Source organism: Apium graveolens, chromosome 8 (genome assembly GCF_009905375.1).
Source record: "Apium graveolens cultivar Ventura chromosome 8, ASM990537v1, whole genome shotgun sequence".
In the NCBI taxonomy this organism is placed as follows: Eukaryota; Viridiplantae; Streptophyta; class Magnoliopsida; order Apiales; family Apiaceae; genus Apium; species Apium graveolens.
In genome coordinates, this window is record NC_133654.1 from 4,081,938 (window position 1) to 4,154,026 (window position 72,089).

The 72,089-nt window shown below is 34.9% G+C and overlaps 1 protein-coding gene across 3 annotated transcripts; it reads right to left on the reverse strand.

Moving 5' to 3' along the window:
* Positions 1-570: 570 nt before the first annotated feature.
* LOC141679133 (putative nucleoredoxin 1) lies at positions 571-16,388 on the reverse strand. Of its 3 annotated transcripts, none has more exons than XM_074485624.1 (9): positions 16,252-16,388; positions 15,074-15,191; positions 14,590-14,807; positions 12,721-12,778; positions 12,467-12,538; positions 9,365-9,513; positions 4,062-4,610; positions 3,395-3,925; positions 571-1,566 (listed from the first exon to the last, which is right to left on the reverse strand). In XM_074485624.1, exons 1-9 carry the CDS (start codon positions 16,303-16,305, stop codon positions 1,003-1,005), a joined length of 2,313 nt encoding a protein of 770 aa, XP_074341725.1. In that variant the 5' UTR covers positions 16,306-16,388; the 3' UTR covers positions 571-1,002. The 3 variants fall into 3 exon arrangements, with proteins under 3 accessions (XP_074341725.1, XP_074341722.1, XP_074341724.1); XM_074485621.1 differs by having other exon boundaries at positions 12,721-12,838; XM_074485623.1 differs by lacking the exon at positions 16,252-16,388 and adding an exon at positions 15,769-15,896 and having other exon boundaries at positions 12,721-12,838.
* Between the last annotated feature and the right edge of the window lie 55,701 nt (positions 16,389-72,089).

Consider the following 72,089-nt stretch of genomic DNA (forward strand, 5'->3'; position numbering starts at 1 on the left):
GGCATATAAAATGAAAAGGGTGATTTACTATTTGCTCCCTTAAGTTTGGCAAAAGGACATTTTGGTGCTCAAACTTTGAAACTATATATTACTTCCAAACTAGGGGTCTTGGACACAGGGGCAGACCATTTAAGTGTCAAATCCTTAATTTCATAAAAAATAGGATTCATGATTATGCATCCGAAATTGGATGAAATTGGATGAGTGCGGAAATTCGGCATATAACCTTTACATTTGTGAAAGATAGGCAGTCAAAAACATACGATTTTTATCAATGAAAAAAGAAAGCATGACACATCTTCAAAACACAAAAAATACTATGTTAAATTGTTTATAAGGATATGTATAGGGTCATTTCGGGGTCGAGTATTACTATCCCCGTCCATGATCCCGAACACACTTTGAATCGTAAATGGAGATTCTTTTCATTATCAATCCCCCTCTTTCGATGAGAATGCAGGTAATAATTAAAAATAATAATGTTATATTTTTTAAATAAGAAACAATCTACTAATTCGTAATATATAAAAATATTGATAATATCTCATATTTTTAATATATTATATATATCTCACAAATAAAATGATGTCACATATTATTCACTTGGGATCTTTGTCGAGATATGTAACAGCGTTCTGAAATACTTGTAATCATCTAGTTGAGATAGAGGCTTGTGCCACAATATAAATACTCCCTCCGTCCCAATTTATCTGTCTTGTTTGACTTTTGATGGTCAAATTGACTCAACTTTGACCGTAAATGAAAATTTATTCTTTCATTATTTTAAAAAATTAAAATATACATATAAAAGTAGATTAAATATACTTTTTAATGATATAAATTTTATAAGTATTTTCGATATCATACCATGTGAAATTTTCGGTCAAAGTTGAGTCAATTTGACCGTAAAAAGTCAAACAAAACAGATAAATTGGGACGGAGGGAGTACATACTATCAGTTTAAAAACTTCGTAAACAGCAAATGTTTCTTGCAAAACCTGTTTAATATTCTCCCCTTCGGTAAATGATCTTCTCAGACCAGTGGTAGTAGTACCAGTGGAATCTAGAGTTTAAGTCATCCATATACTCCTCCTCCATATCACCAGCATGAAAAGGAAACTCTGTCTCATCGAAAAAAGGCTCATATGTTTTCCAAACAATTCGTCCATCACGATCGAAAGCAACAAGTGAACTACGTTTAGACCGTCCTTCATCGGAACAACGATATAAATTAAAAAAACTACGTTCCAACTCCTTTGGAAGTGAGTAACCTTTTCTATAATAATGCACCAACCATGGTAGATTAAAGTAATAGGGCAAAAATGAATACATGTCTGGCTTCTCCGTGGATGATGAATCTTTAATGTAGATCACTTCAAATTCATCACATGTGCCCTTCATCTTCAGATATAGATCCTTTAGCCTCAAAAGTTGATTCCAGTGGGAGATTAGGCGAAACTCATTCATATCAAAATATATAAAGAGTCTCTTCCCAGCAAACTGAGACAACGGAATCTGTAAACTGGGACTAATATGTCCGAGAAGCATACAAATTTTTGAATGAACCTGCATCAGATATTACACTCAGTACTGAACATACTGTAGAATTAAAAATACCGAAGAGAACATAAAAACAAGTACTAATATTATTTCTCTCAAAATGAAACTGATTACATAAAGTTATATATAACCTATCACATACTACGTACATCTAGGAATAACACTCCTACAAATACTCAATGACTCCAACTTGCCCTACAAATACTCAAACAGACTATGAAATTCCACGACTACAAACTGGGTGCTGCATTTTACTTAAAACAAAGAATAAGCTTAGATTAAAATAACAACACATTTATTTAAAATTAAAACAAAATCTAAATAATAAATTTTAAGATTAATTTCCAACAATCACCCCCTTCATCTTAAACTTATGAAACACTTCTCTTCTTCATCTTTGTGATGCACTTCTCATCACCTTCTCTTCATTTTGTGATGCACTTCTCACCACTATCAAGTTTGATGCACTTCTCATCAAAAACAATTTTGGAGGGTGCACATAATCACCCATACTTCTAAAATAAAATTTCTTTCACGGCCACTTGTGCCATAATATCTTTCTCATTATTTTCACCGCTCATGTTCCTCGATTTTTTTTCTTACTTCTCTTTCTTTTTCCCATGCTTCTCTATCAAGAATGCTTTCATCTTGATACCTCATTCAATATAGATGGAGATTTTTTTTTTGATGCCATTTTAAATCACAGATAAATACTTAACATATATATATAAATGTATGTATCACAAGCCCTAGATCATGAAGCTCTGATACCAAATGTAGAATTAAAAATACCTAAACATACATTTGTATGTTTAAGATGAAGAGAACATAAAAACAAGTACTAATATTATTTCTCTCAAAATGAAACTGATTACATAAAGTGATATATAACCTATCACATACTACGTACATCTAGGAATAACACTCCTAAAAATACTCCATGACTCTAACCTGCCCTACAAATACTCAAACATATTATGACTTCTTCTAGCTGACAAACGACTACAAACTGGGTGCTGCATTTTACTTAAAACAAAGAATAAGCTTTAGATTAAAATAACAACACATTTATTTAAAATTAAAACAAAATCTAAATAATAAATTTTAAGATTAATTTCCAATACATACATTGTTTAAAGTAGAATACAAGATGTTATTTGCATCCTAACTAGGTAGTAACTACAGCTACTTTTTGGGGGCTTACAAGGACATGTATTCTACTTTAGCAAAAATGAAGGTGAAACTTCATTAAAGTAGGCACTTAAAAATGAAAAGGCTGATTTACTATTTGCATGCCTTAAGTTTGGACGAAAGATATTTTGGTACTCAAACTTTGAAATTACATTTTACTAACTAAACTTTTGGGAGCACTTCATACTGTCCCCTTTTGACCACATTCAGTCGATCCTCAACATCAATATCATTATGTAAGCCCTCGTACAAATCAGTATGCATAAACAAATGAAAGTTAGTGGATATTTATTACAGCTGAGGCATCCTAACAGACCGGTAGACTTGAACCTTGTATAATTATTTTATAATTTTAAGTTTATCAAATACAGAGTAAAGTGCACTTTGTGTACTTTACAAATCAGTCAGATCCATATCCACATTATCCGTATGACAGCCCTAATAACAAGTAGTAGTAGTTTTAGAAGTCTACTGGTCTGACAGTGAAAATGCAAGTACTAAAAGTGCACTTTACTCTAAAATAGATTACCAAAAGAACTAACTTGTAACCTATGTTTTTCTTAGAGGATCCAAGAGCATCTCTAGCTTTAAATTCATATTTTTCTCTTTTTCTAAGATTAAAAGGATTGTAGAAAGAACTCACTTGCAACTCATATTTTTTTACTCTGAAAACAGTGTTTGGATCCCAGAGCATCTCCAGCTTCAATTCCTTTGCCATTTTAGTCTCTAACTGCGCAACTTTCTTCCGGGTGAATGGATATGCAAAAGTTCCAAATTCCTCCAAGATATCAGCACCACATGGATCGACAAATTCTCCATTAGGCCCAAAAATAACAAGCGTAGGAACTTGGGGCCCCCCAGACAAGTCATCCGGGTAATGGAAAATTCGTTTCAACTTCTTATGATTTGAATCTTTAAATGGGAGGGCCAACCATGGCATAGTTTTAAATGTTTTCCAGAATGATTCTTCATTAGTACGATAGAGAGTAGCACTAGTATCATAAAGGTAAAGGAATACAACCTCAAAATTTTCCTTTTTCTCTGCCATCTCCTTATAAGCAGTCTTAAGTTGTTCTGTGATCCCTGCACACCTATAATTAGTTAAGCCATCTTCATAGAATTCTTCATAGAAATAAAGGGCTACCACCTTATCTTTGAGGGTGTGAATAGGTACCTGTCATTACAAGTGAACAACTAAATATAACAATCTGAATCTAATAACTTACATAAATATGTGAGCAAAATGAACTAATTATAATAATTTATTTATGGAATTATCATAATCATACATGCCGTAGAAATTATCTTACCCTGTCCCCTTTATTTGAGATGACGTAATCACGTTTAGGAGAGCCAAGGAGTAATTCTAGAGAGGGTTGCTCAGCAACTGCATCGTCTTCATGATTCAGGAATTCTATCCTTTTGTCGGTGAATGGATAACCTGGAGAACCATATTCTCCAAAAAACACGCAAGCATCACGTTTTAAAACCATGCCTTCCGAATCAAAGGAAACCGAGGAGGTTCCAAGCAGTTCCCCTCCATTGACGCCACAGACACTCAATTTTCTTGCTATAAGTTGTCGAGATGCTTTATCTGAGAATGGTATTGCAGTCCATGGCATTCCAGCAAATATGGATTCAAAATTCTTCTGAAGGTCTCCTTGAGAAACAAGAAATGACTCGGCAGAAAGATCATCAACGGCGATAAAAATGACTTCAAAGTCATTGTTAGGCAGTAAATCATTATATATGTCAATCAAGAATGTTGTCGTCTCTTTCCCCCATGGAAAAATGCCGTCAAGATACACCGGCACAAAATATAGAAGTATCGCCTTTCCTACCAACTCTTCAGCTTTTACCTGCATAATATTGGGTATCTAGTCAGCAAGGAAAAGACAGTGTAACCTTTGAACCACATATATACCATTTTGGTCCTTAAAGTCAACTTGCAATTCTTGAATATTAGTAGACATTACTAACTTGATATTAGTAGAACTTCTCAGGTATGAAAATGAATATTTATATGTAGATGCACACAAAGGAATTGGCTTCAAGTGTCAGATACTATTCTTAATTGTCACCCCACATATTAAATTTATATAAATGATACACTATAGGCCTAAGGTCATAGTTATCAATATAATCCAAGTTGAAAACTGTAATAGTAATTGGACATTCTTCCACCTACAAAGGGGTGAGATATGGGCTCTACTGAGGTATTGGAAGTGCCAAGCTAGAAAACAGGGATTCTTCCCTGGGATGAAGAACTATGTATCCCGTACGTACTCAGTGCGGGGGTGCGCGGGGGTGCGTACGGGATACGCCACGTGGCGTGTCGGAGCGTTTATGGGTGAGGGTGCTTAGGGGTGTGGGAAAGGGGGTGCGGTAGTGGCATCTTTTGTAAATAATCAACAGTTGACTTAAGTCAAAGACAAATAAAAACTTAAAAACGTAACACTATCCAGCAGCCCGTTGTTACCCTAATTTATAGATACGAGAGCGGCGACATCTGCGGCCTTCTTCAAGCTTCAATCAACTACTTCAACCTTCTCCGATCAGCATCTCTAGCGATCTCCGGTCATCTTTTCCGGTGAGATAGCTACTTGACGGGGCTGAAGAACTTGAGATAGCTACTCTTTCTCTCGATGAGCCGGAGATGGAAGCTATGATTATTCAAGAAGATTAAATCACTTTTGTTTTTCTTGTTATTTTATGTATTGTATTTTGGGTTTTAGGGGCTAAAGATGATGAATAATTTCATATTTTGGACTATATATAATATATTTAATATTATAATATATGCCGTATCCCCCCGCACCCAAATCCCTGTATTTTCAGATTTCCCGAATTGCCGTACCCCGTACCGCGCACTCGTGCTTCATAGGTGCCAAGGAACCTCAAAATAGACATAGTCGTGTCTTTAGAATAAAAAGGAGTGAATGGTCTCATGTCTCGTAGTTAGGGACTTCAGGGTGCACTACGCATGGCCAAAGTTGTACTCCCTCAGTCTCATCCAATTCTTTACATTGGGGGACGGGAGCTCGGCATGCACTTTAAATATCTTACAAAAGGTAGTTGCCTAATTTTTCTAATTTTTTTTCTTCTAAAAAATATAGTGTTCAAATTTTAAGACAAAAAAATTATAATTTAATTACGGAACTATACTTTATAATAGCCTTAACATACGTGTCAATTCTATATTATTATATATAATTTCTTAAGTTTTCTATAAGAGTCCTACTTATATTAATAAATCAATTAGACTCCAACAAAAAATAAACATAAAATTACATAAATATTCTATTTGTCATTCACGTACAAATAGAATCTACTTGTTTCAAACTAATCTGTTGATAATAACCTATATTCAAGTTGTATCTATTATCATTTTATAATATAATTATAAATCTTTTTTACGTCTATACGATCATGGAATATAATATATCATTCTCATCCATATTTAAGTAATTTATATTTCAACTATTTTGGTTATCATTATATATTTTTCTACAAAGAATATATATTAAAAAACATTATTAAATCATATAAATTTTTTATTTTTAATGAAGAATCAATTTTCTTTCGTAATTTATTGTAAATTCCTTAATTACGTAGAAATTAAGTTTTTGATGGTCCATGCGTTAAAGGGCAATAAGCGGGCAGATGTGTTAAAGATTTATTAAAGGATTTAAATTAGCGATCACTTTTTTGGACAGAAAACAGGAGATTAATGTAACTGCGCAAGGTAGAAGTCGCAAGTCACGGATCAGATTTGGGTCTTGATCTTTTTGTGAATGTACAAATTCAACAACACGGATTTCATTGCACATTTTATAAACTATTATAAGAACAATTTCAACTATCAACAATCTATATACATTTTATTAATTAATTCAGTCTCACCTCATCTTCCCCCATCTTAGCTCATACAATAACTTTTTCTATCCATAAATCATTAGGGCCTGCCTATTCTCCTCTTTTTTCATTTATCAATTTAACCTATCTTTCATACTTCGTGTTTAACTATTATTATATTATTTCTTATCCAATATTTACTCTACATATTACTCTTTTTAACAATTAATAATTCTCTCCCAAATTTTTGACTCGTCTTACTTTTTATTATTCTACAATCATTATTTTTTGACTTGCATTATTTACAATTCAAATATTACTTGCATGTTTTCATAATTTATTAAAAATATATTTGAAGCATAATATATAATTACGCCAGCTTTCCCAAAAATATCCTATTACAAAATATATTTCGAGATATAAAAGTAATCATTTGTAATTGTTCTTATTACTTCCATTAATACACAAAACTAAATATTTTATAGTTATAGTTATAATGTTATATTACATACTACATAATTTTTATGATATTTTAATTATAGATACAATTAACTATTCATATACAACCTTATATTGATAATCTATAACTAATTCACAGTTTGCATCCCATGTATTAGGCCCAATCTAAGTTTAGGTTCAATACTTTAAACTTAAACAGTTTGAACCAAAAAACGTTGTCAATCAGCATCCCGTTGGTGTTTTTGACATTAAATCGGACGTTAACGTTTAATTGTCGGAGGGGTATTTACTTTGCTCGAATCACACTTTAGCTCTATAATTAATATTAATTTAATTTTATAATGATTACTATTAGTTTTTTTAAAATACATATTATCAAAGAACAATCAATATCTATTATTTATTATGTTTACTTTTGATTTTTAAAATTGGACCATTAGTTAATTTTGACTAGTATACATAAAGTTTTGACGACAATTATAATCCAAATGGAACCGGACTGGACACAGAAAGAGCAGAAAATAGATTAAGAATTTTATAACAATAATTTTATTCTATTTAGAAAATCTACTTAAATTTGCTTGAAACCATAAAAGCATAAATTATATGTTGTATTTAAGTACTACACAGATAGATATCATAATTTATTATATAATCGTGACAGTTTAATTTTTTTTGGAACAACAGGATCTAATGATCCTTATTTATCCCCAATACGCTTATTATATATAGGATATAATTATTTACTCTTTATCCAACTATATATTATTCTTTGACTTGCTAATAAAATAAGTATTACTTTGTGTAATTATATTACTATGTTTATTACCATATTTAGTCTATTTAAAAATATGTAATAAATATTATAAAATGTTAGTTATTATGTCAGATATACATAATACTCATACATTATTGGCTAAGAAGCATGATTGCGAGTGGGGATGATGGGTGCATGATACAAGGATCCAAAGATTCGGAAATTTAAAATATACGGGATTCGAATGCGTGGAAATTCAACAAATATTAAAAATTAAAAAATATATATTATTACACATAATTAATATGCAAAACCAAAAAGTAGCATTCAAATAAAACCAAATAATATAATACACATATTCATCACACTTGGGAAATAAAATACATAATATTAAAATCCATTGATTATTTTGATTAACATTAGTCCACAAGTCGACATATAATAACTAAATATCGAAGTAATTAAGATTAATTTCCTATTAATCAAAGTCAAATAAAAAGTCAATGGTCCATAACACAATATATAAATATGTATACGGATATACTGATATGCAGCCGCTTATTACTTACTATCATTAACCACAAACACATACACGAGAAACACATCTAAATACACATACAAGACAATATGACACACACATACATACACGCTACATGAACGAGATGAACACCGGCTCTCTCTTTTACGATCTATACGTTAGTGTGTGTCAAATCAAACCGATTCCTGAAAAACCTTTTTGGCCATCTACAAATGGGTAATCACAAATGCTTAAAGACTAGGTGAGTTACTGAAATAATTTTTTTTTGTTTATTAACTACAAAACCATACATTCACACGGTTATTACAAAAGGATTGCTCTGTATAAATATATATTCACATTTTATATTATCTATCTACAGTTTAACTAATCACAAATACATTCTTTATAACTTCTATAAAAGAATCTTCATATAGTATGTAATTTATTTAGTTTTGAAAAGATTACACAATTTTTTTATAGATTAGTATCGTAACTATTATCTATAATTTGAGAATCGACTGGACTTTTGATTCTATAATTAGAATAGGGTTATTGCTAAAAATATTGAAGGAGTTGTCATGAAAGTGATTGTATACATAAGGTATGTTTCACTAAATGGAATTTTCACCATTCTTTCTACTCGCAACATTTAGGCATGCCTGCTTTACTTTCTTCCACCTAGTATAGATCTCCATTATTTCCATTGCATTTCACAAAAGATGCTAACCAATATTTAGATGCATCACATTATTAGGACATGAAATAAAACTACAGTGACATTCTGAAACTTAGCAAGACAATACAGAATCACAAAAAAGAAAATGTGATATCGAAGAACGGGGTCTTGACCAAGAGGTATTTCCTCTCGGTGTTTCATGAGGTTAATTTCCATCTGTATAACAAAATATGGGAGTGAGTGGTGACAGTAAAGATGGTCTGTCCGATCTCTAAATGATTTAAAAATCATTCAATAAAGTAAATAAAAAGATATGAGGGAACAATTCCGTATTAAGAGTACATACCTTTTGGCCATTGTTTTTGACAAGATAATCCCTCTTTTCAGTAAAAAGAAGGTTCCGCAAGTTAATATGATCTCCCTCCTTGATTTCTGTAAGCTCAACATCATCCTCCAGTGTCTCCAAGGCCATCCCCTTTTTAACATAACTCGTTCCTGGGCATGAATAGATTAATTTCAGATGCTATTTTTCTTTTTTCCTTTACTTTGTAGATCCTATTCTTAGGCTGTTCTGTTGATTTACATGTCTAAAATTGACTAATTTCAATCTCTACAAGTCTTGCCAAAAGTATTAATCAACTGCACCTATTTCAGGACTAACCAACAACACACTCCAAAGTGGAAGCTGTTAATTTAAACAAGTTACTTCTGCTTTGTTGGTTATTACGGTCTTAAAGAGTAGAAGCAACTCTATAATGTAAAATGAGTTACCTATATATGTTACAAAGCAAACCTGACTAATAAGCTTAAAAATTTTCTGTCTCTGGGGTAGCTACAACTTCAATCAACCAAGACAAATGATCAAGAAATTACACTATAACAATCTTGGTCGAATTAAATCATCAAATACAAGCTTCTGAGCCTAAAAAAATATAAAACTTGACCCCTACTTCTGATGTTTAGGTAATATGTACAATCTGTACAATACATATATGATTTTCATACTTTCGCATTAACAGATTCTTACCATTCTATATGTGCAGTGCTATATAATAGTCATACGCCAAATCATAATTATTTCATGCATAATACTGATTCACCTAACAAGCCCACCGTCCTCAACTGCCATATATTTTATCAAATACGGAGGCGGAAATACTTGATTAGGTTTGTCACCAATTCTACTGAAACTAGAACTAACCGTGTAAATATCTTATTTGGAACCTACAGAAAGTATTTGCAATACTCACTTGGTGGACTAGTTTTATATTGTCATTTGTCCGACTACTTAATATGTCATTTTTTCGAAAAGAAAGTTCCCAAATGATCCCCAATACTTACTATAACAATTATATTAAGAAAATGACATGATTATGCTTTATTTTTTAGTGTAAAAGCACATGGATAGCGATTGTACTCCCTGTTATATGATTACTACTTATTGCAATATTTATTTCATATTCTTTAATAATAACATTTAATTATCAAACCCCCCCCCCCACCTCCCAACAATGTTGTGTGGCGTCAGTGGGCTATATAAATGCTGTAAATGTAGCTAACTGTGCCATATGAGGCATTACATATGTCCTTCATAGTGATCATTGAGTTTGTTCATTGTTTAAGGTATTAGTGACTTTTGTTATTTAAATCGCCTTAGACTTTAGGATTACCCAAGTTGTTGCATTTAGGCCTGTGTACTTGGGCTTATCTCGGAATTCGGGATTTGACCCGATTTTCAATAAAAACCCGGGATCTTCCCCGGTTGTCAAAAAAGATGTACCGAAAAATATAGGAACAAGAAATATCAGTTCATACCTCTTGTTCTATAAATTAGATATTTTGATAACATGACCAGATAATTCAAAACTACGTTGACATTTCACATGGATGTATTAATACAATTTCAAATAATTAAATCTAATAACAAATAAAAGAACAACATATATAGTATGCAACTAATATAAAAAAGACCGAAATTAATTTAAACTAGAGCTCAGTAGATGGCTGATAGTTGAAGTTTAACCAAGCTTTTGTGTATAAAATCAGCTTTGCTTCATTGAGAAATTAATAGATGTCAAACAATCCTAAGCATCCAATTCCTTTTCTTCAATTCATTAAAGTCATTCACTTGTTATCATATTAGAAACATGTTTGTTATGTGATATTATAATAAGATATTACTGTAGAAAATGTTACAAATCTTCAGATTTATCAAAAAATCGTAATCTTCATGTAATGAAGATTACAACAATTAAATTTAAGTTCCTAAAATCAACTAAAATACTAGTTCAAATTATTAATGCTTTATGGTAGTTTCTAATATGTCAAATATAATAAAATATATTCAATCATAATTACACCTGAATCTGAGTAATAATTAGTAACAACTAACATAATGATTTTCTACTCCGCATCAGATAATGTAAGAGATTTCATGCTTCCTTCCTAAAATAGGTTGCTGCCTGGAGGTGATTGTGATTATTTAGTCTAGTAGCATTAGACTACTAGAGATGTCATTTATCCCTAACTTTATGTGATGGCATATTGCAATTTACTAGAAAATGCTTACACAAATTAGTAGTATAGGACATCCTAATAATCTCTAGCAACTGGACACAACATACCTTCGTTAATTCATTGTCATTTTGCAAAAGTTAAATTAACTAGAATATGAGTATAGAAAATTAGTGTTATCGGACATTTAACAATCTCTAGCAAACTGACAAGACAGGGCTTCGTTAATTTATTGTTTGCAGAATTTTCCTCATTTTTTAATGATTTGTTTTATTTTAATACAGGATTAGCCTTTCTAACTAATAGTTACTTGTAACCTGTATAACTTGCATTGTCTCGTTCAACATAAGTTAAATTGGACAAAGAAGTCTAACTTCCTAGATATATGTAGTTACACTAAACCATGGGAACTTGGTTACCTTACTCCCACATGGTCACCACAAGTTCATAAATGATCCAATTATACAAATTTAATGATACACTTTTTTGTTACCTAGTAGTGAACCAAACACATACAATATATCTTCTTATGAACTAGGTGAAATATCAAGTTACTTTAACGAACTACGAAGTTGGCAAAACAAACAATAGTGTAATATATATATATATATATATCCAAAACGCCAACCCACTAGAAGCACAAAGACAATCCAAAAGTCCACATGCTTCAATGCACAGACAATAGCAGATTTGAAATGAAAGGTGTTGCATAACTTATTAATTTACGCGATTCTACATAATCACGTGTATCTAAACATTATCAGATATGCTACTCATATACAAATATTAGAATTCATATAATCTCATAACAGACAAACTTTCAAATTTCAAAAATAATCATAATTTCTTATAGTCGCCCCTGTATAACATCTTTATTGTATAACAAATATACTTCATAATTTCTGTTAATGTCATATCAGTAAGTAAATAATACCTTTAGACTCCGACGTCCAATTGCTTCCTTTTGGGGTTTCAATCCCGTTTTGAGAATAGAGACTTTCATGTTCTGTGCAGAAACATTATGTGGTAAGGTATACTTCGGGAACAACTGATTACACAATGCCACTAGGATACTCAAATAAATTCACTTCTTTCATGCATGCCTTCAATGTAAAAATGCCTCCAAAACAATATTTTTGAAAACAGAATAAAGTACTACCATACACAATTTCAAAACTAACTTCTTACCACTTTGAGCCCCGCCTAAAGTTGAGTATCCCCTTACAAACCCTAATCCGCCATCAATCTGCCCATTCAACGCATCTATAGATTCAGTTACAATGTCATCTTTACCAGAAAATACAATCTGCACATAATACCATATAATCCACACATACTAGTCATTTGTAATTACTAAATAAAAGGAAAAATGTAACACGTCAAAAAATTAAAAAGAGGGTCAGCCTAGAAACAGTATCCAATAGGTAAACGTTATTATATTATCACTCTATATCTAATATCTCACATATGTGCAGTAATTGCTCAGATTATCCAGGCCTAATTTCAGAATTAGAGTTTATAATATATGATAAAAAGAGATGGTTGAATGGCTGCATGAACATCTATGAGTTTGGAATGAACTGAAGCAAAGGAAAGGGACAAACTATATGTTTCAATACTAGTAGTACAGAAAAGAGATAGGACCTATAAATTTAAATTTCCCTTCCATAATTTATCCGCCAATTCGCTTTAGGTCTGTGTGCTTCTGGTGAAACCAGGCCCAGAAGCTAGAAGCCTAAGTGTACATATATTTTCAAGTTATATACAGGGGGGTATAAATGAGTTTTCTCTTTAAAATAAACCCCTCTTAAGGATAATTAAACTGGCGGAACAGTTTGTTCAAAGCATGTACACTCATATAATTTGAATGGAATTCTGTTATGTTGTCTTGGTGATTTGCCGTGAAAATTTTGTACTTATTTCAAGATAACACACATATACTTACATGTTCATGTATGTCCAGATATAAATAATTGGTTTTTATTTTTTTATTATACACTTGTAAACCCAACTATCTTTTATGAAGTAATTGATTTTATATATTTTTTTAAGATTCAACTCCTAAAAACTTCTTTCTAAACAAAATTCAATCATGTTTCATACATTATCTCAGATACATTTTTTATTATAATCTAGCCAAATTATTTGCATCAAGCCAGAGTCTGATAAGCCTGTTATCATGTTTAGTGAACTTATATAATACATAAGACACAAATTTTATAATCTTCAAATAAATTTATATAATTATCTGAATCCAAATTTTGAGTTTACCCTTTTGACCCAAGTTCCGTAATTTTAAAAACCAATATAATTTGCCTAAGAGAAAAATTGTTCCTAGGATGACATCGGGAACTTACATGAGGTTAAAAGCATGTTGCATACAACTATATGGGGGTATATTTATAAATTCACTAATGACATATATATTCTTGCATATTTATACTCACATATCCTTGAGTAATTCCCCGAAGTCACCCTCAGCTGAGAGCATTCGACCTTGGTGGTTATAGCCTATAGGATGGAAGAACTAGAGGGTCTCCAGATGGCAAATTGTTGTTTTTAAGATAAACGGAGCAGTGAAGCACGTGGTTGATGAAATGGCAAGGCCCTGTGGAAGTAGTGTGTCATATAGGTGAAGACAGGCACGTTACTTTACTGGTTTTAGACTTTTAGTGCACAGTAATTTTAAGTTTTATACCATTTCAGCCCTCGTTTAATTGGTTGTACACATATTTATCATTAAATCCCACCTTCTGACCTTTTTGAAAGTATAAGAATCATAGAAAGTACAAGAATGTTTTAACATCAAACACAACATATAAATAACTATCAGAAACCATACACAGGATCAGAGGTGACATTTGCTACATTTCACCCTCCCTAGCCCCTACCCTCCTTCCCAGGGCTAATATGAGTCGCCGGAATGATTTTCTATTGACATTCTTCAAACAAGTAATCATCTATGTTTATTTTTTTGCAATTGAAAAGATGACAACACACAATATTAGAGGTATCACTCTATTATAATTAACAAATTTAACAAACAGTAGAACATACCTTCTGGTCATAACTGTATTTAACAAGATAGCCCTTGTTTTCAGCTGGTAAATTAATCATAGTTCCTTGTTTCATGTTTGTAACCTCTGCCATATTTGTCTTCTGTCTCCCGATCTCTATCACTGTTTTGGCGATATTCATCCTTGACATTAATGGATTAAATTTAGATCGTCCTATTCCTTCATCCTTTATATTGCAGATCCTACTCAACGGAGTTTCTGTAGATATATATGCAAACACTCGATCAGTTTTAATCTTTACAAGACTTTCCAAACATACTTATTAACTAAACATAAAGGATGATGATGTAATGAGCCTTAACGATAAATTAAAAATGGTGTCTTCCTAATCTTTCAATAGCTGTAAAAATTTAATCTTCAGTATCTATAGATTAAAGATTATAATATGACACCGAATACTAGCAAACAATGAAAATGCAAAACTCGCTGAATAACTACTCAAAATATCATCCGACAAATTTTACCTCTTCTTTGATTCACTTTACTGCATAGCTGCGAGAAATTGGTAGCACCACAAGCCTTTACTATGCTTGAATACCCTAAACCCAATCCACCATTCAAAAATCCAATTTTTCTGCCCATCTGAAAACACAATCATTATCACTAATTGAGCTCAACCCAGGTGAATTAAGCAACAGAAATTGAAAAGTAAAGAATTTAATCCATAAGAAGAAAAAGAATTCGAGGAAACAAGTAACATAATTAAGCAATTCACCTCAAAGGTACAATCTTTTCTTTCTCTCTTCGCCTCAAAACCCTAATTTTACCCCTAATTCATCAATTTAATCCCCCCCTTATATATTTGTTTCATACTGGTATATAAACAAGATGACCATATAATGGCTATAACCCACACTCTGCATCCAAACGGAGAAGCATATTCAACTATACACATAGCTACAACATCTTTTCAGTGTTGTAGCTTTGGGAAGTTGATGTTTCCCCTTTTCATACCAACACAAAGAACATAAGTACAATGTTCCTCAAATCATTACAGCACATAGATACAAGTTATTTATCGAGTTAATGAGATAAACGTGCTGTTTAAGGAATATTTACAGTTAAATAAAAAAGTCAAGACATAGAAAAACAAGAACTTGTGTAGAAGTATTAGAATAATAATATAACAAGGCTGTTTAAGACATAAATATAAGCTCACCATCATTTGAGTCCACGAAGCAGAAGGTCAAAAAAAATGTGAAAAGCACAACTAGTAGCTGAAATATCACAGATGGGCTAGTTCTTGAAAATGCCATTTTTAAAAAGATGAGATTTTTAAAGCAAACATTTAACTTCAATGCACATTTGAGGGTTCATGTTTATATGTACGTTGTATGTGTATAAAATCTTGAAATCATCTTAACACGGACCTAAAAAAACACCCAAAACTTTTGTACTACTGAACTAAGTAGTACAACTGTTGCACATATATAAACAGTATGTATATAAAAAGTTCCCCAAAATCGAAATTAGGTGTAAATATGTAGACAAGATTCAAAGATTCGTTTATGTGAAGCATACCAAATGGACCGAGACAAAAAAAAACAATCCATAAACTGATAAACAACAAGAAGCCTTCAAGTGTACAGTTTGTATCAATTGGAGCATACCAAATTTCTTTTATGTGAAACCCTAATCGTACCTGATTAAGGAAGAAACTTGAAGTTGCTCTGAGGATTATGAATTGATTGTACATACACCCTTGTCTAGTTGTCTTCAAAGATGGATTCAATTCAATTGTAGAGGTCGAGGTCGCTTGTATTTGTAATTGTATGTATATCTTGAGTTTTTGATTGTATAATAATAAACTTGATTTATTTATTAATTTTAATGGGCGAGAAACGTTTTTGTTTTAGTTTACTAGTGCCTATTTGTGTTGGACACGTTTGTCAATGCACATTTTTTTTGTTAAATATCAATGCACACTTTTAATTGTTAATATATTTAATTTCGTATTAATATTAAATATAAAAATTTCACTGTATTAAAGTACTCATAAATACGAATCCAACGAGATCACTCGTGACTATATTTGATCTTATAGATTAGACGTAAATTATAGTCAATCGCTTAACATTAATAGTGTCCGAAGTCAATATAGGAAATATATTACGGGATGGAGGGAGCAACTTAAATTGAATTAGGCTTACACTAATCTGAGGCCCAAAAATCATATATATATATATATATATTAATAATTTAACGAGCTGACCGAATTCGGTTCGGGTTCGAGTTCGGTTCGGTTAGTTCGCGAACAACTCGCGTTCGGTTCGAAATTAACCGAACTCGAGTTCGGACAGAGAAATGCGTTCGACAATATTAACGAACATTGTTCGGTTCGTAATATTTTTGTTCGTGTTCGTAAAATGTTCGTCCGAGTTCGTCCGAGTTCGGTTCATTTACAACCCTAATTAATTTCAGAGCTTTGATCTCAAAAGTACAATCTTTACATATACTCAATGTAATTTATTGAATTTTCTTGAATGTAATTTAATTTTCGTGATTTGTTACCCACAAAAACACTGAAAAAGAAATTACATGGGCATAAAGAAATCTATCTATCATATACTTACTAGTTTGGTTAACCCTCATTTTGATTATCTTTTTTCATCACGATTGACGGATTTTCTTTATCAATAATCAGAATCGTTAAATTCAAATAATAAAAAACCACACTTCATAAGTTTTAAGGTTCGAATCCGGCAACAACAAACATTTATATTATTATTTATAAAAATACATATAAGTTCTCAGGGTTTTTTTTTATCGTAGGTAACCCGCAGCCGCTACCCTTCGGGTGCGCACTGGGTAAACCCTACAGGCTCACGCAATAGCCTGCAAACCACTTGAACCAAGGTAAACCGCATTTAAGCGACAGGCTCTGACTCAGGAGGCATAATCATAAATTCTCCTCCCGTGGGATTCGAACCTGTGACCAAGAGGACAATTTTCCTCTCTTTAACCAACTGAGACAACCCTTGCGGGCGTCAGGTTTGAACCTTACTAACAACAAAAATTAATATTATTATTTATAAATAAGATCTCATCAATCATAAACTATTTATATTATTTTAGTTTAAATTGAAATTATGCACAATAAAATTATAATTATATAATTATAATTTAGTATTTTATTATTTATATAGAATTTAAATAAAATTATATAAAACAAAAGTAAAAATATATAAATATTAATTAAGACCCGTGCGATGCACGGGGCGGTCATGAAATATAATCCGGTTTAGTATAGCCCACTAGGCCGGGTTAGAATTTCATGAAATGATTTTTCGTGGATTCGAAGTTAACAAATTAGGAAATTGTTTGTGTTCAACTACATAAATCTATATTTATACTATACTATACCTAATATAATTCAATAGATTAATTTGGTTCAACGATTATTACCTAATTTTGGTTATTAAAGAAAATAAATGGGTAGTGTTATAAATTTCCAAAATTACTACATTGTTAAACTACCAGATATAGTTTACTTATACTACTAAACTACGATTACAACGTATTATATTAATAAAAAATAAATAAACTGTGTTTATTAAACCACTAGACAGAATCTACTTATTCTACTAAAGTTATCATATTATTTTTATTATAAATTTATAATTATTATATATTAACAAAAATATTTTAAAATTAGAATATGGCGGGATAAATAAATTTTTTAAATATTAATGGGAATCCGTGCATCGCACAGGATTTAAGCTAGTATTATATCTATATTATATTATAATAGCCGGAATAGAGATAATTTGGTTCAACGGTTTGGTTCAACGATAATTTCCTAATTTTGATTATTACAAAAATAGATAAATAGTGTTATATATCTAATAAACTACTAAATTATTAAACTACTACTAAATATAGTATACTTATCCTACTAAACTACGAATACAACTTATCCTATTATTAAAAGATATAAATAATAGTGTTACATATCTGCTAAACTACTAGAAATAGTCTATTTATTCTATTAAATTACGACCACATGTTATTCTATTATTTTTATTATAAATTTATAATCATTATATATTTATATAAATATTTTAAAAATATAATATAACTTTGATAAATAAAAATTTAAAATATTAATGGAAACCCGTGCATCGCACGGGATTTATGCTAGTATACTATAATAACCGAAATGGGGTATAATTTGTAGTTTGGTTTACCCCTCATTTTGGTTATTCTCTTTCATCATGAATGTCGGATCTTCTTCATTAAATAATCAAAACCGTTAGATCCAAATGCTAAAATAATACACTCCACAAGTTTTCAGGTTCGAATCCCGTCAACGACAAATATTTATATTATTATTTATAATGATATATATATATATATATATATATATGTTCTCAGGTTCGAATCACGTTAACAATAAACATTTATATTATTTATAAAAATGCATATAAGTTTTCAGGTTCGAATCTCAGTCACCAACAACAAACATTTATATACTATAATAATCGGAATGGGCATAATTTGTAATTTGGTTTACCCCTTATTTTGGTTATCGCTTTTCATCATGACTATCAGATCCTCTTCATCAAATAATCAGAACCGTTAGATCCAAATTCTAAAACAATACAACACTCCACAAGTTCTCAGGTTCGAATTCCGTAAACGACAAACATTTATATCATTATTAATAATGATATATATAAGTTCTCAAGTTCGAATCACGTTAACTACAAACATTTATATTATTTATAAAAATGTATATAAGTTTTTAGTTTCGAAGCTCAATCACCAACAACAAATATTTACATTATTATTTATGAATAAGATCTCATCAAACATATATTATTTATATCTAGCTTAAATTTACACAATCAATTTATAATTCTATAATCATTATTTACTATTTTAATTATTTATATAAAATTTAATAAAATAAAAATGAAAATACATAAATATTAATCAAGACTCGTGCATCGCACATGCTGTAAGCTATATATTATATCCTATATATAATGATATATAATTGGAGTAAGGGAGTTTAGCTGGTACGGTAAGATGGTATGGTCGTCATGGTCAACATTGTAAATTCCTAATATTTATCAACCGAGAAAAGAAACAAACAAACACCAAAAAATAAACGCCACCAAAAAATCATATATGTACTAGATTTGCAAAAAAATCCTAATACTTATCAACCTAAAAAAAGAAATACAAAAATCACAATAAACATTAAGTTGTAAAAAAAAAGTCACACCAAAATTCACCCAAAATTTTTTTATTTAAATTTTTTTAATATATAAAGTAGACAAACTAAATTAAAATTTACAATACTCTCCATTTGAAAATTTATAGAGTCAACAATATAAAATTTTAGTAAATTAAAAATTACAAAAAATATAAATTTCACGAGTAAAGCAAGTAAGTAAATAAATACAAATCAATAATAATGAAAATAATATTATCAACTTATTTATGATAATTCATAAATTATAATATTTTCTATCATTATCTTAATATTGTATTATATCCTATACATAATTGGCGTAAAGTACAAAAATAAAAATTTATTTGCATATGGTATAATAAATTTATTAAGTGAATATGTATAAATTTAATAATATTAAAATTAGAAAAATATGAAATTTTAAGTAAAACACAATACAACAACTAAAATAAAAAAAATTAATAAAATAAGTTTTAGCAACTAAATAGAGTTAGAGGTGCCATTTTATAATTTTTTCAAAAAATAAATTAATTTAATTCAATATTAAAAGTTCATATAAAATATTTATAAGATATCCCGTGCATTGCAAATAGATTTAAAAAAAAATTAAAGAAACAAACAAACAAATAAGAAGAACAAATACATAACAGAAAAACTTAAAAATGTACAAATAAGTTATATTAATTAATTAATACACCAAATATTATAACAAACAAACATTACATTAAAAAATAACTAAAAAGCAAAAAACAAATCAAAAAACATATTAGGTGTGAAAATAATATAAACAAAATTTTAAATATTTTATATACACAAGCGTCATTAAAATGAAAAATTAATAAAAAGGATAATTTATATAATAAAAATAGTATACATACTCTATAAAATAAGAATTCACGTTTAATTAGAAGTCACACCAAAATTCACCCAATTTTTTTTATTACAAAGTTTTTAATATGAAAAATTAGACAAAGTAAATTAAAATTTACAATATTCACCATCTGAAAATTATAGTCAAAAATATAAAATTTTAATAAATTAAAAATTACAAAAAACATAAATTTTATGAGTAAATTAAGTAAAGTAAATAAATCCAAATTAATACTAATAAAAATAATATTATCAACTTATTTATGATAATTATAAATTCTCATATTTTCTATCATTATCTTAATATTGTATTATATCATATACATAATCGGCGTAAAGTATAAAAATAAAAATTTAATTGTATATGGTATAATAAATTTATAGGTGAATATGTATAAATTTAATAATTTTAAAATTAGAAAGATGTAAAATTGTAAGCAAAAAATAAAATGAAAACTAAAATAAAAAATTTAATATTAATCAAATAAGTTTTAGCAACTAAATAGAGTGATAGATGTCATTTTATAATTTTTTTAAAAAATAAATTAATTTAATTCATTATTAAAAATTCATATAAAATATTTATAAGATATCCCGTGTAGGATAAAGCTAGTATACTATGATAACCGGAATGAGGTATAATTTGGTTCAACGGTTATTCCCTAATTTTGATTATTAAAATAAATAAATAAATAGAGTTATGTATCCGGTAAACTACTAAATTATTAAAATACTACACAAATAGTCTAGTTATCCTGCTAAACTACCATCATAACTTATATTATTATTAAAAAAATAAATAAATAGTGTTATATATACGCTAAACTACTAAATTGTTAAACTATATGTAGTATACTGATTATTATCACGGTTATCCTATATTTTTTAGTACAAATTTATAATTATTATAGATTTATATAAATATTTTAAAATTATAATATGACAGGATAAATAAAAAATTTAAATATTAACGGGAACCCGTGCATCACACGAGATTTAAGCTAATTGAAATAATTGACAAGACTTTACCTAAATTTTATTGGTAAACTCATCTCCACTGTTTCGTTTCGTGATTTGTCTAAAACTTATATTTACTAGCTTTATACGCGTGTGATGTACGGGCTATTTATAAATTATTAAAATTAGTATTTTAATTTTAATTTTATATATTTTAAATAATTTTATTTATCCTGAAATAATATTTTAACTAAATTTAACTTCAGTTAATTTTATAAATTAAAAATAATAATATATCTCATAATTTACGTATAATATTTTAGTGTATGATGTGGTTTCAATAATATTTTTTTATTTATTCTCATAGATCTATATATCTTTTAATTATTTTATTTTTCCTAAATTGTTATTATAATTAAATTTTTTTCATTAAAAACTCAATAAGTGTCTTGCCCATTCAAGGTTTTTTTAATGGAATATTTGTTTGTTGTAATATCTAATGTATTAATTAATTTAATTTATTTGTATATTTTTTATACTTTTTTGTTTATTTATTTGTTCTTTTGTTTTTACAGTTATTTGAAAAAAAAATCGGGTTTTATTTAAAATAATCGCATATCATAAATGATTAAAATTAGTTTTATTAAACAAACTGCATATTTATTTTTTGAATTTATTAGGTAAACTAATTTTTTAATTAGTTTTTTATTGTACTTTGAACTATGTACTTTTTGATGTATTAAATAATTGATGTAACTTATTTGTACATTTTTTTTATATTTTTGATAGTGATAAAATAAACCTTGACTTATAAGAAGTGATTATTCATGGATTGGGCTGTACACAAGGCCCGTTAAAGAGATGTATGACATTCAAACTAAGAAGGTGATAGGTCACACACATTGTAGAGGGGGTGAATACAGTGTAAAGTACAATCAAATCGAACTTTAATATCTTAAGTAACAGAAAACAAACTTTATTGAAACAATAAACTCTGTTACAGTATGAAACTGTTACCTCTCAGTGATGAACAAATATCACGAGAGCTGCTAGGGTTATATTGAATAATCTTCTCGAATATGATAACACTTATAGTGTAAACCCTATGTCTGTGTTTATATACTACACAGTTTCAAGATAATCGCTAATTGATATGGAATATAATTCTGCTTCCTAAAATATATCAATCAGATATCTTTTCCTCCAAGTATTCTATTCTTCATAGAATTCCTTCTTCATGCATATCTCTTCTTATGTTTATCTCGATCTTCTTTCCTTTAATCAGCTGCTGTCCTAATCTGAACGTCCTTCAGCACTTAAGTTCTGATATCCATCTTCTGATGATTATCTCCTGATAATATAAGTACTGATATCCTTAAGTCCTGACTTCCAGTAAGTACTGATTTATCCTGTTTAAGTAAGATCTGAAAACTAAACATAAATCATATTAGCCATGACATTATCAAATATATCTAACAATTTCCCCCAACTTGTAAATTAACATAATGTACAAGTTTAATAGATATTTGATGATGTCAAAAACATTAAGTACAAATGCATGAGAATTAGACCAGATAACTACAACTTACAGTCCTTAAAGCTTTACCAATATTTATCTTCTGATAACAGCTTCAGTCTGTACAAATATCAGAATTTAATCAGTTGTAGATCTTGACTTGGCTTCATCTTCTGATCTCTCTGATGTCAGGAGTTGTTCTGAGATAGTTCTTCAACAAACATCTCTCAGCATATCTAAGTTCATCAATCATCCTCCTTTTAGCATCTTTAAGCTCTGTAGTATCTTCACCAATTTGAAAGATTGCAGCCCTGAGATCATTAATCTTAGCTTTTCTTATATCCTGATCCAGTCTGATCAAATATGCCTTATCAGACTCAAGATTGAATTCCACAGCCCTGTAACCCATAAAGGTAGTTATAATCTTAGCAGTGTTGGGCTTCATTTCAACTATATCACCCTTGTGATCTCTGTACTTTGGAACATATGTGCTGTCAGACTTAACAGAATAAAGCCTTTTATGTCTCTGAATCTGATCCTTCAAATAGTTTACAGCACTTCTTGTCAATCTGTCATCCACTTGAAGTAAGAATAGTACATGCTCCAATTCTTCAAAATACTTCAATGGAATGGCATTTTGCCTTATATGAAAAACCCTACCATCTGTCATGAAGTACAACAAAATGTGTTCTTTCAAGTAGGTATGATAAACCATTTGTACAGATTTCAGTTGATTCAATCTCTCAGGAGTTGCTCCAATACCTGGTTCACTCAAGGAAGTTGGATCATTGGTAGTGTTCTGTATTCTTCTTTCATCAGCACTTCCCAATCCAATTTTATCTCTTGCTTCCTTTCCAGTAACTACTCTTGCTTCAAAATCACTTGCAGCAGTCTTCAAAGGTTGAGTCTGTTTTGCTTTAGTGAATCCTGGTAGGAGTTTCTCTGATCTATCTTCTGATATCAAGTTAACTTTAGCTGTGTCAGAGGTTACTTGCTTCTTTAAAATATCAGAACTTACAGTCTCTTGACTCTGAACAACTTGAGCCATGTCAGAGGTTGTTTTAAGAACTTTTCTTGAAGTCAGAGCAAGATCATCTTTTTTATCAGTGATTTCTTCATTCTCAGGAGGCACATAAATCTTGATAGGTTCACCAACCTTTTCTTTACCCTTGGATCTTGGATCTATCTGCAGTTGTGATTTAGCCAATGTTGCTTCAATATTTGTCCTTTCTTTTATCACAATGCCTTTGAGTTTTGGAATTGTCTTTTTACCAGAAGCTTCAGATTTAGATGTGACTTTCTCTGGTTTAAGTCTGGCTTCTTCTTCCATTAAACTCTCCAAGTCCATTTCTGGATTTTCCTGAAGAAATAACTGTCTTGACATTTCTTCATCAAGATCTAAAAGTTCATCAGAACTTATCCTTTTACCAGTAGCAGAACTAATTCTTTTCCCAATATCAGAACTTGTCCTGAGACTTGTGATTTCAGCTTTTCTTGATGAGAAACCTCTACCTTGATCATCCTTTTCATCATCCTTCCCTTTCAGTGTCTTATCAGTCTTGCATTTGGACTTAATTACTTTCTCCCCCTTTTTGGCATCAGCAGGTAATAGAAGAGAGACAAGCAATTCCACTGAGGCTTGGATTTCATTAAGTTGTGATTGCTGAGAAGCTTGATTTTTCAGAATATCATCAATCGGAGCTTGTTGGTTCTCTTGAGTCTTCTCAATATAAGCAATCCTGTCAAAGGTAGGTTGGAAGAACTTTTTCTTATCAATCTTTTGAACTTGTTCTTGCTTCATTAGCTCTTCCCTTAAGAGATGTAACTCTGCATGAGTATTTGAATGGAGACCTTGTAAATGTTTAGTACTCAATGCAGTGACTCTAAGCTGTGTTTTGAAGTCATCAGTATTTAACATTTCATCAGCTTTTGTCAAGTGCTCAGCCAGAGTCTGTGCAGATGGAGCACAGGTGACTGAGTTCCATTCCTTAGTCCACTCCTGTCAGCAGGAGTTTCACTCCAAGGCACTGGTGCTTCTCTTGTAACAAACTTCTTAACAATTTCAGTTTTAAGAACAGTTTGTTGAGGGGCATGTCCTGAAGGACCTGCTTCATCAGCATCTATATTTGGAGCAGCATCACCAGTATCTCCAGCATTTGCAGCATCAGAACTTGCAGAATCAGTATCTTCTGATAAAACAACAGTGTGAGTAGCAATGAAGGCTTCAGCAGCATCCTCTAATTGCTGATCTGGTTCCAAGTTCTGATCAACAGCCATATTCTAATGCTCACCTATATTCTGATCATCAGCATCTAGATGCAGAGAAGGTGTAGTAGATAATTCTAGAGCTTGAGCAGCATCAGTAACAGGTGTTGTTGATAGATTAGTTGCTGTTGGAGCTTCTAAGAAAATTACTTCAGGCACAACCAAGGTCTAGATATCAATATCAGCACTTGTGCCTGTAATAACAGGAGATACAGTCTTTTGAGCAGGAGACACGGATGATGTGTTGCCCTTTTCAGTAACAGCTTCCTGAGTTGGAGTTGATGGAGAAGTAGTGACTTTAGCAGATTCCTTTTCTTGTGAGATCAGAGATTCCTGATCTCCTTCCTTAGCTGAGGCTTCTTCATCATCTGAAACTAGCCTTTTTTCCCTCTGTTTCTTGTATCTCTTTGAAGATATGGATTCCTTGGGAGTTTCAGCAACAGTCATTCTTCTAAGCCTTTTAAGAAGCTTAGATCCCCCAATTTCAAAATCCTTCCGAGAAGTCACTTTCTCGGCTTCTTTGACAAAAGGTTCTGATGTAGAAACCTATTCCTCACTATCTGACTCATCTCTCATAGCAATCCTCCTTCTCTTTTGAGGTGTTTGAGGAACAGTCTTTGTCCTATTTGGCTTGGAAGATGAAGGTGAGTTTGTGAGAAAAGATTTGATGGGAAGGCTGATGTGAAGTGGTTGTTTATATAGGCAAGAGAATGCCAGGAGACGCAAAGAAATTTAATGCTGACAGGTAGAATTAATTCTACCTCGTCTCCCCAAACTTGGAAAAAGAAAAACAGTCATTGGAAAGGTAAAACATGGTTTAATGCGCACAAGTAGCAAGTAAAAATTGATTGTGCATGTACGAGTACCACTATCCCTAAATATAGTGACTGTTAATCTTCCACTTCAATATCTTCTGTTTAAACTGAGACTGTTTTGAAATTTTATCCACAAATAAGTCAAGTAAAGAATCAGAATTTAATATCAGAACTTTGACTTATATCAGAAATTAGCAGTCATCAGAACATAATTTCTTAACTCGAAAAATGAATGCCTATATTAGTAAGTCCTCACACAAATTCTGATTTAGATTCTTCAGAACTTAATCATCAGAACATGCAATCAGAACTTGTCCTCAAAATTTGTGCAATGTGACACATAAATTGTTCATCTAAAATAACATAGATCACCACGGTTATTTTCATCATTCATATGGAGTGTTGAGTGTGTGCATTAAGCTAAATATCAGATAAAAAGTAAAGTTTGATTCACTTCAGTACATCTTAGAAATAAGGCATAACTAAAACTTTACTAAAAACCTGTCATTATTCTGAAACCTACTGTGAATGAGTTCATGCTGGAGTCCACCTCAACTATGTTGTGCTAATTTTGTGCATCTTTTTAAATTCCAATTTACAGTGGCTTCTCAGTGTAAGTGAGTCACGATTGCTTATCAGAATTTATGCTATTATCAGATTATTTCTCCAGTAATCATAGAGTGTGAAAAGTCACCAAGAAAATATTTTGCTTTTCTGATGCATATTTACTTAATACCAGCAATGCACTTGGGTCGTTCCTTCCACATTTGTACTCTAGATCTCATAGGAATACCTGAATTTTAATCCTTGATTTTTTTTCTTTTGATAAGTGAGGTTAATCAGCACTTAGTACATCCAAACAAATTTACTAGCATCAGAACTTAACAGATGAGAAGCAATATTCTAGTTTGTGACTTAGTAATAAGATAGACAAAGTAAACTCAACTAAGCTCAATATCAGAATTTGCTTGTGTTAAAGAATTTCCACAGAAATAATTACTTCTAACATGGGATCCTTTGTTTATTGAAGACTACTAGGTCAGCATCTAGCACAATTATCCTCATAGGATTGAATAATTACACAAACATACATATCATTTTTAGAGTTTAGAAACATATATCAGACAACAGTCAGTACTTAAGCACATTTTTCAATTAAGCACAAAATACACAAAGAGAGTAATTTCTGTAAATACTGATCATAAAGTCTGATGCATCAGAACAAAACTAAGCAGATTTAGAGAAAGAACCTGAAACCATTCCAAGTTCATTTACCAATCTTGTAAAGGTAGCTTCACACAGTGGTTTTGTGAAGATATCTGCTAGTTGTTGATCTGTTGGAACAAAGTGCAATTCCACTGTACCTTCATCCACATGTTCCCTGATGAAGTGGTACCTGATGCTGATGTGCTTTGTCATAGAGTGTTGAACTTGATTACCTGTCATAGCAATAGCACTTTACTTATCACAGTAAATAGGGATTTTGAAATATGTTAACCCATAATCCAGTAACTGATTCTTCATCCAAAGAATCTGTGCACAACAGCTTCCTGCAGCAATATACTCTGCTTCTGCAGTTGATGTGGAAATTGACTTTTGTTTCTTGCTAAACCAAGAAACCAATCTGCCTCCAAGAAATTGGCAGCTTCCACTTGTGCTTTTCCTGTCAATTTTGCAACCTGCAAAATCTGCATCTGAGTAACCTATTAGTTTAAAATCTGATTCTCTGGGATACCACAATCCCAGATCAGCTGTTCCTTTAAGATACTTGAAAATTCTTTTCACAGCTGTTAAGTGAGGTTCTCTTGGATCTGCTTGAAATCTTGCACAAAGACAGGTAGCATACATGATATCAGGTCTACTAGCAGTTAGATAGAGTAGAGAGCCAATCATACCTCTGTAATCAGTAATATCTACTGATTTACTAGTATCCTTATCCAGTTTTGTTGCAGTGGCCATGGGAGTGGATGCACTTGAACAATCTTGCATTCCAAATTTCTTCAGCAAGTTTCTGGTGTACTTAGTTTGACAAATAAAAGTGCCTTCTTCATTCTGCTTGACTTGAAGGCCCAGAAAATAGCTAAGTTCCCCCATCATACTCATCTGATACCTTGACTGCATCAGTTTGGCAAACTTCTTGCAAAGTCTGTCATTTGTAGATCCAAAAATGATATCATCAACATAGATCTGGACCAGAAGTAAGTCCTTGCCATGGTTGAGATAGAACAGTGTTTTGTCTATTGTTCCTCTGTTAAATTCACTTTCTAGAAGAAACTGAGCTAAAGTCTCATACCATGCTCTAGGAGCTTGCTTAAGTCCATAAAGTGCTTTATCTAACCTGTAGACATAATCTGGATACTTGGAATCTACAAAGCCTGGAGGTTGTTCAACATATACTTCCTCCTCCAATTCTCCATTGAGAAAAGCACTTTTCACATCCATTTGAAAGACAGTAAACTTTTTGTGAGCAGCATAAGCCAAAAATATCCTTATGGCTTCTAACCTAGCAACTGGTGCAAATGTTTCATCATAATCAATTCCCTCCTGTTGAGAATATCCTTTTGCAACCAGCCTTGCCTTATTTCTTGTAATTATGCCATCACTGTCAGTTTTGTTTCTGAATACCCACTTTGTACCAACAACATATCTATTCTTTGGTCTTGGCACTAGGGTTCAGACTTTGTTTCTTTCAAATTCATTTAACTCTTCCTGCATTGCTTGCACCCAATCAGCATCTTGAAGAGCTTCTTCCACTTTCTTTGGCTCAGTCTGATAAAGAAAATAATTGTAAAGACATTCATTTGAAGTACCTGTTCTAGTTCTGACACCTGCATCAGGATCTCCAATTATCAAATCAGGTGTATGTGATTTAGTCCACTTCCTTGCAGATGGAAGGTTTTCTCTAGAACTGGATGCTCCCCCATGATCCATGTTGTCTTCATTTTAATTTTGTGATGCTCCCCCTGAAACTATGCTCTCTGAGTTGGATTCTTCAGAATTGAGATTTTCAGAACTATCAGAACTTGGCTTATCAGATCTTGACGAATCAGAACTTGAAGAGCCAGATGTATGTTCTGATACTTCTTGAGATATGGTAAGATCTTGAGTATGCTCCCCCTGCATAGGTGCATCTTCCTTTGGTGTAGTCACCACAGTTTCAATAACATCGGAGTTTAATCCTTCAGAGTTTACAATATCAGGACTTAGACTGTCAGGATTTTCAGTATCAGAATTTGAGTCTTCATTTTCAAATCTCAGCTGATCATGATCAATAAAATCTTCAAGCCAGTCATTTTCTTGTCATCAAAAGAGACATTGATAGATTTCATGACCACTCTTGTTCTCAGATTATAGACTCTGAAGGCTTTTGTGGAAAGTGGATATCCAACAAAAATTCCTTCATCAGCTTTTAGATCAAATTTTGATAGTTGTTCAGGATGAGTCTTGAGAACAAAACACTTGCATCCAAATACATGAAAATACTTCAGATTTGGCTTCTTTTTCTTCACCATCTCATATGGTATCTTTCCTTGCTTGTTAATGAGTGTTGCATTTTGAGTAAAATAAGCAGTCTGCACAGTTTCAGCCCAGAAATAGGTTGGAAGCTTTGCTTCTTCAAGCATTGTACGTGCAACTTCAATGAGAGTTCTATTCTTTCTTTCAACAACTCCATTTTGCTGTGGAGTTCCAGGAGCAGAGAATTCCTGCTTAATTCCATGGTTTTTGCAGAACTCTTCCATTATCAAATTCTTGAACTCAGTGCCATTATCACTCCTTATGGTTTTCACAGAGTCTTTGACCAATTTATTCAGTTGTTTGACATGATCAATCAAGATAGATGCTGTTTCACTTTTTGTGTGCAAGAAATACACCCATGTGTATCTAGTGAACTCATCTACTATGACCAAGGCATATTTCTTCTTTGCAATAGACATGACATTCACTGGACCAAATAGATCAACATGTAGAAGATGATAAGGCTCAAGAATTGATGATTCGGTCTTGCTCTTGAATGAGGATTTTCTTTGTTTGGCCTTCTGACAAGAATCACAAAGCCATCAGGAGCAAATACTGACTTTGGCAGTCCTCTCACAAGATCTTTCTTGACTAGTTAATTTATATTGTTGAAATTTAAATGATAGAGTTTCTTGTGTCAATTCCAGCTTTCTTCAATTGATGCTCTACTCATCAGACAGATTACAGAACCATCAGTACTTGTTGAAAGCTTGGCTTCATAAATGTTACCACGCCTGTATCCTTTCAGAACAACTTTTCCTTTAGATTTACTCACTACTTCACAGTGTTCTTCAAAGAAATCAATATGATAACCTCTGTCACAGATTTGACTTATACTCAGCAGATTGTGTTTAAGTCCTGAGACTAGAGCTACTTCTTTAATGATGACATTCCCAAGATTGATATTTCCATATCCCAATGTTTTTCCAATATTGCCATCTCCATAAGAAATACTTGGGCCAACTTTCTCCACAAAGTCTGATAGCAGGGCTTTATTTCCAGTCATATGTCCTGAACATCCACTGTCCAGAACTAGGATATTTTTCCTGTTGCCCTGCAATCACAAAGACCACTAATGATTAGTTTTAAGGACCCAGACTTGCTTGGATCCTTTGGCCTTATCAAGTTTGTTAACATTTGCAGCGGATTTAGCATCAGAGTTTATGTTAACATTTTTCTTATCAGAATTTACACTATCAGACTTTGAATCAGAATTTACACTAGAAGGAACAATGGAAACTTTCTTTAAAGAAGGTTTTATTTGATAATAATCATAGTACAAACTATGATATTCCTTACAAGTATAAATGGAATGCCATAAACTACCACAATGAAAACAAGGATTTTGTGGCTTATATCTAACAGACTGACTCTTAACTCCTGACTTTGAAGGTAAGGAGTTTATGTTCTTATTCTTCCTGCAAAAAGAAGCCAGATGGTTAGAACTTCCACAGTTATGACATGTTTTCCTAGGAGCTTTAGGAACAGGCTTATAATCATTGCTTTTATTCACACCTTCCTTTCCATTCCTATTTTTCCTAGGTGATTTTACCTTATTTGCATTCTTAACATCTTTCAGCTTATGTTTAAGCTGCTTCTTAGTCATTAAGCCTATGTTAACTTCAGCTGTCTTTTCCTGTTTTAGTTTGTCAAAGTTAATCCCTCTTTAACTTCTGATTTCTCATTATCAGACTTTACAGTTACAAACTTAACAGGTTTTAACTTTGGCTTTTGCTTAACAACAAGCTTAATTTCTACAGTTCCTTTATCATTCTTATCCTCTCCATAACCTAAGCCCTCTTTCCAATTTTCACTACTTAGCAAATTTTGAGTTGTTCTGCCAGAGTTAGTCCTGATAATCTCTCTTTCCTTTTCTAACTCAGTTTTTAGAGATTCATTCATTTTTAGCACTTCATCCCTAACATAAAAAGCATCATCTCTATCCTTCTGAGTTTGATGGAACATAACTAACTCTTTTTCTAAGAAATCATTTCTTTTCTTAAAAGCAAGATTTTCAGAAGTTAATCTTTCACATGTTAAAGTTTGATCTCTATAACTAACAAACATGGTTTTAAGATATCTTCTCAACTCATTAATATCATCAGTATGAAAAGCATAAGTAGTCTGAGGTACCTTTGTTTCAGCAGCTTCAGAACTGCGCTCAGCACTTGCTTTATCAGCATTTGCCATCAAAGCATAGTTCTCCTCACTTTCAGAGTCTGAGGTGTCTGTCCAGCTTTTCTTCTTTGTGACAAGAGCCTTGCCTTTGTCACCCTTCACTTTCTTGCAATCAGGAGATATGTGGCCTTTCTCACCACAGTTATAGCATTTGACATTGGTATAATCTCCTCTATCAGACTTTCCTCCTCTGCCTTCAGATCTTCTGAAATTCTTCTTATCAGAACTTGTGCCTTTCCTGGAAAACTTCTTTCCCTTCCTGAACTTCCTGTATGCAATCTTTGTGATCCCTTTCACCATAAGAGCACACAGCTTCATCATCTCCTCATCAGCATCAGTCTCAGGCAAGCTTTCGGAATCTGAGTCATCATTACTTTCAGAACTTGATGACTCAGTATCAGACTTTGTGAAAAGAGCTTTACCCTTGTCTTTCCTTGAGGTAGCTGCCTTGGGGGATTCTTCTTCAGCTTTAAGAGTAACTGTCCTTGACTTTCCTCCTTTCCTCTTGCTTCTTTGTTCCATCTCAAGTTCATGAGTCTTGAGCATTCCATAAATTTCATCAAAAGTTGTTTCATCAAGACTGTAGTTGTCCCTTATTATTGTTGCCTTCAAATCCCAACATTCAGGAAGAGCTAACAGGAATTTAAGGTTTGAATCTTCAAGATCATACTCCTTATTAACCAGTGACAGATCATTCAAGAGTTTGACAAATCTATCATATAAATCAGTCAATGACTCATTAGCCTTTGAGTCAAAGTGTTCATACTCTTGAGTGAGTATTATCTTCCTGTACTTCTTAATTGTATCAGTTCCCTGACACCTTGTTTCCAGAGCATCCCATATCTCCTTTGCAGTCTTGCAGTTAATTACCCTGTTTGACATTACATTATCAATGGCACTATGCAGTAAGTGTCGTACCTTAGCATCCTTAGCAATTGATGCGATATCTTCAGCAGTATAATCACTCTTCTCCTTTGGTACAGTCTTTGCTGCTTCACCTGCAACTGCAACAGCGAGCTTGGTTGGTTTGTGAGGTCCTTCCTTGATTCTATCAAGATATTCTGGATCTGTAGCTTCCAAAAACATGGTCATCCTCACCTTCCATATGGCATATTCAGATGGTCTCAGTATGGGAACTCTGATGGTCCCATACCGACTCTGAATTTGTGTCTTTGGAGGTTCTTCAGTTTTGGTAGGCTTAGTTGGAGTTTCTGTGTCAGACATGATTGTGTTTGGATCTTAAACTGTATGTGCGTTAACAGATAGGCTCTGATACCACTTGATATGTCACACACACTGTAGAGGGGGTGAATACAGTGTATAGTACAATCAAATCGAACTTTAATATCTTAAGTAATAGAAAACAAACTTTATTGAAACAATAAACTCTGTTACAGTATGGAACTGTTACCTCTCAGTGATGAATAAATATCACGAGAGCTGCTAGGGTTATATTGAATAATCTTCTCGAATATGATAACACTTATAGTGTAAACCCTATGTCTGTATTTATATACTACACAGTTATAAGATAATCGCTAATTGATATGGAATATAATTCTGCTTCCTAAAATATATCAATCAGATATCTTTTCCTCCAAGTATTCTATTCTTCATAGAATTCCTTCTTCATGCATATCTCTTCTTATGTTTATCTCGATCTTCTTTCCTTTAATCAGCTGCTGTCCTTATCTGAACGTCCTTCAGCACTTAAGTTCTGATATCCATCTTCTGATGATTATCTCCTGATAATATAAGTACTGATATCCTTAAGTCCTGACTTCCAGTAAGTACTGATTTATCCTGTTTAAGTAAGATCTGAAAACTAAACATAAATCATATTAGCCATGACATTATCAAATATATCTAACAGAAGGTGTTATGGATAAAAAACTAAGGTTATTATTTGTTGTATTTATTACTAAGGTTCGGGAGCTCAAGACCTTTAATGGCTGCTCTCGTGTTTCGTAGCTTAACTCTGCCTTTACGAGATGTCTACGTATCTCTGTGAATTAGAAAATCAAACCAAAAAACGTAGTTCTGATTGAGGGGTAGATCCCTTTATATAGATGTTGAGAGTCCTTGAATTGGACTAGGGATAGGAGACTTGTTGATCAAGTTCTCAGACTTTAGATAGACTTAGAAGTCCTAAAATAAAGGAATCAGATTCCTAGTTGGTGTAGGTGCCCTTGGGGCTATCTTTTATAGATTTATATCACTGATTGGACTCATTTAATGAGCTGTTAATCTCCCTTATTTATTAATTACGAAATTAATAGATAATCAGAGTTTCGGGCCTCATTAATTGGGCTTCATTACTGGACCATACCAGGTCTAATTAATTCATCATTAATTATACTTCTAGGCTAATTTTAGGCCCATATCATTTGCCCCCCAACTTCTGGGAAACCGTAAAAGATTTCGCAGAAGTTAAGTTAATTTGTTCCCTTACAGGGTGTCATTTTTGCGTAAAGTGTGGAGCGACCTACACATTTACAACGATTTGCCTTGCACACGGCTTCAGGATTATTTTAGAACCTCTCTATTGTTTTGCTTACCTTATTCTTTCTTTTAGGAATTTTCTGGTATTTTTCAAGAATTTTCTCTTAATTTCTGAGATTTTTTCCTAGAATTTTCCCTTATTTCACAGGAATTTTCCCTTAATTTACAGGAATTTTCCCTTAATTCATAGGAATTTTCCCTTAATTTACAGGAATTTTTCCTTAATTCACATGAATTTTTCCTTAATTTACAGGAATTTTCCCTTAATTTTGGGGATTTTTTCCTTAATTTACAGGAATTTTCCCTTAATCCTGGGATTTTTTCCTCAATATTTTATCATAAATAATTTTTGAAAATTATTTTCTAATTTTCCCTAATTTTCTGGGATTTTATGCTTACTTTCCCTATTTATTGGGAATTATTAGCAATTTTCCTAATTTTAGCCCATTTTCTAATTAATTAAATAATCAGAAAAATAGGATTTTACTGCACAAGGCATCCTAGGCGTTGTTGATCCGCGTCTAGGAGGCAATCTTCCAACAACGTCTAGGAAATATGCACCCTGGGCGTTGTTGGAGGCTGATACTTCCTGGGCGTCGTTGATCCGCGCCTAGGAGACAATCTTCCAACAACGTCTAGGAAATATGCATCATGGGCGTCGTTGAACCGTGCCTAGGAGACAGTCTCCTAACAACATCTAGGAAATATGCATCTTGGGCATTGTTGGAGGCCGATACTTTCTGGGCGTCGTTGAACCGCGCCTAGGAGACAGTCTCCTAACAACGTCTAGAAAATATGCATCCTGGGCGTTGTTGGAGGCCGATACTTCCTGGGCGTCGTTGATCCACGCCTAGGAGACAACCTTCTAACAACGTCTACGAAATATGCATCATGGGCATTATTTGAGGCCAATACTTCCGTAATTCCTAGGCGTTGTAGACTCACGCCTAGGAGACATCCTTCCAACAGCGTCTAACAAACTTGCGTTCTGGGCGTTGTTGGAGGTTAATACGTTCATAATTCCTAGGCGTTGTAGACCCACGCCTAGGAGACATGTTTGGCACCACGCCTAGGAATCATGTCCTCTAGGCGTGGTTGGGCTTTCAAGCCTTGATTTATTTAGTGAATTTTGGTTTTTTGGTTTAGAACGTTCTAGATCTTTTCAAAATTCAAACTTTATGGGATTCCCGCCTTTAATAGGCCCATTTCTTTTGGCCCAGAAACATTTGAGCTTCCACACGCTCATCTATATAAGGAGTCAAGTGTGAGCTCATTTCTCACACTTCACTTCCACAAAATTTTCTTCACCTCTAGATTTTTCCACTCTGCAAATATTCTCTCAAGAATAGCCACTGCAAAGCGAATTCCGGCATTCTACACCACCGCTTTCTGGGCTCATTTTGAAGATTCCATTTGAATCTTCATCTTCTTAGATTATTGTCAAGAGCTTTCTGGGTTTCAGTCTTCATCCATGGCGGATTCCGATTCATCTCACTCCCAGGTTCCCCAACTAGGGCCAGCCGAGGTAAAAAATCTCTCGTCCATTCCTCAGTTATTTCTCTTAGGGATCTTTTAACCGAGTTCGGGAAAGCCTTCCCTAACATGTTACACTTAGATGCATATAATTATCCTTCTAGATTTGGTTCAGAAAAAGTAGGTACCATAGCTCGCATCTTTGGTATTTCTCACCCTTATAGGGCCGAGGCTCCAGGCCCAAATGATAGGGCATGTTACCTAAAGCCTGGGGCCATTCGGGTCTATAAGGAAACCTTTTATGCTGGTTTTTGCCGTCCTCCTCATCCTTTCATTTTCCGCCTTTTGGCTGAAGCCCGAGTCTGTCCGACCCAACTCACACCCAATTCTTGGCGTTTCATTCACTGTTATATGGCCCAATCATGTAAACACGGTTTTGAGCCCAACGTTTGTGTCTTTCGCTATTTATTTAAATTTGTAAATGCTTTTGAGGACCAAGGATGGGTCAAAATAGTTCATAGATCCTTGGCGTGCTCCTGCTTTGTTTCTGGCACCAACCCTGACTCGTATTCAACTTGGAAGAGCGAGTGGTTTTATGTGTTTCTGGATTCCGAGGAGGGTTGGGACCATTTTTTAGGCCCAACTTCTCAAAAAAGTATAGACGGGTCTTTAAGAGACCTAAAATTGGGGATAGATGAGGATGCGGCCATCAAAGCCATCACAGCTGATAACTTGCATCATTGCGCTCTCATCCTTTCAGAGGGTAATTTGTAAAATTTAGGTCTAAGTGACCTAGGTCCCGAGGGTATTTCTTTCCCCTTTTATTCCGTTTTCTTAATTCCTTATTTGTCCTTCTCCTTACGTGCCTATATCTTTTTGCAGCTAGGGCAGCTCTGGACATGATCTTCAAGAAGCGGGAGGCCCGTGCTTCCAAGGGCTCTGCTGTTGAGACCCACCGCGACAAGCGGGTTAGGATTGGTGACGGACCTTCAGTCACGGTTAAGGAGGCTGTCCCTACCTTTTTATCCCAGAGGCCACTTAGCCTTGATGAGGATACCTCTCCTTTCACCGTCACTTGGGACCTTCAGAAGAGGGACACCGTGGTAGGGAGTTTCGAGGTTGCCGCTGTTTGGTCCGAGAGTGTGATTACGCCTCGTGACATGGCCGAGATAGTAGAGTCTTCTGATGACCTACAGATTGAGCATCTGGGTGCTCAGGCCGTGGCTTCTGTAAGCTTTTTCCTCGTCTCCTTTTTGACTGTTTTTCAATTCTTTCATACTTACTTACTGTATTTGGATATGCTCGTGCAGATGAATACCTATCTCCAGGCTGCCCTTCACAATCTGAAGGATGTGAGGACTAGCCTGACCATTGCTGAGAGAGATATGGACATGTACCTCAAGGCTTTCGAGGCCAACTTCACTCATTTCCTTGAGGTAGAGAAGGAGCTGGCGGATGAAAAGGAGAAAGTTCGTAAGCTGGAGCTGGATGCTCAGAGGGCCCGGGCTGAGGTGATAGCTGAGTATAAGGCATCTCAGGACTTTTAGGATGTCCTGAATGCTGAGTACGATGCTAACTTCCCGGAGACCTTTTCTAGCTGTTGGGAGCAGATAGTGGAGGAGATTGGGAAGAAGATCCCGGAGGTGACTCTCGCAGCCTATCCAGTCCCTGCTATTCCTGGGCAAGAGCCTCTTCTTGAGGATATTCCTCTCTCTCCTACTCTCACTACTTCCGCTGAGGCCACAGCTGTTTCTCTTCGAGATGCTGATCCTATGGGAGATAAGCCCGTTTCCCCTTCTACTGTTGCCGATAAGGGAAACATTGATGATGAATTTTTCAAGGATCTTGAGTAGTTTGTTTTTCTTATTTGGACCATCGTGGCTTTTTATGTATTGACTTATTCGTATTGGGAACTTATTACCCTTCGGGGTTTATTATGTTATTTTAAGTTATTTGTTTGCTTTTCTACTATCCCTTTCAAGTACTTGTACTATTAGTTTGCTAGCCTTTTAAAAGTTGTCCCTTATTTTCCTCGTACTTGTACTAAAATAGATAAGCAAACTCAACCATATATAGTATGCACCAAACAGTTCTATGATAAGATGAACTAAACAATTGTAAAACAAGTTTATGGCAACTCTTGGGATTCATCCCTTACACAACTCCTAATAATCCTAAAAAATAAAGCTAAAACATGTAAATCCTAAGCAAGCAAAGCTTCAAGGTGCTTTTCAACCTACTTGTCATCTTGACAAGTGAGAATCATGTTTAATGGCTTCACACATAGTAAACCTTCAGGTTTTGTGCATGCCAAGTTCTCGGAACTTCAATACCATCCATAGTCTCCAGCTTGTAGGTTCCTCTACCCTGTACACTCTTGACCTTGTATGGCCCTTCCCAATTTGGGGCAAGCTTCCCTTTCTGCCCTACACCAGAAGCTTCCACCTTCCTCAAGACTAAGTCACCCTGTATGAAGAACCTTTCTTTAACCCTTAGGTTGTAGTAGAACGAAGCCTTTTTCTGATACTCCACTATCTTCGCATGTGCCTCGTTCCGCACTTCATCAATTAGATCCAGGGCTAATCTTTGCCCTTCCTCATTCTCCTCAGCATTGAAAGCTTGAATCCCGGGAGAGGAATGTGATATCTCTACGGGAACAACTGTTTCTGCCCCATATGCTAACATGAAGGGAGTTGCTCCAGTCGTGACTCTACAAGTAGTCCTATAGGCCCATAGTATTGGGAGTATTTCATCTACCCAGTTATTCCTCGACTTCTCGATCTTCTTCTTTAGTCCATCCAGGATTATCCGATTTGCCACTTCCGCTTGCCCATTGGCTTGCAGATGAGCTACAGAGGTAAATCGTAACTCAATTTCGTTCTATTCACAATACTTCTTGAATTCCTCGTTGTTGATCTGTGTTCCATTGTCAGTAACTAGGATGCGGCGAATTCCATACCGGCACATGATATTTTCCCACAGGAATTGTGCAACCTGCTTAGTTGTGATTTTGGCCAAGGGCTTGGCCTCAATCCACTTGGTAAAATAATCGATGGCTACAATCAAAAACTTCCTTTGTGTCGTGTCCATGGGGAAAGGCCCAAGTATATCCATTCCCCACATAGCAAAGGGGATAGGTGAGTTGATGGATGTCAGCATCTCAGGGGGTTGTCTAACAACAGGTGCATGCTTCTGAAAGCGGTCACACTTCTTCACATATTCTTTGGCATCAGCCATCATTTCTGGCCAATAGAAGCCTAAACGGGTTATCTTATGAGCTAATGCTCTGCCCCCCAAGTGTTGCCCACATATGCCTTCATGTACTTCTTCAAGAGCCAAACGTGCCTCATCGGGCCTGAGACACCTTAAGTAAGGAATCAGAAAAGATCTTTTATATAAAATCCCATCTATTAAAGAGTATCTTAGTGCTCGAACAGCCAACTTCCGTGCTTCAGTAGCAACGTTTGGCAACCATCCGGTTTGAATACGAGTCTTAATGGGATCAATCCATGAAGTCCCCAGACCTATAGGAGCTACAAGCCTAACATCAATGCTCCGTGTCTTCAGAACGCGGAAGTATACACTTCCCGAACTTTCCTATCTCGGATGAAGCAAACTTTGATAACACATCTGCCTTAGCACTTTCCTCCCTCGAAATGTGTTCAATATGACATTCATCGAATTGGGTCATCACAACCCTTACTAGGCGGATATACTTAGCCATCGTATCATCCCTTGCCTCAAGCTCTCCCTTTACCTGGCATATGACCAGCTTCGAGTCTCCGCAGACTTTTAAGTTCTTGACTCTGAGTGTCCCTGCTAAGCCAAGGCCAGCTATCAGAGCTTCATATTCTGCCTCATTATTTATGGTCGGGAAGTCTAACTTCATGGCATACTCAATCAAGAATCCATCAGGACTTTGTAAAACCAAACCTGCTCCACTTGAATTTGTTTTTGATGATCCATCGAAATAAAGGACCCAATATTCTTTCTCCTTATCATCATTTTCTTTGTCCTCTTTATCAACTTCCTTGTCTTGAGGTATGGTATCTTCCTGCCCCCCGACTTCTTAGTTGGGTATGGTACATTCCACCATGAAGTCAGCCAATGCCTGGGCTTTTATTGCCATTCGTGGCTTATACTTGATATCGAATTCTCCTAGCTCTATCGCCCATTTGATCAGTATCCCACTAGCCTTAGGACTATGGATTATATTTCTCAAGGGTTGATTCGTTAGAACCTCAATTTGATGAGCCTGAAAGTAAGGATGGAGCTTTCTCGAAGCCATTACCAGGGCTAAAGCAAACTTCTCAATGGTCGAATAATTCAACTCAGCTCAGTGCAGAATCTTGCTGACATAGTATACGGGTTTCTGGATTTTCAGTTCCTCCTTAACCAACACAGCGCTCAAGGCACTCTCTGAAACAACCAAGTACAAGTATAAGACTTCATTCAAAGCTGGCTTGGCCAACAACGGGGCCTGGTCCATATATTTCTTTAATTCCTCGAATGCCTTCTGGATTTCCTCACTCCATTGAAAATTTTTGACCTTCTTTAAGGACTTGAAGAATGACAGGCACTTGTCCCCTGACTTGGAGCTGAATTGTCCTAGCGCAACAACCTTTCATGTGAGCTTCTGAACATCTTTGACAGTTTTTGGTGGCTCCATGTTCAGGATTGCCTTTATTTTATCAGGATTGGCCTCGATCCCTCTCTTGGAGACCATCAATCCTAAAAATTTTCCAGATCCTACTCCGAAAGCACACTTCGTAGGATTTAACATCATCTTGTGGTACCTCTGGACCTCGAAAACTTCCCTCAAATGGGTTATATGATCAGTCTTTACTAGACTCTTGACTAACATGTCATCAACATATACTTCCATAGTCTTGCCAATAAGATCCTTAAAAATTTTATTTACCAACCTTTGATAGGTGGCTCCTGCATTCTTGAGACCAAATGCCATAACAAGATAACAATAAACACCAAAGTCAGTGATGAATGATACCTTTGGAATGTCGTCCTTATGCATCCTGATCTGATTGTATCCACTAAATCCATCCATGAAGCTCATCATCTCATGCCCAGCAGTGGCATCTATCAAAGTATCGATCCTTGGTAACGGGAAACAGTCCTTAGGACAGGCATCATTTAGATCAGTGAAGTCCACACACATCCTCCACTTTCCATTGGCCTTCTTCACCATTACAGGGTTGCTAACCACTCCGAAAATTGAATCTCCTCAATGAAACCAGCCTCCAAGAGCTTCTCAACTTCCTGTGTTATAGCTTCTTGCCTTTCTGGAGCAAAACTTCTTTTCTTTTATTTCATTGTCTTCCGATTTGGGTCCACATTCAGCTTGTGAGTAATCAGTTCCGGGTCTATGCCAGGCATATCAACTACTGACCATGCAAATACGTCACTATTTTCTTGCAAAAAATTTACCAACTTCCCTCTAAGGGGCTCCTCGAGCGTGGCTCCAACAAAGGTCACCTTCTCAGGATCTTCGGGGGCTAAAGAAATTGAAACCAAGTCTTCAGCTGGCTTTCCTCTTTTCTCATCATTCTCTCGGATATCCAGATCTTCAATAGGAAGAACCTGCCCCTCAACTCCATCTGCCCTCAAAGAGGCCACATAACAACTTCTAGCCATTTTTTGGTCTCCTCTCTCTTCTCCAATCCCATCCCGGGTTGGAAACTTCATAACTGAATGATAGGAAGAAGGGACTGCCTTGAAGGCGTGTATCCCTGTTCTTCCTATGATAGCGTTGTAAGTCAAACTAGCCTTCACCACTACAAAGTCCAACATCTGAGTTGCTTGCCTTGGTTCCTGTCCTATGGTTGTGGGCAACTTGATTATCCCTTCTACAGGGCACTCCACTCCCGCAAATCCATAAATTGACATGTAGTTGGGGTCAATTGGGAGTCGTTATATCCCATCCTTAAAAAGGTGTCATAGAGCAAGATATCCACTAAAGCACCATTATCCACAAGGACCCTTCTCATCGGGCTGTTCCCTATTATCGGGGTTATAACCAACGGGTCGTCATGGGGAAATTTCACACCCTCCAGATCAGAATCATTAAAAGACATTATTACTCCTAGGGCTAAGCAAAACCGAACCGAAACCGAAAAACCGAACCGAACCGTATAATTTCGGTTCGGTTTGGTTTGAGTTTTTTCAAAAATTTTGGTTAATTCGGTTTTTCGGTTTAAAACGAAATAATATCGGTTCGGTTCGGTTTGTCAAAAAAATATTTCGGTTTAACCGAATTAACCGAATTATCCATACATATATTTTTCAATTAAATTATATATATATAATATAGTAATTGAACAAGAGTGCAGGAAATTAAGCCGTGTAAATTATCTTTAATTTATCTTGTTTTTTTTTTTAAATAATAATTTTGAAGTGACTATAAGAACTAATGTGCAACTTTATTTATGTTGTAGAAATATTTTTTTTTAAATATTTCGGTTTTCATAAACCGAACCGAATAAACCGAAATAATTCGGTTTGGTTTTCTGTTCGGTTTGTGCGTCAAATTGGTTCGGTTCAGTTACAAAAAATTTATCACTTCGGTTTTTGGTTAATTCGGTTCGGTTCGGTTTCTGACCGAACCGACCGAATGCTCAACCCTAATTACTCCCGTCCTGGCCCCCTTCGGGGCTTCCCCAACAATATGCATAACTTTACGGGCATACACTTTCCTGGAGTTCTTGGATAGCCCTGCAGCGGTTGGTCCTCCAAAAATTGTGTTTATCACAGGCCCTCGGGGTCGTGGTCCTCCGAAGATTGTATTTATCACCGGTCCCTTGGGCTGGGGATTCCGCCCCTGATCGTCTTGGTCCCTCCTACGATCTTCAAAGTTTTTTCTTCCATTGTGATTCCTATCCCCTCCATCTCCGGTATACTTGTTCAATCTCCCTTTTCTAATAAGGAACTCAATTTCATCTTTTAGTTGCCTACACTCATCGGTGTCATGACCAATATCCTTGTAAAATCTACAATACTTGCCCTTATCTAACCTGGCAGGATCGGCCTTCAAGGGCTTGGGCCAGCGAACATCTCGATCTTTCTCGATTTCCATTAAAATTTGGCTCCTTGGAGCATTCAGCTTAGCATATTCAGTGAACTTTTGCCCAGGTCCTCCCTTCTTGGGGGTTGAATCAGATTTTTGCTCGGTTCTAGGATACTTGTCCTTAGCGATATATTCCAGGTCAGTTTTCCACTTCTTGCCTCCACTGGGCTCATTACTCACTACGGTCTTCCTCATGCTCTCTTCCACCTTGATGTACTTGCCGGCTCTATCTTGGAGCTGCAACATGCTTTCAGGGGGGCATTTGGCCAAGGAAATTTTGAAGAATTCATCCCTAGTTCCCTGTTGTAGTGCTATCATGGCTACCTTGTCATCAAGGCCCGGGACTTTGAAAGCCTCCTTTGTGAAACGATTCGGGTATTCTCTCAAGGATTCTTTTGCTCCCTGTACAATACTCATGAGGGATGCTGAACTTTTCTCATGCACTCTCCCACCGATAAACTGCTTAATAAAAGCTTGACTTAACTCTCTGAAGGACTCGATAGAGTTCAGGGGCAAACGACTATACCATCTTTGAGCCATACCCGACAGGGTTTGAGGAAAGGCCTGACACTTAATAGTGTCATTCACGGGTTGCAACAACAGTGCATTAGAAAATGTCCTGACATGATTAGCGGGATCTCCCGTGCCATCAAAATCTTTGATAGTGGGCATCTTAAACTTTCTCGAGATATGGGCATTCATTATTTCTTCAGTGAATGGTGGGGTAGGATCATCCGATCTCCAAGGGGAAGAAGATTGCTTGGATCAGCCTTTGGGACAACAACCCTTCTCTGTACTGGACCATCCAGGTCTATGATAGGAGGAGGATTTCTCCCCCTAGGAGGTACTGGGGGTCTGGTGGTCTGGTGCGCCTCCAAGTCGCGCCTCAGCTTTTGAATCTGAGCCTCGTGAGCCCTGATCCTTTCCTGCACTTCTTAGGGATTCGTCCCTTGAGTGCTTTGAGGACGTTGGCTACCATCAGCCATCGGCTCTTTGCCAACACGTCTCCTTCTCGGGGCTACTTCATCATCCGAGGATTCGGAGTCTCTCTCAGTGTAAGGACCGGAAAATTCCTGATCCTCAGGGATATGAGCCAAACCTCGTATGTAGGGGGAGATCGCCCTCGTGCTTCACTCCGTCCAGCATGTCCACTTCCTCCAACCTCGGGATAAAGGGGCATCCCATAAGGGGGGTTAATAGTCACAACAGTTGAATACCCGTACCCAATGGGTCGAGAATTCACAGGTGCATGTAGTTGTTGAACTTGAGGATTCGTACCTTGAGTAGCCGAGGGAATCGTCCCTTGTGGCTGAGGTTCAGTTACCCCTATCTGGGCTTCTCCTTGTGTGGCTGCATAAGTTGAATGAGGAGGTACCTCCACAGTTGACGAAATCACTTGGGTTGTCTCCGTTGGTGTTCCTCCTTCAAGGGTTCTAGTCGTTCTGCGTGTTTTCGTCATGGTTGTTGTTGTGCTGTCCCACAGACGGCGCCAAATGTTATGGATAAAAAACTAAGGTTACTATTTGCTGTATTTATTACTAAGGTTCGGGAGCTCAAGGCCTTTAATGGCTGCTCTCGTGTTTCGTAGCTTAACTCTGCCTTTACGAGATGCCTACGTATCTCTGTGAATTAGAGAATCAAGCCAAAAAACGTAATTCTGATTGAGGGGTAGATCCCTTTATATAGATGTTAAGAGTCCTTGAATTGAACTAGGGATATGAGACTTGTTGATCAAGTTCTCAGACTTTAGATAGACTTAGAAGTCCTAAAATAAAGGAATCAGATTCCTAGTTGGTGTAGGTGCCCTTGGGGCTATCTTTTATAGATTTATATCACTGATTGGACTCATTTAATGAGTTGTTAATCTCCCTTATTTATTAATTATGAAATTAATAGATAATCAGAGTTTCGGGCCTCATTAATTGGGCTTCATTACTGGACCATACCAGGTCTAATTAATTCATCATTAATTATATTTCTAGGCTAATTTTAGGCCCATATCAGAAGATCAACACACTGATCAGGCCTGATGGACTAGATCAGGCCTAATGGAACAAAGAAGGCCCAAATAACCCAAAATATTTGTTATTTTCGTAATTAATAAATATGGGGAAAATCAGCTATCAAGGAAAGTCCTCATAAGGATATAAGTCCTTGAAAATCAGTCCTCAAAGGACCATATAGGATAAGGAATCAATTTCCTTATCTCTAAGACTCCAAAGTCTACTCTAAATTTGAGACTTGCCCACAAAGTCTCCTAACCCTAGTCCAATTCAAGGACTCCCAACATTTATATAAAAGGCCTCACCCCTCAACATAGAACTAAGTTTTTTGACTTGATCCTTAGCATTCAGCAAGGTACGTAGGCATCTTGTTAAGGCAAATTAAGTCACGAGACACAAGGGCAGTCAAAATCGAGCCTCGAAGCTCACGAACCCTAATATAAACACATCAATTAATATACCTAGTTTTTAATCCACAACATTTAGCACCGTCTGTGGGAAGGAGAATAACAACCATAGTGAACACCCGGAGCAGAAACGTTGAAGGAACACCTTCTGCAACAACTCAAGCAATTTCGTCCATGGTGGAGATACCCCTGCACTCAACTTATGCCCCCACTCAGGGAGACGCCCCGATAGGGACAACTGAACCTCCACCATAAGGGAAGGATCCTCCACCTCTTAAAGGGGCGAATCCCCAATTTTAGCAGGTACATATACCCATGAACTCTCAACCTGTGAATTATGAATATTCAACTGTTACAACCACTAAATCCCCTTACGGGATGCCCCTATATCCCGAGGTTGGAGGAAGTGGGCATGCTAATTGGAGTGAAGTATAGGGGCAAACTGCCCCTACATACGTGGATTGGCTCTCATCCCTGAAGATCGAGAATTTTCGGGGCCTTATACTGAGAGAGACTCTGAATCTTCAGATGATGATGTGGCCCCAAGAAGGAGGCGTGCTGGAAAAGAACCTATGGTTGAATCTGATCGTCGCCCTAGATCTGTGCAAGAGACGAATGCCCAAGAAGTACAAGAAAGGATTAGGGCTCATGAAGCTGAGATTCAAATGCTGAGGCGTGATTTGAAGACGCACTTGATACCACCACCACCACTCGTTGGTCCTGATTGAGAAGTTGGGCCTGAAAAAATGGTCCCAACTCTCCTCGGCATCTAAGAAAACATGAAACCACTCATTTTTCCAGATTAGGTAAGAGTCGGGGTTGGTTCCAGAAATAAAACAGGAATAAGCTAAGGACCTATGAACTATCTTAACCCAACCCTGGTCATTAGGAGTATTTAGAAATTTAAAAAGGTAACGGAAGACACATATATTGGGCTCAAAATCATGTTTTCGGGATTGGACACTGTAACAATGAATAAAATGCCATGAGTTTGGGGTAAGTTGGGTAGGACAAACTTGGGCTTCAGCTAGAAGGCATACAATAAATGGGTGTGGGGGGAGTCTAAAACCAGCATAAAAGTTCTCCTTATAGACCCGTATGGCCCCAGGTTTTGGGTAACAGGCCCTATCATTGGGACCTGGAGCCACGGCCCTATAAAGTTGAACTATACCAAATAAACGAGTTATAGTTTCTACTTTATCAGTGTCAAACCTAGAAGGATAATTAAATACATCTAAATGTAAAAAATTAGGAAAAACTTGACCAAACTCGGTTAAAAGATCCCTAAGGGAAAAAACTGAAGAATGGACTTAAGGATTTTTTACCGCGATTGGCCCTAGACGAACGAGTGGCAGCAACCTGAGGCTGGGAGAGGGATGAGTCGAAATCCGCCATTACAGGTGGTGAGAAAAGCTTGAAAAACCCAGAAAAGCTTGAAGCAAGGGGGAAGGAGATGAAGATTTAAAGTGAATCCTCAAAAAACCCAGAAAATTACACCGGAAATTGCCTTGCGGTGGTAGAAGTAAGAGAGAGAGTAAGGAGAGTTTTTTGGAAATGAGTAGAGTGTGAGAAATGAACTCACACCCCCTCCTTATATAGGAAAAAATAAGGCTACTGAATCGACAGTGGGCATATGGGAAATGGGCCTGCTTAGGCGGGAATCCCAAGAAATTTAAAATTTTAAAAAGGATCTAGAATGTTCTGTACCAAAAAACCGGAGTTTTACGGACCAACCACGCCTAGGAGACTGCATTTCTAGGCGTGGTACTAAGTATGTCTCCTGGGTGGGGGTCACCCACGTCTAGGATGAACACAAGGATCAACAACGCCCAGGAAGCATGAATCCTAGGTGTTGTTAGATGAGTGTCTCCTGGGCGGGGGTCACCCACGCCTAGGATGAACACAAGGATCAACAACGCCCATGAAGCATGAATCCTAGGGGTTGTTTGATGAGTGTCTCCTGGGCGGGGGTCACCCACGCCTAGGATGAATACAAGGATCAACAACGCCTAAGAAGCATGAATCCTATGCGTTGTTAGATGAGTGTCTCCTGGGCGGGGGTCACCCATGCCTAGGATGAACACAAGGATCAACAACGCCCAGTAAGCATGAATCCTAGGCGTTGTTAGATGAGTGTCTCCTGGGCGGGGGTCACCCATGCCTAGGATGAACACAAGGATCAACAACGCCCAGGAAGCATGAATCCTAGGCGTTGTTAGATGAGTGTCTCCTGGGCGGAGGTCACCCACGCCTAGGATGAACACAAGGATCAACAACGCCCAGGAAGCATGAATCCTAGGCGTTGTTAGATGAGTGTCTCCTAGGCGGGGGTCACCCACACCTAGGATGCATGGCACAATTAAAGGCCTATTTTCTGATTATTTATTAATCGAAAAATAGGCCAAAAATCAAATAAATTGCTAAAAAATCCCGAAAAATAGGGGAAAGTAGGCAAAAAAAATCCCAAAAAATTTGGGAAAAATAGAAAAAAAAATAAAGTTATTTTTGATAAAATATTATCAGAATGCCAGAGAAACAATACCTGTGAGTGTCATGAAAAATACCGGAAGGTACAGAAAAAACCCAGAAAAATAGGGAGGCCTGAATGAATGGATTCTAAGGGCAAAATCGTTGTAAATGTTTAGGTCGCTTCACACTTTATGCTAAAAACGATACCCTGTAAGGGATAAAATCAATTTACCTTCAGCGAAATCTAATACGATTTCCCAGAAGTTGGGGGGCAAATGATAGGGGTAAAATAAACCTTGACTTTGAAGAAGTGATTATTCATGGATTGGGCTGTACACAAGGCCCGTTAAATAGATGTATGACATTCAAACTAAGAAGGTCAACACGCTGATCAGGCCTGATGGGACAAAGAAGGCCCAAATAACCCAAAATATTTGTTATTTTCGTAATTAATAAATATGGGGAAAATCAGCTATCAACGAAAGTCCTCATAAGGATATAAGTCCTTGAAAATCAGTCCTCAAAGGACCATATATAATAAGGAATCAATTTATTTATCTCTAGGACTCCAAAGTATACTCTAAATCTGAGACTTGCCCACCAAGTCTCCAAACCCTAGTTCAATTCAAGGACTCCCAACATCTATATAAAGGGTCTCACCCCTCAACATAAAACTACATTTTTTGACTTGATCCTTAGCATTCAGCAATGTACGTAGGCATCTTGTTAAGGCAGATTAAGTCACGAGACACAAGAGCAGTCAAATCGAGTATCGAAGCTCACGGACCCTAATATAAACACAAAAATTAATATACCTAGTTTTTAATCTGTTAGGTCACACACACTGTAGAAGGGGGTTGAATACAGTGTTTATCACAATCAAATCGAATTAAAGAACTCAAGTAACAGAAAACAAACTTTATTCAATATAATAAACTATGTTACAATATAGAACTGTCCTCTCTCAGTGATGAACAAATATCATGAGAGCTGTTAGGGTTACAATGAATATTATTCTCGATAATGATAACACATATAGTGTAAACCCTATGTCTGTGTTTATTTATTACACAGTTACAAGATAATCACTAATTGATATGGAATATAATTCTGCTTCCTAAAATATATCAATCAGATATCTTTTCTTCCAAGTATTCTATTCTTCATAGAATTCCTTCTTCATGCATATCTCTTCTTGCGTTTGTCTTGATCTTCTTTCCTTTCAATCAGCCGCCTTCCTTATCTGAAAGTCCCCATAAGTCCTGATATGATCTCCTGATAAATATCTCCTGATAACTTAAGTTCTGACAACTTAAGTTCTGACTTCAGTATAAGTGCTGATTTCCAGTTAAGTACTGAATTGTCCTGTTCAAGTAAGATCTGAAAACTAAACATAAATCATATTAGACATGACATTATCAAATATATCTAACAATCTCCCCCAACTTGTAAATTAGCATAATATACAAGTTTAACAGATATTTGATGATGTCAAAAATATTAAGTACAAATGCATGAGAATTTGACTAGATAACTACAACTTACAGTCCTTAAAGCTTTACCAACTTTAACTTGTGATAACAGCTTCAGTCTGTATACACATCAGAATTTGAGCAGTTGTAGATCTTGACTTGGCTTCAATTACTGATCTCTTTGATGTCAGGAGTTGTTTTAAGATAGTTCTTTAACAAACATCTCTCAGCATATTTAAGTTCATCAATCATCCTCCTTTTAGCATTCTTCAATTCAATCGTATCTTCACCAATTTGAAAGATAGCAGCCCTGAGATCATTTATTCTGGCTTTCCTTATGTCCTGATCCAGTCTGATCAAATATGCCTTATCAGACTCTAGATTGAATTCCACAGCCTTATAACCGAGAAAGGTAGTTATAATCTTAGCAGAGTTAAGCTTCATCTCAACAATATCACCTCTGTGATCTCTGTACTTGGGACAGTATGTGCTGTCAGACTTTACAGAATAAAGCTTCTTCTGTCTCTGAATTTGAGTCTTCAAATAATTTGCAGCACTTTCTGTTAATCCGTTCTTCACTTGAAGTAAGAATATAACATGTTCTAGTTCCTCAAAATACTTCAGTGGTATAACATTCTCCCTTATGTGGTAAACTCTTCCATTTGTCATGAAATATAACAAGATGTATTCTTTCAAGAAGGTATGGTAAACCATCTGTACAGATTCAAGCTGATTCAATCTTTCAGGAGTTGCTCCAACACCTGGTTCACTTAAGGAAGTTGAATCATTGGTTGTGTTCTGCACTCTTCTTTCATCAGCACTACCCAATCCAGATTTATCTCTTGCTTCCTTTCTTGTAACAACTCTTGCTTCAAAACCACTTGCTGCAGTCCTCAAAGGTTGAGTCTGTTTAGCTTTAGTGAATCCTGGTAGGAGTAACTTTGAGGATTTAACATGAGCAATGTCAGAGGTTTCCTTTAACTTATCTTCTGATATCAAGCTAAATTGAGCTATGTCAAAGGTTGCTTGCTTCGGTGTTATATTAGAACTTACTATATCTTTACTCTGAAAAACTTGAGCCATGTTAGAGGTTGTTTGAGAAATCTTCTTTGAAACCAGAGTAAGATTAGCATCTTCAACAGATATTTCTTCATCCATAGGAGGCACATAAACCTTTACAGGTTCACCAACTTTTTCTTTGCCCTTGGACCTTAGATCTATCTGCATTTGTGATTTGACCTTGGTTGCCTCAGGATTTACCCTTTCTTTTATCACAATGCCTTTAGCCTTAGGAATTTTCTTTTCACCAACAGAAGCTTCAGATTTGGAGTTGATTTTTTCTAACTTAAGTCTAACTTCTTCTTCCTTTAGACTTTCAAAGTCCATTCCCGGATTTTCTTTCAGAAATAACTGTCTTGAAATCTCCACATCAAGTTTCAGATGTTCATCAGAACTTATCCTTTTACCAGTATCAGAAGTTATTCTTCTCCCAGTATCAGAACTTGTTCTTTGACTTGTAGTTCCAGTTCTACTTGATGAAAGACCTTTACCTTGACCATGACCTCCACCTATTCCAGAGTTTCTCGGGTCATCTTTTCCATCATCCTTTCCCTTCAGTGTCTTAATAGGTTTGCATTTGGACTTAATTACTTTCTCCCCCTTTTTGACATCAGCAGGTAATAAAAGAGAGAAAAGCAATTCCACTGAGGATTGGATCTCATTGAGTTGATTTTGATGAGAAGCTTGATTCTTCAAAATTTCATCAATCTGAGACTGTTGCTTCTCTTGAGTTTTCTCAATGTAGGCAATTCTGTCAAAGGTAGGTTGGAAAAACCTTTTCTTTTCAAGTTTCAGATTCATATCTTGTTGGATCAAGTTTTCTTGAATTTTATTCAACTTGTCATGAGTGATTGAGTGTTGACCTTGAAGGTGCCTTGTACTCAATGCAGTAACTCTCAGATGTGTCTTGAAATCATCATTTATCAGCATTTCATCAGCTTTTACAAGATGCTCAGCAATAATCTTTTCCAGAGGAACAAAGGTAACTGTGTTCCACTCCTTAGTCCACTCCTGTCCTCTAGGAGTTTCACTCCAAGGTACTGGTGCTTCCCCTGTAATAAACTTCTTGACTATCTCAGCTTTATGAACAGTTTGTTGAGGTGCATGTCCTGATGGACCAGCTGTATCAGCATCTACATTTGTAGCAGCAGCTTCACCAGTAACTTCATCATTAGCAACATCAGAACTTGTAGAATCAGCATCAGCAGCATCCTCTGATAAAAGAATAGTATGAGAGGCTATGGAGGCTTCAACATCATCCTCTAAATGTTGATCTTCAACTAAGTTCTGATCAACAACCATATTCTGATACTCACCTAAAATCTGATCTTCAGTATCTAGATGCAGAGAAGGTGTTGTAGGCAATTCTGGATTAAAATCAGCATCAAGAAGTGGTGTTGGTGGTGGAGTGATTGGAGCTGGTGGAGCTTCTAAGTACAGAACCTCAGGCACAATCAGGTTGTGAATATAAATCTCAGCACTTGTGCCTGGGTCTTCAGTATGTACTGGTTCATTTACAGGAGACACAGGAGGAGTAGGTGTTCTGTCTTGAGTAGGTTCTGGTTGTGCTGAAGGAAGAAAATCAACAACAATTGGTTCTGTTGGGATCAGAGATTCCTGACCCCCTTCTTAGCTTCTTCTTCCAGAGTTTCTCCAGAATGTGATAATTCACTGACAGGCCTCCTGGATCTTTGCTTTTTATGTCTCTTTGAAGGTGGAGAGACTTTGGGAGTTTCATCAGAATACATCCTTCTAAGCCTTTTGAGAAGCTTAGAACCCCCAATTCCAGTATCCTTCTGAGAAGAGACATTCTCAGCTTCTTCAACAACAGGTTCTGAAACTGGAACCTGTTCCCCACTGTCTGACTCATTTCTATGAACAATCCTCCTTCTCTTCTGTTGTGTCTGAGGTATAGTCTTTGTCCTCTTGGGCTTTGAAGATGAATGCCTCACAGTATGTGCTGATGATGAAGGTTGAGATGTCTGTGAAGGTTTGAAATATGTTCTGATTAAGGGTTGAGTAGGTTGAGGTTGAGAAGTTTGAGGTGTAAGTATGGTATGTTCTGATGGTTGTGTTGGTGGTTGGGATGTGCTGGTGGGTTGAACATCAGGGTAACCGGATCTGTAGGTGTGAGGATCAGCATTTACCAGGATCTGTTTTACAGACTGAGGTATCTGTAAGGGTCTAACCACTTGTTTCTTTATGTCAGCATTTAACAAATCATTAAAAGCCCGTTTTGCAAGTTAAAAAGGTGGAATTAAATCAGTGGTAGGTTGAGGTTCATCAGCACAACAAAAATTATATATAAGCTGACAGAATCTAGCAAAGTACACGACATTCTTATCTTCTATCATCCTATCCCCTACAAAACCTAGCACAACACTTGCAAAATCAAAGTGAGTTTGATGAATAAGAGCATACCCGATGTGCTGACTCATAATTGGAATGACATCAAAGTTGGAGCACTTATTGGCGAATGCCTTAGTGATACAATCGAAGAAAAAGTTCCATTCCTTCCTGATTTTTGCTCTTTTCAATTGTCCAAGCTTTCCCAAACTGCCCTCATAACCTAAACTGGCCATGAACTGCTGTAGAACAGGTTCCTCCACTGTGGAAAAAGTACAGCCTTCTGGTAAGTGGAGAGCTTTATGAACTACTCCAGGAGTAACCACATGCTCAACATCATTCGCTTCAAAAACGATGCTTGGAGTACCAGTAGCACCACCATTATCAAAATGCCCAGTCCGCCAGAACGTCAGAACTTGTTGGCTTGAAATGGCTTGAGGTTGGGTCAAAGCATACCCAATCTCACTATTTGCTAGAAAATCTTGCACAAAGTGCAAATCAGATGGAGTTTCAACCTTGTTCAAGATTGCAGCATAGTTGTTAGGTACAAACTTGGCTCCATCTACAATCAAATCCTTCGGTGCCATGAGAAATAATTGAGAAATTAGGTTGCATGTAGGGTGTTTGATAAAATGTCTGTATGATAAATCGTCAGTAGTTGTGAGAGTGAATAAGAGTAACAAGAGAGAGATAAAGTATGAATGTGAATAAAAGATTTTACAATCTTTTCTCTCTTTTACTTATACACGATAAAAAAAATAGCCGTTTGAGACACCTGTCAGACATGCAGCGGTAAAAGATAATTAATGGGCACGAGTATTCAGTAATCATTATTTATCACATGCAATTTTTCAAGGAGAAAAACCGTTTCACTTACCAAGTAATCCCGTTAATCAAGGACGTGCAGTTTTATTTTAAATTATAAAAACAAACTGTTCCCACTAAATAAATGATTATTACTGCTTTACCAATATTCTTTAAAAATATGACCAATGAGAGAATGACCAGAAATAAACCAAGTAAACAAATACTGCCACGTCAGAATCAGAACTTGATTTGTATCAGAGCTAAAAAGGTCATCAGAATATAGTTACTATCAGGATTTGAAATGTCATCAGAATATGAAACGACGCAGAGATAAAATCTTTCAAAAAGATAAAATTTCATTAATATATCAAGAAAATACATTTCATGAAACTTAAATTACATGCATAAAATTACAAGATTGCCCTAGTCTAAAATGCCTAACATCAACAGCTGTAGTCCTAAGCTAAGAAGCCTAACGACTAATTCCTTCTGCTGTTGACGAAGAGCATTGCAAGACGGATGATCCGTCTTGCTGACGGAGAGCTTCTCTCCTTTCTTCTTCCAATCTATCAAGATGGAGATGATACTCCATTGATAAAAACAAGAGTTCAGTGTGAACCTCTTGTGGAACCGAATCCCAGAGTTCATCAGGAATGACAGTGACATGTCACTCCCGCTGCCAGTAAGCACAACTCAACTCAATAGTGAAAGTTTCATAATTCAAGAATATATTGAAACGAACCATTTTTGGTGATATGAATAAAAAGAGAGTGAGTTTGTGAGAAGGTGAAGGATGTTTTGGCTGGAATGAATCATTGGTTTAAATAACCAATAAAATACCAAGAGACGCAAGGAATATTAAATAGTTACAGGTAAGAGTAATGATACCTCGTCTCCCTAGACTGATGAGTAATAATGAAAGCCATTGGAAGCTTAAAACAGGAGTTAATGAGCACACTGAACCAGTAAAAATTACTATCCATTTACGAGTACCACTAACCCAAATTATGTTGACTGTTAATATCTCACCCAAATATATTCTGATTTTAAATATGATTGTTTCAGATTTTAACCACAAATAAGTCAAGTAAAGAATCATGATTTAATATCAGAACTTAGACTTATATCAGAACTTAACAGTCATCAGAATATGATTCCTTAACTCGAAAGGTGAATACCTATTTCTGTAATTCTTCACACAAATTCTGATTTCGTTTCTTCAGAATTTAATCATCAGAATTTCCATCATTACTTTTCCTCAGAATTTATACAAGTGACACTTAACCTGTTCATCTAAAACCATATTTATCACCACAGTAATTTTCATCATTCATATGGAGTGTATGTGTGTGCAGTAAGCTAAATATCAGATAAAGATTAAAGTCTGATTCACTTCAGTATATCTTAAAAATAAGGCATAACTAAGAATTTGCTCAAAATCTGTTAGTATTCTGAGGTCTACTTTAGAATGAGTTCATGCATGAGTCCACCTCAACTGTTTTGTGCTCATTTTATGCATCTTTTGAAATTCCATTTTACAGTGGCTTCTCAGTGTAAGTGAGTTACGACTGCTTATCAGAATTTATGCTATTATCAGAGTATTTTTCCAGTAATCATAGAGTGTGAAAAGTCACCAAGAAAAATATTTATTTTGCTTTTCTGATGCATATTACTTAATACCAGCAATGCACATGGGTCTTCCCTTCCACATTTTTACTCTAGATCTCAAAGGAGTACCTGATTTTTTATTCCCTTTTTCTTTTCCTTTTTCTTTTGATAAGTGAGGTTTATCAGCACTTAGTACATCCATCAGATTTACTAACATCAGAACTTAACAGATAAGAAGCACTATTCTAGTTTTTGACTTAGTAATAAGAAACACAAAGTAAACTTAACTAAGCTCAATATCAGAATTTGCTTGTGTTAAAAGATTTCCACATAAACAATTACTTCAAAATGGGACTTTAGTATATTAAAGACTACTAGGTCAGCATCTAGCACAGTTATCCTCATTGGATTGAATAGTCACATAAATAGTCATATCACTATCAGAGTTTAGAAATTCAAATCAGACAACAACCAGTACTTCAGCAGTTTTCAATTTAAGCACAGAATACACAAAGATAGTAATATTTGTAAATACTGATCATAAAGTCTGATGTATCAGAACATAAACTAAGCAGATTTAGAGAAAAAACCTGAAATCATTCCAAGTTCATTTACCAATATTGTAAAAGTAGCTTCACATAGTGGTTTTGTGAATATATCTGCTAGTTGTTGATCTGTTGGAACAAAGTGCAATTCCACTGTACCTTCATCCACATGTTCCCTTATGAAGTGGTACCTAATGCTGATGTGCTTTGTCATTGAGTGTTAAACTGAATTACCTGTCATAGCAATAGCACTTTGATTATCACAGTAAATAGGGATTTTAAAATATGTTAACCCATAATCCAGTAACTGATTCTTCATCCAAAGAATCTGTGCACAACAGTTTCCTGCAGCAATGTACTCTACTTCTGCAGTTGATGTGGAAATTGACTTTTGTTTCTTGCTAAACCAAGAAACTAATCTGCCTCCAAGAAATTGGCAGCTTCCACTTGTGCTTTTCCTGTCAATTTTGCATCCTGCAAAATCTGCATCTGAGTAACCTATTAGCTTAAAATCTGATTCTCTAGGATACCACAATCCCAGATCAGTTGTACCCTTAAGGTACTTGAAAATTCTTTTCACAACTGTTAAGTGAGGTTCCCTTGGACCTGCTTGAAATCTTGCACAAAGACAGGTAGCATACATGATATCAGGTCTACTTGCAGTTAGATAGAGTAAGGAGCCAATCATACCTCTATAATCAGTAATATCCACTGATGTACCAGTATCCTTATCCAATTTTGTTGCAGTGGCCATGGGAGTGGATGCACGTGAACAATCTTGCATTCCAAATTTCTTCAGCAAATTTCTGGTGTACTTGGATTGACAAATAAAAGTGCCTTCTTCATTCTGCTTTACTTGAATACCCAAAAAATAGCTAAGTTCCCCCATCATACTCATTTGATATCTTGACTGCATCAGTTTGGAAAACTTCTTGCAAAGTCTGTCATTTGTGGAACCAAAAATGACATCATCAACATATATTTGCACCAAAAGTAAGTCCTTTCCATGGTTGAGGTAGAACAGTGTTTTGTCAATAGTTCCTTTGTTGAATCCACTTTCCAGAAGAAACAGAGCTAAAGTCTCATACCATGCTCTTGGAGCTTGGCCATAAAGTGCTTTATCAAGCCTGTAGACATGATTTGGAAGTTTGGAATTTACAAAGCCTGGAGGTTGTTCAACATATACTTCCTCTTCCAATTCTCCATTAAGAAAAGCACTTTTCACATCCATTTGAAAGACAGTAAACTTTTTGTGAGCAGCATAAGCCAAAAATATCCTCATGACTTCCAATCTAGCAACTGGTACAAATGTTTTATCATAATCAATTCCCTCCTGTTGAGAATATCCTTTTGCAACCAGCCTTGCTTTATACCTTGTAATTATGCCATCACTATCAGTTTTGTTTCTGAATACCCACTTTGTACCAACAACAGATCTGTTCTTTGGTCTTGGAACTAGGGTCCAGACTTTGTTTCTTTCAAATTCATTTAACTCTTCCTGCATTGCTTGCACCCAATCAGCATCTTGAAGAGCTTTTTCCACTTTCTTTGGTTCAGTCTGAGAAAGAAAAGAATTATAAAGACATTCATTTGATGTAGCTGTTCTAGATCTGACACCTGCATCAGGATTTCCAATAATTAAGTCAGGTGTATGTGATTTAGTCCACTTCCTTGCAGATGGAAGGTTTTCTCTAGAACTGGATGCTCCCCCATGATCCATGTTGTCTTCATCAATATTTTCTAATGCTCCCCCTGAAATTATGCTCTCTGAGTTGGATCCTTCAGAATTTGAGTTTCCAGACTTACCAGAACTTGGCTCATCAGAACTTGATGAATCAACTTGAAGAGCTAGTTGTAGGTTCTGATGCTTCTTGAGATGTGGTTGTATCTTCAGTATGCTCCCCCTGCACAGGTGCATCTTCCTTTGGCGTAGTCACCACAGTTTCAATAACATCAGAGTTTAATCCATCAGAGTTTGCAGTATCAGGATTTAGACTGTCAGGATTTAGACTGTCAGGATTTACAGTATTAGAAATTAATTCTTCATTTTCAAATTTCAGCTGATCATGATCATTGAAATCTTCAAGTCCAGTAATCTTCTTATCATCAAAAGAGACATTGATAGATTCCATGACAACCCTTGTTTTTAAATTATAGACTCTGAAGGCTTTTGTGGAAAGTGGATATCCAACAAAGATTCCTTCATTAGCTTTTAGATCAAATTTGGATAGCTGTTCAGGATGAGTCTTAAGAACAAAACACTTGCATCCAAATACATGAAAATACTTCAGATTTGGCTTCTTTTTCTTCACCATCTCATATGGTGTCTTTCCATGCTTGTTAATGAGTGTTGCATTCTGAGTGAAACAACCAGTCTGCACAACTTCAGCCCAAAAATAGGTTGGTAGCTTTGCTTCATCAAGCATAGTTCGTGCAGCTTCAATAAGAGTTCTGTTCTTTCTTTCAACAACTCCATTTTATTGTGAAGTTCCAGGAGCAGAAAATTCCTGCTTTAATCCAAGGTCTTTGCAGAACTCTTCCTTGATCAAATTCTTGAACTCAGTGCCATTATCACTTCTTATAATCTTCACAGAATCTTAGACTAATTTATCCAGTTGCTTGATATGATCAATCAAAATAGATGCAGTTTCACTTTTTGTGTGCAAGAAATACACCCATGTGTATCCGGTGAACTCATCCACTATGACCATAACATATTTATTCTTTGCAATAGACATGACATTCACTGGACCAAATAGATCAACATGTAGTAGGTGATAAGGCTCAAGAATTGATGATTCAGTCTTGCTCTTGAATGAAGATTTTCTTTGTTTAGCCTTCTAACATGAATCACAAAGGCCATCAGGAGCAAATACTGATTTTGGCAGTCCTCTCACAAGATCTTTCTGGACTAGTTCATTTATATTGTTGAAATTTAAATGAGAGAGTTTCTTGTGCCAATTCCAGCTTTCTTCAATTGATGCACTACTTAACAGACAGATTGCAGAATCATCAGTACTTATTGAAAGCTTGGCTTCATAAATGTTACCATGCCTGTATCCTTTCAGAACAGCTTTGTCTGTAGATTTGCTTACAACTTCACAGTGTTCTTCAAAGAAATCCACATGATAACCTATATCACAGATTTGACTAACACTGAGCATATTGTGTTTAAAACATGAGACCAGAGCTACTTTTTCAATGATGACATTCCCCAGATTGATATTGCCATATCCCAAGGTTTTTCCAATATTGCCATCTCCATAAGAAACACTTGGGCCAGCTTTCTCCACAAAGTCTGATAGCAGGGCTTTATTTCCAGTCATATGTCCTGAACATCCACTGTTCAGAACTAGGATATTTTTCCTGTTGCCCTGCAATCACAAAGACCATTAATGAATAGTTTTAAGGACCCAGACTTGCTTGGATCCTTTGACCTTATTAAGTTTGTTAACATTTGCAGCGGATTTAGCATCAGAGTTTATGTTAACATTTTTCTTATCAGCATTTACACTATCAGACTTTGTATCAGAACTTACACTAGAAGAAACAATGCTAACTTTCTTTAAAGAAGGTTTTATTTGATAATAATCATAGTACAAACTATGATATTCCTTACAAGTATAAATGGAATTCCATAAACTACCACAATGAAAACAAGGATTTTGTGGCCTATATCTAACAGACTGACTCTTAACTCCTGACTTTGAAGGTAAGGAGTTTATGTTCTTATTCTTCCTGCAAAAAGAAGCAAGATGGTTAGAACTTCCACAATTATGACATATTTTTCTAGAAGCATTAGGAACAGGCTTAAAATCATTGCTTTTATTCACACCTTCCTTTCCATTCCTATTTTTCCTGGGTGACTTTACCTTGTTTACATTCTTAACATCTTTCAGCTTATGCTTAAGCTGCTTCTTTGTCATTAAGCCTACGTTAACTTCAATTGGCTTTTCCTGTTTTAGTTTGTCAGAAGTTAATTCCCCTTTAACTTTTGATTTATCAGTATCAGACTTTACAGCTACAAACTTAATAGGTTTCAACTTTGGCGTTTGTTTAACAATTATAGGCTCAATTTCTACAGTTCCTTTATCATTCTTATCATCTCCATAACCTAAGCCCTCTTTCCAGTTTCCACTACTTAACAAATTCTGAGTTGTTCTGCCAGAGTTAGTCCAAGTTCTGATAATCTCACTTTCCTTTTCTAACTCAGTTTTTAGAGATTCATTCATTTTAAGTACTTCATCCCTAACATAAAAAACATCATCTCTATCTTTCTGAGTTTGATGGAACATGACTAAATCCTTTTCTAAATAATTATTCCTCTTTTTACAAGCAAGATTTTCAGAAGTTAATCTTTCACATGTTAAAGTTTAATCTCCATAACTAATGAACATGGTTTTAAGATATCTTCTCAACTCATTAATATCATCAGTATGAAATGCATAAGTAGTTTGAGGTACCTTTAACTTAGCAGCATCAGAATTGCTATCAGCATTTGCCATCAAGGCATAGTTCTCCTCACTTTCAGAATCTAAAGTGTTTGTCCAGCTTTTCTTCTTTGTGACAAGAGCCTTGCCTTTGTCACTCTTCACTTTCTTGCAATCAGGAGATATGTGGCCTTTCTCACCACAGTTATAACATTTGCCATTTGTGTAATCTCCTCTGTCAGACTTCCCTCATTTGCCTTCAGATTTTCTGAAACTCTTCTTATCAGAACTTGCACCTTTCCTGGAAAACTTCTTTCTCTTCCTGAATTTTCTATATGCAATCCTTGTGATTCCTTTCACCATAAGAGCACACAGCTTCATCATCTCTTCATCAGCATCCATCTCAGGCAAGCTTTCAGTTTCTGAGTCATCATCACTATCAGAACTTGATGACTCAGTATCAGACTTTGTGATGAGAGCTTTTCCCTTGCCTTTCCTTGAGGTAGCTGCTTTGGGAGATTCCTCCTCATCCTTAAAAACAACTATCCTTGACTTTCCTCCTTTCCTCTTGCTTCTTTGTTCCATCTCAAGTTCATGAGTCTTGAGCATCCCATAAATTTCATCAAGTGTTGTTTCTTCAAGATTATAGTTGTCTCTTATAGTGGTGGCCTTCAAATCCCATCTTTCAGGAAGTGCTAACAGGAATTTAAGATTTGAATCCTCAAGATCATATTCCTTGTCAACCAGTGACAAACATTCAAGAGTTTGACAAATCTGTCATATAAACCAGTTAATGACTCATCAGGCTTTGAGTCAAAGTGTTCATACTCTTGAGTGAGTATTGTCTTCCTGTTCTTCTTAACTGATTCGGTTCCCTGGCATCTTATCTCCAAAGCATCCCATATCTCCTTTGCAGTCTTGCAGTTAATTACCCTGTTTGACATGACATTATCAATGGCACTATGCAGCAAGTGTCGTACCTTAGCATCCTTAGCAATTGAAAAGATATCTTCAGCAGTGTAATCACTCTTCTCCTTTGGTACAGACTTTGCTGGTTGACCTGAAACTACAACAGCGAGTGTGGTTGGCTTGTGTGGTCCTTCATTGATTCTGTCAAGGTATTCTGGATCAGTATCTTCCAGAAACATAAACATCCACACCTTCCATATGAAATATTCATATGGTTTCAGTATGGGAACTCTAATAGTCTCATATCGACTATGGATTTGAGTTTTTGGAGGTTCTTCAGTTTTGGTGGGCTTGGTTGGAGTTTCTTCTTCAAACATGATTGTTTTTGGATCTCAAACTGTTTGTGTGTTAACTGATAAGCTCTGATACCATTTGTTAGGTCACACACACTGTAGAAGGGGGTTGGATACAGTGTTTATCACAATCAAATCGAATTAAAGAACTCAAGTAACAGAAAATAAACTTTATTCAATATAATAAACTCTGTTACAATATAGAATTGTCCTCTCTCAGTGATGAACAAATATCACGAGAGCTGTTAGGGTTACAATGAATATTATTCTCGATAATGATAACACATATAGTGTAAATCCTATGTATGTGTTTATATATTACACAGTTACAAGATAATCGCTAATTGATATGGAATATAATTCTGCTTCCTAAAATATATCAATCAAATATATTTTCTTCCAAGTATTTTATTCTTCATAGAATTCCTTCTTCATGCATATCTCTTCTTACGTTTGTCTGGATCTTCTTTCCTTTCAATCAGCCGCCTTCCTTATCTCAAAGTCCCCTTAAGTCCTGACATTATCTCCTGATAAATATCTCCTGATAACTTAAGTTCTGACTTCAGTATAAGTGCTGATTTCCAGTTAAGTACTGAATTGTCCTGTTGAAGTAAGATCTGAAAACTAAACATAAATCATACTAGACATGACATTATCAAATATATCTAACATAATCCACAACAATTTTGTTTGTTTATATGTTTGTTTTTTATATTTGTTTATTTGTTTTTATAGATTTTTTATTTTTGTTTAGGGGTTTTATTTAAAATAGTTACATATTATAAATGATTGGAATGCTTTTTATTGAATAAACTACATCCTTATTTTATGATTTCATTAGTTTATTAGGAAAACTACATCTTTTGTTTTTACAGTTATTTTAAATTTGTTTTGGGTTTTTATTTAAAATAATTGCATATCATAAATGATTAGAATTAATTTTACTAAACAAACTACATATTTATTTCTTGTGTTTATTAGGTAAACTATTCTTTTTAAAAGTAGTTTTTTGTTGTACTTTTTGATGTATTAAAAAATTGATGTAATTTATTTGTATATTTTTTATATTTTATTTATTTATGTATTTGTTTTTTTTATATTTGTTTATTTGTTTTTTATAGATATATTATTTTTGTTTAGGATTTTTATTTAAAATAATTATATATTATAAATGATTAGAATGAGTCTTATTGAATAAACTACATCCTCATTATATGACTTTATTAGGCAAACTATTTTTTTAAAAAATTAATTAATTATTTTCGTACTTTGAACTTAGTCCTTCAAAGGTTTTTTTAGTCATGAAATAATGTTGTTGTTTCAAAATGATATTTTTTTTACATTTTTGAATAATGGTTGTATTTTTTACTTTTATTCATCTTTTAATTATTTCATTTTTCTTAAAATATACAATTTTGTAATACTTTGAACTTCTATACTGTCTAATGTATTATTTAATTGATGTAACTTATTTGTGCATTTTTTAATATTTTTTATTTATATATTTATTCTTTATACATGTTTGTTTTTTCTCTAGTTTTCTTTATATTTGTTTAGGGATTCTTTATTTCTATGGCTTTTTGATACTTGTTTAGGATTTTTATTTACCTTGTTTGTTTCTATAATTTTCTTTATATTTGTTTAGGGATTCTTTATATTTGCGTGTGTAGTTTTTTTATATTTGTTTAGCATTTTATTTAAAATAAATACATATTATAGTTGATTAGAATGAGTTTTATTAAATAAACTACATATTTGTTTAATTATGAAATGACCTTATAAATCATGAGGAACAAACTATCTAACCGTACCATTTTAAGTAATTTACACTAATTATATATATAGGATATAATGGTATCGTATATATAATTATATAATTAGAGTAAAGTAGTTTTGATGATATGATTTGGTGTAAGATAGTAATTTATATAGAAAAAAACAAAATGATATGTCTCTAGCACGATGTTGATAAATTTAAAACTAATATGATAATAATCTTATATCTTTTTGAACCTATTATTAATTGTTATTCTTTTTAATTGTATATTCAAAAATAATCTTAATTTGAGAATCATTTTTCAAAAATAAACGAGACTAAAATCTATTCCTAATTATACTTTTAAAAGCATAACTAGCAATTATTCTTTATAATTGTATTAAATAATTTTCAATGTTATTCATTCGGAGATAAATTAGAAAAAAATGTGAATAAAATTTAAAAATATTATTTACAATTTTTTTCAAGAAAATAAAAAATATTTACATATAATATAATACATTTAGAACGGTTAAAATAGTATACTTTGGAGACTTTAAATTTAGAAAAATATAAAATTTCATGAAAATATTTATATAACAATAAAAACAACAAAAGGTTAATATTAAAAAAACTGTGTATAAATATAATTTCACAATTTTACAAATGATATTTTTATAAAAATCATTTCAGTATTAAAAATTTATAAATAATACGAATAAAATTTCCGATGCATTGTACGGGTATAAAGCTAGTATTGTATTATTTGTTGTCACTAGATTATAACCCTTACTTTACACACAATATTTTAGAAATTATTTAATAAAACTAAATAAATTAATTTTATAATTAAAACTGAATAATGTGATTACAGAAGATTAAGTTATAAATATTAGCGTGTTGCATTTATATATTATGATAAATTTATTTAAAAGCTATTTTCGTAACATATGTAATCTTATATATTATACATATTATATATTTTATGAGATCATTTCTATAAATAAATCTGTCAAAATTTAAAGTTTACTTAAAATTTGTATTAAGAACTTACCATAAGTGACACAATTGTTGTGCAAGACATGCCTGTAGTATAACAAGACTAAGTCAAATGTAAGTTGTATTGTAATCTTAGTTTGCATTTTGTACTTGTAATATTTAAAGTATGTAATAATGTCAAAGAGCAGACGGGAGTCTTTTTCTGTCAGTGTCAAGCCTAAAGATTCTATCTGGAAGAAGATGAAGAAGATCATGCCTCAGAAGAATTATGAAGAAGTTTGGAGTTGAATAAATCTGTTTTGAGAAAAATATTCCAAGTCAAGATCTTTACAAGTCACAGATTTAGTGTTATAAAGAAGTCATTCGAGAACTCCATAATGACTTATAGAGAAATCAGGAAAGCTACTAGAGAACTCAGAGATATCGACAAGTCAAAATGAAGACATGGAGATTGGAGATATCGACAAGTCATTTATTCATTAGAGAACTCTGAGTTATCGATAAGTCAAAATTCCACTAGAGAACTCAGAGATATCGACAAGTCAAAATCTCACTAGAGAAGTCTAAGTTATCGACAAGTCAACAATCTACTAAAGAACTCAGAGATGTCGATAAGTCAACGTGAAGAAATGAAGATAGGAGATCTCGACAAGCCAAATTATTTTTTTATAGAATTCAGAGACCTCTACAAGTCAAACCTACTATGGAAAACTAGAGTTCTCGATAAGTCATTATACTTATCGAGATGTCAAGTTCTCTATAGGCCAAACTGGAGATCTCAAGGCAAAAATCTCAAATTAAAAATTGCATATCAGTTCAATATTCAAGATCAACAATCAACAAACAATCCAACCAGCTGGATTGACAAGTCTACAAAAAGCAGCTTGAAGAGTATGCAAGATCAATGGTGAAGATTAACTGACGAAGGAAGATCCAGTTTTACATAGAGTATAAAGATATGCTAAGCCAGAAATGGAAGGGTTGCTTTTCCTAAAATAGAAATGATTAGTAACAACTTACTAAAGTGAAAAGCATGTCTTATTATACACTGTGGAAACCAGCAGTTAACTATAATATAAAGTTAACTCTGGTCCTTAGTCAGTTGTAACAATTAGATCAGGAACTCTTGTATTTCTCTCAAGATAGAAGCTAAGCTCTTTATCAACAAAGAGCCTAGAATTTTTGTAACAAAACATTCTTGATTTTAATATAAAGTTAAGTGAGTTTTGAAAGATCTGTGTTGTTTACAGTTACTTGTTTAAATTCTGTCACAACACATTTCACTACAAGAATTGATTTACTTTGTTCATAAACCAAAATAGTTCAAGAAACGACTAAAACACTAAAACACATTCACCCCCCCTCTGTGTGTTATTCATTACCTAACAAGTGGTATCAGAGCAAAATCTGAAAGTAAACAGATTCAAGATCTTGGAAGAATGAATACATAGAAAATTAGTAGCATCAAAATCCCTACATTTGATAAAACCAACTACACTCTATGGAAGAAGAAAATGTTGCTGTTTATCAGAATGGCCAATCCACTCTATATTTAGATCCTCATAAATGGGCCCTTAACTCCTATGGTTAGAGTTGAGGAATCTACAGATGGAGACATGGTCATCCCAGCTCATTATGCTCCAATAAATCCTTCTGAGTACACTGAGCCTGAAAAAAGAAAGTCTCCTTGGATAGTGGCTTACAATTGATATTGATAGAGTCACTTGACAATATAATGAATAACAATATTGTCAACTGTGATACTGCTAAGCAGATCTGGGAAAAGATTGAAATACTCTATGAAGGAACTGAGGAAGTTAGGTCAAATCAAAGAAGAATACCGATCTCACAGTATGAGGGTTTTATGGCTAAGCCAAAGGAAAGCATTACTGATGTGTTTGAAAGGTTTAACAAGCTGATAAATGACTTGCAGCTGCATGATAAATATTATGAAGATGAAGAGGTGAACTTGAAATTTCTGATCACACTCCCTGACCATTTGGAACAGAAAATTTCAGCAATCAGAGAAGGGGGAGATTTAAGCAGGATAACACTGGAAGTTCTCTATGGAATGTTAAAGACATATGAATTAAAAATGATTCAAAGAAAATCATTGAGATCTGGTCAAGGACATGTCATGGATGGTTCTAGTGCTCTAATTGTCAATGATGGCCAGACCTCTAATGAAGAGCCAAGACTCCAAACTCCATTTGCTTCAACAAGTGAGCAAAGAAACAATGAATCTCAAGAACAAGTCATACTGGAACTGAAAGAAGATTAGTTCTACACCTTGGATGAACTTGATGAGCTAGATCAGTCAATGACCTATTTGGCAAGAAAATTCTCTAACATTAGAGTAAAGAAGCCAAGATTCTTCAAGGGTAGAGGACAGTCCTTCAACAAAGACAGCAGCTGGAAAGGAAAAGGGAAATACAGATATGATAGCAAAAATGGTTAAGGATCTGTTGACACATCAAAGATAAGGTGCTATAACTGTGATGAGCTAGGTCATTTTGCTACAAAATGTAGGAAACCCAAGAAAGCAAAGAAAGACAAAGCTTATCTTGAACTAGAAGTAAAGTATGAAGCTCTTCTGAAGAAACAACAAAGCAAAGCTAATATTGCAGAAGGAAAAAGTTGGGATGATTCTGAAAATGATGAAGATGAAGAATTTAGAAATTATGCACTAATGGCCTTGGAGCAAGGAGAATCATCCTCATCAAAATCACATGTACCAACTCTCACCACAATTGATTTAAATGTGAGTCAATATAAGAAAATTGTTGAAAAGATAAGCACATAAATGTTTCACATCCATACAAGTATGGTTGCTGCTAATGAAGAGGTTAGCAGACTGACAAAGTTAAAAGAGAAGCTTGAAAATGAGAAACAAGATTCTGAGTTGCTGCTGGTGGAGCTTGAAGCTGTAAAACAAGAAAATGTTGTAAGATATAATTGATGATGTCAAGGATTAGTGAAGTTGACAGCATTAGTATTCCTGATCAAGGTATAAAATAAAGCTAAATGAATGTCTGATCCCTGGAGATTAGTGAGCTGTATACTTCATGATCTGTTGAGCTTGGGGCTAGTTCCAATGTCAAGCATAATGCAAAATATGCTCGTACTAAAGGGACTAAGTCATATTGACAACCCTAAGTAAGTTGAATGATAATCTAAGTCTGCAATATGTATTTGTAACTACTAAAGTCTGTATAAAGTCAAGGAGCAGACTGGAACCTTTTTCTATGAACAGTATCATGCCTAAGAATTCTCTCTGGAAGAAGATCAAGAATATCATGCCTAAGAAGAATTATGAAGAAGCTTGGAGTTGAATAAATCTGTTCTGAGAAAAATATTCTAAGTCAGGATCTCTACAAGTCACGGATTTAGTGTTATAGAGAAGTTATTCGAGAACTCAAGAAATGCTGATAGAGAACTCAGAAGTGCTGATAGAGAACTCAGAGATATCGACAAGCCAAAATTGAAGACCTCGAGTATGGAGATACCGATAAGTCATTTCTTCACGTAGAGAACTCAGAGTTATCGACAAGTCAAAGTGAAGAAATGAATATAATAGATCTCGACAAGCCAACCTTCTCATGGAAATTCGGAGATCTCTACAAGTCAAACACTTTATGGAAAATTAGAGATCTCGATAAGTCACTTTACTTTTCGAGATGTCAGGCTCCATATATCTCAAACTGAAGACCTCGAAGTACAAGTCTCAAAGTACAAATCACAGATCAGTTCAAGATTCAAGTTTATCAATCAACAAACAATCCAATCACTTGGATCGACAAGTCTATAAAAAGCAGCTTGAGGCGTGCAAAGATCTACAGAAAATATTAACTGACAGAAGGAGATCAAGATTAACACAGTGTGCAGAGATATGCTAATCCAGAAATGGAAGGTTCACTTTTCTATTTATAGAATGATAAGTAACAGTTTAGAAAAAGTAAAAAGGCAGTTTCTCTTGCACGCTCTGTAAACCAGAAGTTAACTGACTTATAAAGTTAACACTGGTCCTTTTGTTAGTAGTAACAGTTTAGATCAAGATTTTGTATTCTCTCAAGATAGAAGCTAAGCTCTTAAACAAAAAAGGCTAGAAATTTTGTAGCAAGATTTTCTTAATTTTAATACAAAATTCAGTGAGTTTTGAAAGATCGTTGTTAACTGCATTATCTTATTTGAGTTTGCATTAACATTGTTCATTTACAAAATCATCTACTTTGTTCACCATCTTAAACGGGTCAAGAAAAGCTTAAAAACACGAAAACACATTCACCCCCCCTCTGTGTGTGATTCATTACCTAACAAGTGGTATCAGAGCAAAATCTGAAAGCAAACAGATTAAAGATCTTGGAAGAATGAATACACAAAAGATCAGTAGTATCAAGATTCCTACATTTGATAAAACTAACGACACTCTATTGAAGAAGAAGATGTTATTGTTTGTCAAGATGGCTAATTCACTATATGTCCAGATCCTCAAAAATGGTCCCTTCATTCCTATGGTTAGAGTTGAGGATTCTACAGATGAATACATGGTCATCCCAGCTCATTATGCTCCAAAAGACCCTTTTGAGTACACTGAGCCTGAGAAAGAAAAAGTTTCCTTGGATAGTGCTCTGCAGCTGATACTGATAGAGACTCTTGACAATGTTATGTATAACAATATTGTCAACTGTGACACTGCTAGGCAGATTTGCGAAGAGATAGAGATATTGTGTGAAGGGACTGAGGAAGTTAGATCAAATCAAAGGAGAATACTGGTTTCACAGTATGGGGGTTTCATGGCAAGACCTAAGGAGGGAATCACTGATGTGTTTGAAAGGTTCAACAAGCTGATAAATGACTTGCAGCTCCATGACAAATATTATGAAGCTGAAGAAGTGAATCTGAAGTTCTTGCTCTCTCTCCGTGATCATTTGGAACAGAAGATCTTAGCAATCAGAGAAGGAAGAGACTTTAGTACAATGACCCTGGAAGTTTTGTATGGAATTTTAAAGACATATGAACTGGAAATGATTCAAAGGAAGTCATTAAGGTCACAGGTACCAACACTTACCACTATTGATTTAAATGTGAGTCAATATAAGGAAACTGTTGAAAGAATGAGCACAGAAATGTTCCATATCCACACAAGTATGGTTGCTGCTAATAAAGAGGTTAGCAGAGTGACAGAGTTGAATGAGAAGCTTGAGAATGAGAAACAAGAAGTTGAATTGTTGGTGGTGGAGCTTGAAGCTTTGAAATAAGAGAATGCCTATATGAAGAATAAGCTCAAGTGTGCAACTGAAGTTGAAGCTGTGTTGAGGGAGAAGCTAGAAAAGAATGAAGTGAAATTGAAGTCCTTCAAGAATGCATCTAAGTTAGTTGGACAATACCAAGAGAAGAACAAGCCATGTGCTAACATAGCTATTGGTCTTGACTATGATGCCCTAAACTGCAACAAGAAAGCTGCAAGTGACAAAGGAAAATGTTCAAAAAATAAAAATGTCCCAGCTATGCTGAGGAAAGTTGAGTCACCAATGTTCAAGGCATGTGAATTAGATTTCAGTGAAGAGGAGCTGATCATCAAACAAGAAATTGCTGATGAGGATGAAGAAAAGAAAACTGAACAAACAACTCCATCTTCTACAACTGAAAAGAAGCCCATAGTAGAGCAAGATTCCAAAACTCCAGTGAAGCAGATAAAAACTGAAGATGCAGAAAAGAAGAAGAAGAAGAATAGAAACGGGAAAATTGGAATTAACAAAAGCAACAAATTACCTTATGCTGCAGATGCTCCAAGAAAAAAATATGAAAAGTGTGGCTCTGTGAATCACCTGACTTATCTTTGCAAAAAGGTGGTCAGTAAGCCAGTTGAAGGAGTTTGCAAGTATAATGAAGCCAAGGCAAATAATCCTTATTCATTTTGTGACAAGTTTGACTGCATTCCCTGTAATCTCAAAGCAATGAAGAGTTGCCACAAGTTGAGGATAAATCTCGAGGAACTTAATATTGGATCAACAACTGTTGCAATGCACAAACATCTATGAATGCTATTCTTTCTGAGAATTCAAATTCCTCTTATGCAAATCAGTTAATAAGAAGAAAGTACCCAACACTGCTTGGGTTGCTAAACACACCTAAAACTCATTATGTGTAGGGAAAAATGTAGAAGGTCATATGGATCATAGACGGTGGATGCTCCAGACATATGACAGGTGATAAAGTCCTGCTATTGTAATAACCCCAAAATTTTTTTTTCAACTTTTTGTAACCCTTGTGAATAGTGTTTTAGCTGAATGAGAAAACTTTTCACGCCACACTATGTAGGGGTTCTGTTATGGATATTCTGGGATTTTATTAGTACTATATGAAGTATATAAGTGTATGTAAATATCGTCAGAACCCAATTCCGAACACTTTGGTTTTTCCCGGAAATCCACAAGATACGGAGAGAATTGAGTATAAGGTAACAGGATAAAAAGGATTTAAATTAAAGGATTATAATAGAGGATCATAAAAAGGAATATAATGTATTGAGAAAGGTCAAGGGAACCTAAGTAATAAGATCCCGGGTATGATCCTTCAAACGATAAACGAGAACGAAAGTTAAGCGAACCGTACAACAGATCAGCGGTCATTAGGCAAACGATTAGGAAGCTAATCAAAGGGATTAAGGGGAGTGATGTCATCCAACCAATAGAAAGGAGACAAGGAAGGAAGGATGACATCACAAGGGTGACATAAGCATGACATGGAAGAAGGGAGGTGTGGTTGATTAAGGACCACACAAATTCAAGGGCAAGGTGGTAATTTGCTAAATCAAAAACAAAACCAAGTCAACCAACTAGCAAATCATTTCATCAAAATCAAAAAATCAACCAAGGCCTTGTTCTTCATTGTTTGCTCTCGGCTTTCTTCTTTTTGCAAGGCTTAGAATTTCCAAAATCAAGATCAAAGCATCCTTAATTGGTAAGAAAATTCCCTAACCATCCTTATGCTTAGTAATGGCTATATCATAAGTTTAAGCCACAAATTCTTTCTCTAGCTTCTTGATTTAATCATTGGAGAAGACAATGAATAGTGTTTTCAAGTTTTAACTTGAGTTTTTTTTCTTGTTTTCTTGAAGATCCAAGCTTTCCTAAGGCTTCTCCAAGCTTCTTAAGGCTTCCTAGCTCAACCCACCACTTCAAGGAAGGTATACCTTTTTCAAACCCTAGGTTCATATATATTATAAAGTGATTTTGATGAGTAAGATGTTATGGTATCTTGTTGTTATGTTTAGAGTTGAGATTTGGAATGGTGGTGAAATGAAATGATAATTTAGTGGTTTTGATTTAAAGAAACTTAAAGCATGATTAAAGTTAGGTTAAGCATATGTATGAATGAGTAATATTGAATTGTTTGGGATTGTTATGATGTGGTAAGGATGGGTGTTTGATGTGTGTGGATTTGAGGATGGTTTGTGATGATTGTGGGTAGTTTTAAAAATGGGAAATCGCGTAAACATAGCCGTCGTAATGTCCGATTTTCTTTGGACTGTTTTGTGCATAGCATTAGGACCCGAGAACCCCCTGTTAAATTGTGACCACTGCCATGTTTAGATAGCTCATGTTACGAGCTTCGTTTTGATATGTAGTTCGTCCGATTCCGATTTACGGTTTAGGAGAAACGACCGTTTCAAGTAACGGCGTTTCACGAACGAAACTTTTTCCCTCGCCTTACTTTGGAATGTAGGTTAAAGACCAAAAAGGATTAATTAATGTGTGAAACATTTATGGTAAGTGTGTTAGGCAGTTGGTAAGTCATTCGCGAAGGAATCGCGTTAAAACTCGTAAAGGTCAAGTTATTAAAAATGGTGGAGCCGAGGGTACCCGAGTGACTTAAGCGAATCGGTGAGCGTAAAACTAGCATTAGAGTCTAAGTTAGTTAAAGCATAGACTTACAAGTGAT

What these genes read in the sequence shown, in the direction of transcription:
- LOC141679133 (XM_074485621.1), bottom strand. Translation starts at nt 16,305, where the DNA reads ATGTACAATCAATTCATAATCCTCAGAGCAACTTCAAGTTTCTTCCTT. An exon ending in TAAAGTGAATCAAAGAAGAG is followed by an intron (nt 14,808 to 15,073) that starts GTAAAATTTGTC and finishes ATATATCTACAG; the next exon opens with AAACTCCGTTGAGTAGGATC. An exon ending in TTGGACGTCGGAGTCTAAAG is followed by an intron (nt 9,514 to 12,466) that starts GTATTATTTACT and finishes ATTCATGCCCAG; the next exon opens with GAACGAGTTATGTTAAAAAG.